This window comes from Capra hircus, chromosome 7 (assembly GCF_001704415.2).
Source record: "Capra hircus breed San Clemente chromosome 7, ASM170441v1, whole genome shotgun sequence".
Classification (NCBI taxonomy): domain Eukaryota; kingdom Metazoa; phylum Chordata; class Mammalia; order Artiodactyla; family Bovidae; genus Capra; species Capra hircus.
Window position 1 is genome coordinate 38,577,500 of NC_030814.1, and position 54,733 is coordinate 38,632,232.

Sequence of the window (54,733 nt, forward strand, 5' to 3'; positions counted from 1 at the left end):
TTGTGAATTTCTTGTGTCAGATCCTTTGTTCTTGAAGTCAGGTCATGGTCAAGTAAATGTTACATTAAATAAAAGTTACTCTGTTCTGACAAGAAGGGACCAGGTCCCAGGTACAACTTTCACCCTCCAAGCTCTGGGGTCTGGCTGAGAGGAGGCAGAGCTTAGTGTGTGGCTCCCTCAGGGCCAGGTCCCGAGACCCTGGTCATCGCTGAGGGAGCCAGGCACCCAGGACCCAACTGGCCCTCACTCTCCTCAGGCTGCCCGTATGGCAGGGGCAGGTCCCAAAAATTTGACCCAGGCAGACGGCTGCTGCCATTCGGTCACAAAGACAGGGATGGGGAGAGGTTCATCGCCTCCTCAAGGCCTGGGCCAGCCTTGGTGAGGGCTCTGGAGCCCTGCAGGACACCCAGCCCCGAGGTGGTTCCCTTGGCCCCTCAGCTCACTCACTGGCCTGAGGGTGGGTGAGTTGGAGGCCCACAGAGAAAAGGCCAGGATCTTTCTCTTACCTCACTCTCTACCTGACAACCACCACTTCTGCCACTAACAGTCACTCATTGACAGGTGGTTGTCTGGGGGATGGGCCCACTGCAGCACCAATCAATGGCTGAGCAGACCACTAACGGTCACTCACTGGCAGTTGGTCCCTTGGGGGAGGGGCCCACCACAGTACAAACCAGTGGCTGAGCAGGACTACTAATAAGTCTCATGGTCATCATTGCCTGGACAGGGTGCAAGGTTAAGGCAGCAGGCACCAACAGCAACAGCGGGCTAAGGGCTGTGCAGCCTGTAGCCTGCTACATTTTAAGCAAATTCTAAACAATACCAACCACAATATTAGGAAGAGTCTGTTAAACAAAGAATTGCTTTATTAATACAAACCATTAATACATACCCAAACTATAAAATGCTAAGAAATTTAAATATCTAAGTCACAGCAAACAGGTGGCAATTCAACATCCAGAGTCGACAGAATGCTTGAGGGAGACGGCAACAGATCTAGAAAACAGGAATTTCTTATTCAGTATCTGCAAATCTGCATGTCTGTCAACATACACGTTAGTTTCACTTTAATCATGAACTCGAACTCTTTTTCCCTTTGTCTCATGAATTATACCCCTGGCCCCATCTACATACATATACATACACCTTTTCACTTATTTCTTGGAAGATGGCTATGGTCCCAGAATTAACCTTCATTATGAAATAAATCATAGAAGTGCCCCAAATTCTCTTAGAGACCCAAGTAACTGCCAACAAGTATCACTAGTGTAATCTGGCAAATAATGTAAGTGATTCCATCAAATATAATAGAAAACATGCTGATAATGGCTTTTGACCACCAGTGTGAACCAAGACCTAAAACCTCCTGCTATTGTGTGGGTCTTGATCCCACATGAGCTTTGGATTAACTTGGAACTCTCATTTCAAGCAAGTTTATTTTACATCAACTCTTAATATAAAAAGTTATATACTAAATTTCACCTTGTATTCACTTTGCTTGTATGTAAGACTGCCCAGATTCCAGAATGACTTAATTTTACTGGGCATTTGTAACTAAAAAGCAATACCAGTTGAGAATAGTTTTCATTATCCTGAAACCTTATCTCTTCAGTCTGAAGGATAGAAATTACTAGCCTTCTGCACAACCCTATCCTCACAGTAATGGAAGTGTTGTGACACAGATTGTTTACAGCCCTTCTAGAAGGGCACTTGTTCACTTACTAGACTCCCATAGCAGAGAAGGCATCTTCAGAGGCGAAGGGGGGCCCACGTGTAACAGCTGCTCAAGCTCCCTCTCCTCATCAAGGATCATGAGAGGCACTCCATTCAAGGGGAGGTGGGCGATCTGGTGCTCCTCAGGCAGGTCAAAACTCTCAAAATCTGCCACAGAAAGCACTTTGTCAGAGCAGCAGTTCTCAGGGTGGTGAGTGGCACCCTGCCAGTCTGAGACCCTTTCATGGGGCCCAGGAGCTCAAACTATTTTCATAATAATACTAATACCTCTTCCCACTGTGCTGACATCTGCAATGGTGGTCCAAAAGCAACTGAGGATAAAACTTCTATGCCTTAGCACAAATCAAGGCAGTGGCAATAAATTATATTTAGTATATTTCTCACTACCATTCACTGGTATTTAAAAAAAGTGCCTGTTTCACATATCACTTTACCATATGCAGTAAAAAAGTATTAATTTTATGAGCTCTCAACCCTTGAAAACATGTCTTTTTAGTATTCTGTATAAGTTGTGAAATCATATACTGAAGTACCGAGGTGTTTTCCAAGAAAAAAGATATGTGCAATTACCTGATTTGCAAGCTAAACCAGAGGTGTTACTTCTGGACACCATTTACTATAACGAACTGAAAAACAAACTTTGGTAACTCGGACTTGGATATATGTTGCACATTTTCTCCAAGCAATGAAAGTCTACCAGTTCAAGAGAAGTATTTGTTGCCAGTGATAAAATCCACAGTTTCAAGGGGAATAAAACCCCTAGAATTTCAGAAAACTTATTTGCAATCATTAGCTTGACAGCTTCCTAGTCCTTAAGACTTTTCTGATGAGGTCAGTGGTAAGCATTAATGAGTGTGCTTTTGACACGCATAAAGAAACATTTCAACTTCTGGATGCACTACATTTCCCAGCAAACCAGTATTTCTAAATGATCAATGGTGACAAATGCAGGATAAAAGATACATTCAAAGTGCAAAACAGACAATGGATTTGTGTCAGAGAATAATACAAGGCTTACTGAAATGGTTTCAGATTCTACATTGCAACTATGCATACACAAGCAGCCACAAGTTGAATTTTAGTGTAATAGCAAAGAAAACTATCTATACTTATCTGAAAAGACTTCAAATGTTTCTCTTTTCCTAACCATGGCTGCAAAAGGCCAGATTTTCTTCATATGCATCAACCAGAAGCAGATTCAACAGATAGAATGCACAATCCCATGCGAATCTAGCTGTTTTATGTCAAGCCAGATTAAGCAAATTTTCAAAAACATAAAACCATGCCACTCTTCTCATTAAATTTTGTTTTAAGCTATGTACATTAAGTAATGGGTTTATTGTATTTTAACAAATTAACACTTTTAAACTTTTCAATTTTAATTTAAAATATAGGATATATAAAACAACACGCAAAAGTTCTTTGGGGTCTTCACTAATTTTTAAGAGTGTAAAAGTCCTAAAAGAAATTTAAGAAACAGTTTATGTGACTACTTAATTTAAACCACTGAACTGAAAAGGAAAACAGACAGACATAAGACCCCAGAGGAAATAAGTCTGCAACACACAGGGCTAATTATCTTTATCCAGAGAGTTCTTTACACACACAGACACAGAGTGTAAGAAAGTCACAAAAATCAAGAGAAAACAAAGATACAAACAGAAAATTTAAAAACTATAAATGACCCAACAGTCAAATATGCTCAGACACACTCACATACCACAATTTTAAACAACAAAATACCAATTATCTTTCTGATAATTTTAAAACATTTGCAGTTAGAGAACAAGGGGAAAGCGGGCATCCTCATCCACTGAAGGTGGTTTCAATAACTTATGCTGCTATTTTGGAAGGCAGTTTAGCAATATCTCTTTCCCCCAACACAGCTATTGTATGTAGTCCTCTTTCCTGGCCAATATGCTTAAAGTGTGAAAGTATTAAGTTGCTCAGTCGTGTCCAACTCTTTGCAATCTCATGGACTGTGGCCTACCAGGCTCCTCTGTTCATGGAGGAATTCTTCAGGCAAGAATATTGGAGTTGGTTTCCACGCCTTTCTCCAGGGGATCTTCCCAACCCAGGGATTGAACCCAGGTCGCCCGCATTACAGGCAGATTCTTTACCATTTGAGTTACCTGGGAAGCCCTCAATATGCGTAAATCTACCTCATTTTCCTGAATGGTAATGATGAGATGCACCACATTTTATCAAAACTTAATCACACAGCTTTGAGACCCAGTAATTCTTCTTGGAGTTTACTCTCTAGGTATACTCACAAACTCTCAACAATAATTGCAGAATTGTTTTGTAACATATATAAAAGCCAGAAACAGCCTAGATGTATACTAGTGGAATAATTAAATGCTCTTTGGATCAAAAGGCAAAAAAACCAGCTCAGGAATCTCAAAGACCCTGTGTGATTTGACCAACCCCCTCACCAGTGTCATCCTTCACCCTACTTTTCAGTTTTCCAGAACCACTCCAGTCCTTCTTTCTGCCTCAAGATCTTTTGTCTGTTATGGTGCTGGCGCCCAGCCCTACCCCTTCTCCACCCAACTATCTCCTTACATCCTTCAAGCCTCCACTGAAAGTCACTTTCTGAGAAAACAACTACCCTGCTCTTTCAGGCTAGGTTCAGTGCCCCCTAACAAGCCCTGTTTTTCTCCTTGGCTCACACTCAAAGTGAAAGGATTTGATCAGTGTCTGACTTACCCTCCAAATCTTGGGCTTCCTCAGAGTGGGGCCTGCCTTGTTATCCACTACATCCTAAGCCAATAGCGCCTGGCATACAGTCTACTCTCCTCAATGTGAGTACATTAAAGCTTGAAAAAAGCCAACTCTATTATAGAAAATATTTCAGATACATGTAGGAAGTTGAAGAAGTCAAAAAGCACATGTTCTCACTGGCTATGTGGATTTTTCAGGCTTGCTTTTCACTGTTCAACTTGACATCAAGTCCATTTTCTAAAAGTGGGCTTGCTAGGAAGGCTGTCTGCTAACACTGAACAAGTAATCTCCCCCTGGGTGGTTTTAGCTTTTGAGGACAAGAATGTTTTCCTATCTTTGCTCTGATTCCTCTTCTGACTTAAAGATAGTGCCTTAAAAATAAATCCACAAGTTACCTGTCCAAAGCACCCCAGATTCAGACAGCCTTGTTATAGTTTTAGATCACAAATCATATTCAGAGCCATATCAAGTTACAGTTGAATTGGATCCTAAGAGAAACTGAAAGCTAAAGCATTTGGACAATATCAAAAGAGTACCTAATGGATTGAAGGGAAAGAATTTTTCTATTTCTGGATAGGTGTCATCTGAGGCAGGAACCGAAGTTTTTGCTTTAACAGTCTTCTCAGTAATCTAAAACAAACCCAAGAAAACATCCATTTAAGAGTGGGAGCCTTGTCAACTGATTAGTACATGAGATTAGAGAGATTCTTCAAGACATGGGATTGCTTCACCACATTTTAAATTTGTTTTCAATTTCTAAGAAACCATAATCCCTCATTCTCAAAATCACATACAAATACAATTCAGCAATCAATTATCATGGCTCAAAAGGTAAGGATGAAATACAAGTATTAGCACCTGTTAGGAAAATTATCAAAATACAGAGCAGAGTCTGTTTTTAGTTGGTAAGTCGTGTCTGACTCTCTTGCAATCCCAAGCACTGTGTAGCCCACCAAGCTTCTTTGGACGTGAGATTTCCCATGCAAAAATACTGGAGTGAGTTGCCATTTCCTTGTCCAAGGGATCTTCTCCACCCAGAGATCAAACCTGAGTCTCCTGCATTGCAGGTGGATTCTTTACTACTGAGTCACCAGGGAAGCCCCAGAGTAGAGTTAATTCAGAGCTAATTGACTCAATCGCCCAACCTAACCTAAGAAGAGAAAATGGGCATAAATCACCCAGAATAGAAACTAATCCTAGAAGCCATTTTTGGCTTTTGGAAATGTGATTTTCCATCAGTGTTACCTAAATTACTGGGTTAATATTAAAAACCAATTTGTTTTCCTCAAATACACAGCACTGAGTAAGAGGCAGTCAAAGACAGTCAAGGACTTTAAGATGCCCACCGTGGATAATTCTCTAGTCTGGAACTGGTAGGCAGTCCATGATGGTGGTGGGCCAAAATGGAAGCTTGTAGCGTCTTGATTTATTCTCACATCACATGTGCATGCCTAGAGGAAATTACTAGGACAAGGCTTCCCACATTTCAGTTCTGTCACATTCTCATCACTTTTGCTATATCCTTGCAATACTTACACTTAGCATTTCTCTTACTCAACTCAGTTTTTTTTTTTAAAAAAAGACATCTTTATCCTAAAACCACACCTAACAGTTTGACATCAAGTATACTAGTTGTTTTTTTCCTAATACACATTGAAACAATTACTGAAATGCAGTGCTAATTCACATGCTGAAGTCATCTTTCACAGCCAAGTCCTCTCAGTCTGGGATGCACTGACCTACAGTTTGTAAACACAGATACAAAGGTCAACATGCTACCAAGTTATAACCTACAAAGCTAGTGCTTGCTCTGAAAGGAGGGGAAGAGAATGGCAGCACCTGAGCTGTTATACTAGCATCATGACTTCTTGCAAAGTACCCTCTCTCACAGTACTCAAAAGCTTCCCTGGTGGCTCAGAGGTTAAAGTGTCTGCCTCCAATGTGGAAGACCTGGGTTTGATCCCTGGGTCGGGAAGATCCCCTGGAGAAGGAAATGGTAACCCACTCCAGTATTCTTGCCTGGAGAATCCCATGAACAGAGAAGCCTGGTAGGCTACAGTCCACAAGGTCACAAAGAGTCGGACACAACTGAGCAACTTCACTTTCACTTTTCACAGTACTCAGTGGTCTGTTTTAAGACACTTGTTAAAGACAGGTGAGGCAAAAATATTAACCAGCTGCTCCTGATACATGTGATCTCAAGGTACAGAGAAGTCGATAAAGACTGTATGATGATTCTCTTCTGTTAATCTACTTTTCTAGTCTCTATTTCCTTCCATTCACAGAGGAGAGTGTCAGGTAAGATGCCAGTAGTCATTTTAAGAGTTAAAGTGCTTTAGTCTTTAATTATAGCCAACTTTTACCTTTTTGGTAGAGAAAGTTGTCTGTTTCTGTTTGAGCGGTCCATCCATCTTAACTGATTTTTCTGTAGCTCTGTTGACAGTTCCCAAAGCCTTTCTCGCAGTTTTTGGTAAAGCTGATGGAGCATCAAACATTTTGCCAACACGTGGTGTTGAAACCTGAGATCTCCCATCCAAAGCTTTGACTGCTAAAGAAAAAGTCTTACCGTAAGATCATTCCAGCAGTAAACACCTGTGCAACTTGAAAGCTGACTGTGCCTATAAACTTGGCCTAATTCTCACAGCCAAACTTAACCACCATTTTTGACAGTAGCATGGTGCTATGCCTAACACCACTTCAGTTCACTACTCTCTTAAATAATCTCTTTAAGATACTGAACATGACGGCTTCTCTGGTTTCTCAGTAGTAAAGAATCCACCTGCCGATGCAGGAGACAGGGGTTTGATCCCTGATCCAGGAACCCCCACATGCCACAGAGCAACTAACTCCATGTGCCACAACTATTGAGCCCACGTGTCTCAACTGCTGAAGTCAGCATCCCCTAGAGCCCATGCTCTGCAACAATACAAGCTACTGCAATGAGAAGCCTGGGCATCACAAATAAAAAGTATCCCCTACTCATCGCACCTATAGAAAAGGCCAGGCAGCAATAAAGACCCAGCACAGCCAAAAATAAATTAATAATTTAAATTTAAAAAAAAGATACTGAACATGAAGAGACCCATAAGTACTCGGCAGTAAGAGTATTAGGTAAACTCGACTCCCACTGGGCTTCCCAGGTGGCGCTCGTGGTAAAGAACCCGCCTGGCAATACAGGAGATTTAAGAGACTCCGGTTCAATCCCTGGTCAGGAAGATCCCCTGGCGAAGGGTATGGCGACCCACTCCAGTATTCTTGCCTGGAGAATTCCATGGACAGCAGAGCCTGGCGGGCTACAAAGTCCATAGGGTCGCAAAAAGTCGGACATGACTGAAGCGACTTAGCAAGCACGACTCCAACTGCCCACAAAGTATATTTGGGCCTTCCCCAGCTCCAAGCCACACCCACCACTGATTCACAATACCTGTGTACCTGATAGCCGCCTGTATACTTACAAGGCACAGACCCCAGCTTCAGCCCGTCCTTAGGAGCCGCATGGATGCCTGGTTCTCCATTTTCCTTATCAACATAGATCAGAGTAGCCATTTTGGATCAACTAGAGGTGTGAAACACTCGTTAAACCTTGGGAGTTAGGGAAGATGAAAGAAGCTAAAGTGTAGCACTGACCCAACTTTCTACCCTAGGGACATCTACGCAAAAACAGGAGCTAAGCAGAGGCAGAAGCCGGATCTTGAGCCAACAAGCATTTAACCCAGCTCTTAATTCTTGACGCCTGCGTCAGGGGCCCTAAATTCCTTAAGAGATGGCGGTCTGGGACTGGCACAGGTCCTGGTATTCATTGGAACCAAACTGCCGTGGGTCGCGCACGCAGTTCAAAACCGTGGCTCAAGCCGGGCGGGCGCGTCTGACGTTTCAGGAAAGTCCCAGCCCCCAAATCCCAGGCCCCGGCTCCCAGACACCCGGACCCCGGTTCCCAGGCCCCGAACGCCACACACACACAAAGCCTACTCCCGCTTCCTAAGCCGCCGGACCGTACCCGCCCAACCACTTGGTACCGCTCGGTTCACCCACATTCGGAGTAACAGCCAAACTCTCGCCAAGACTCTTCTCCACCGGACGCGCCAGACTCCGCGTTTAAACCACAACTTACGCCCCTATTGGTTCATCCATCCAGGAGGCGGGACAGGGGCGGGGCGGAGGCTCCGGAAGAACCAATGGTAGGAACCTAAGCTCCCTGGGCTCCGCCCTGAAAGCTTTTCCCCGCAAGTTCTTCGTTTGTTCCCCAGGAGGAAAAAAAATCAAAGCCTCTCACAGCTTGGTCGTGGCTGTCTATTAATGGTTGTTTTTTAATCTCCCCCCCCAGAGAGATAGAGGAGAGTAGGTACGGTCTTTAATTCCAAGAAAGTTATTATTAATGTTATACCAAGATACAGAGTTGGCTTTTGCGATTTTTTTTTTCCTGAGACACTTTGGTGTCCGACGTGAAAATGAAAGTCGCTCAGTCGTGTCCGACTCTGCAACCCGATGGACAATACAGTCCATGGAATTCTCCAGGCCAGGATACTGGAGTGGATAGCCTTTCCCTTCTCCAGGAGATATTCCCAACCCAGGGATCGAACCAAGGTCTCCCTCATTTTGAATTGATTCCTTTATCTTGTTTAATATATTTCCATTTACCATAGAAGGGCTTCCCTTGTGGCTCAGCTGGTAAAGAATCTGCCTGCAATGCGAGAGACCTGGGTTCTGTCCCTGGGTTGGGAAGATCCCCTGGAGAACGGAAAGGCTACCCACTCCAGTACCCTGGCCTGTAGAATTCCACGGCAGTCCATGGGGTCACAGAGTCCAATAGGACTGAGTGACTTTCACTTTCACTTTACCATAGAAAGGACCTCCCTTGTGGCTCAACTGGTAAAGAGTCCACCTGCAATGCAGGACCCCAGGGTTCCATCCCTGGGTTGGGAAGATCCCCTGGAGAAGGGAAAAGCTACCCACTCTAGTATTCTGGCCTGGAGAATTCCATGGACTATCCATGGGGTTGCAAAGAGTTGGACAGGACTGAGCCACTATCACTTCACTTCACCATAGAAAGGAAAAGGTCACCAACTTTTTAAAGCACAATTTCATTATACTTTAATCTCATTGCAGGCGGATTCTTTACCAGCTGAGCCACAAGGGAAGCCCAAGTCTTTGGTGTCCAAGACATTTGTAAATGAGAAGATAGTGAACTTCAAAAAGTCAAAGTGAGATGGTGACAGAACTATTTTCCTAAAATCTTGAAGTAATCAACTGTTTTTCCAGAGAGTAGATACACCGGATCAAATTAAAAAGAGGCAGCACGGGAGGAAAGGCATTGTAGTCATCGGGGAAATGACTATGGAAGATGGATTTCAAATTAGAGGTATAAAAAATACATATATAGTCAATAAATAGTCAGCGGGAGGAAAACCCATATTAGATCTAGAGAATATTAACAGAGCACAATTAAACATTAAGAATGAAAGTACAGATAGATAAAATGGCTAGTTTGTGTAATTCTGTTGTTTGTGATTAAGAATGGAGTGATTCTGAAATTAATACAATATTGTAAGTCAATTAGACTTCAATTTTTTTTAAGTGTACTGATTTTTTCCTAATTGCAAGACTATCATCAGTATTTCAGGCCAGGATGCTGTCTCCATTATACAGAATCTGTTGTTCAGTTGCTCGATCGTGTCTGACTCTTTGCAACCCTAGGAACAAAACAATGACCTAAGAGTACACAATTCTGAACTTGAAAGTCTATCAGTTAATAAGGACTTTGTTTTTGGCTACACTGTGCAGCATTCAGTATCTTAGTTCCCCAACCAGGGATGGGACCTGTGCCCTTTGCAGTGTAAGAGCAGAGTCTTATCCACTGGACTGCCAGGCAAGTACCAATATACTTACTTTAAACCTTTAACATCTCAACAATATATTCATCAAAGCTGGTGGGGAAGGACAGAAGGGTGAATAAGAGAAAAAGAACAGAGGAATTATAAAGACATACAAAATGAATTCCAATTTCCAAGACATGGAGAAATTTTGCTTTAAAATGTTAGTGACCTTTTCCTTTCTATGGTGAAATGAAGTGAAAGTCACTCCGTCCTGTCTGACTGTTTACAACTCCATGGATAGTCCATGAAATTCTCCAGACCAGAATACTGGAGTGGGTAGCCTTTCCCTTCTCCAGGGGATCTTCCCAACCCAGGGATCGAACCCAGGTGTCCCGCATTGCAGGTGGACTCTTTACCAGCTGAGCCACAAGGGAAGTCCTTCAATAGTAAATGGAAATATATTAAACAAGATAAAGGAATCAATTCAAAAGACCAAGGATGATCTGTGCCATCCAAACTCTACTCCCAACAGGTCACCAGATACTTTTTAACTTAGCAGGAAAGTTGGGAGGGAGGAGTTAAGCCTAGATTACTCTTTCACCAAAGCCTTAGCACTACAACTGGCATAGATATGTTTCCAAATATATACCAGTTCATTGTCCCTTCTTCCCCGGCATTTCAGGGCCAAAACACTGAATGGCTCATTCACTCAATAAATATTTATTAAATGTTAGTCACTGTGCTAGACACCAAGAAGAGGAGGAAAAGTGCGTATCTTTTTTGCCCTTTCCATATCCTCTTTTATCCCTAGTTTATTAGTTCAGTTCAGTCACTCAGTCGTGTCCGACTCTTTGCAACCCCATGGACTGCAGCACGCCAGGTTTCCCTGTCCATCACCAACTCCCAGAACTTGCTCAAACTCATGTCCATTGAGTCGGTGATGCCATCCAACCATCTCTGTTGAACACTTCTCCTGCCTTCAATCTTTTCCAGCATCAGGATCTTTTCCAGTGAGTCAGTTCTTTGAATCAGGTGGCCAAATATTGGAGCTTCAGCTTCAGCATCAGTCTTTCCAATGAATATTCAGGACTGATTTCCTTTAGGATTGACTGGTTTGATCTCCTTGCTGTCCAAGGGACTCTCAAGAGTCTTCTCCAACACCACAGTTCAAAAGCATCAGTTCTTCAGTACTCAGCTTTCTTTATGGTCGAACTCTCACATCCATACATGACTACTGGAAAAACCATAGCTTTGACTAGACCTTTGTAACCCTCCCATTATTTCCTCCCTATATATCCTTCTAAGTGCCTCAGCTCTGAATTACATCATTAGCACACAAAAATATTTATATTGAAACCAAGTCTGCACAACTTTGAGAAAAAATTCAATCAAGTAAATTTGAAGATCTAACTGGTTTTATTAAATGACTCAAGAATCAGACAGCCTCCCACCTAGAAATCAGAAGGGTGCTCCAAGGGGTTGTACAAACAGAAATTTTTAGAGGAAAAAGGGTGGGGCGTGGGAGCTATTAAAATAAAAGAAAGGATTATTTATAGGCCAGGACCTCTTTGGAGGGGAGAAAGGAAGGAACAGCAAGGTTTTCACAGCTAATTGCCTTTTCTTCCACTGAGAGGCAGAGTGGGGTTGAGGGGATAATGGAAAGGGGCCACGTGCCAGATTACTTCTTCAGTACTGACCGGGAAATTCCCAACTGGTTGGTTGGATTACATTTCTGGTGATAGTATTTTGAAGTTGTGATTACGTTAGTTATCAAATATAAGTTTTCTATCAAGGGCTTTAGCACAAGTAAAGCCATTTTGGGCCTGTGGCTTTTCTCTTTAACAGCACCTACAGCTTCCAAGTGGGAATTCTTTATCTCCTGAGATTTTTGGATGCAAAGTTTCTATCTCCCTAGGCTAAGTCTCCCCTCCTACAATGCGAAGCACTGTTTCCCAAGGTAACTATAAAATGCCACAACCAACTCTTTTGTTTTCTTACTAATGATGGCCCAAACTCACTTTGCTATGCCCTGGACTGTTACTGTTGCTGCTACTGCTAAGTCGCTTCAGTCGTGTCCGACTCTGTGCGACCATATAGACAGCAGCCCACCAGGCTCCACCGTTCTTGGGATTCTCCAGGCAAGAACACTGGAGTGGGTTGCCATTTCCTTCTCCAATGCATGAAAGTGAAAACTGAAAGTGAAGTCACTCAGTCGTGTCCAACTCTTAGTGACCCCATGGACTGCAGCCAACCAGGCTCCTCCATCCATGGCATTTTCCAGGCAAGAGTACTGGAGTGCCATTGCCTTCTCCAGACTGTTACTGGTGATATCCAAATTGCTAAACTACCCTCACTTTACAACCGCACCAAGATCCTAATTGTTCCCAGTTTATCAAACAGCCATCCCATCCAGAACTGATCCCTGCTGCTCAGATCCTCCTTAGAATCCTCCAGGGGGAATCTGAACCTTACAAACAGTTCTTCCCTGTTGTCCAGCACATTCCATAATTCCACTGGGAGATGTATTCCCTGACTTGTGCCTGGTAGTTTTAACTAAACAGACCTTAACACTTTCAAACAAATTTCAGGAATTGTATTAAGGAGATAAAAATTAAGTGTGAGTGATTCATAGACTACTCACTTTCAGACTATTTTCTGACAATTTCCATTCCTTCAACTTTTGCCCTGTAAAATCAAAACTAATACTTACATTGCTATGCTCTATGCACTAAAAATTCTTAATAAGAGTATGATGAGATTCTCTTAGAGGCAAAGATGTCATTTTGATATCTGAAAGAAACACATATTGTTTTGAAAAATAAAACGTTACCAGAACAGATAGGATTTAAAGGGGGGGGGGGGGGGGGGCGGGGTAACTGTACTCCAAAATTATTACTTTCCAGTATTTTATTACATATTATTCTTTAAAGAAAGGTTGAGATATCTATGACATTGTTTTTCCACAATGAAAATCGTTTTTTTCCCTAATGGTAAAACACAGTATCAACATCAGGGGCGAGGTGTCACAATTGCTGAATTGCCCCATGTCTTCAAAGCACCTAGTACACCCTTCATAGCGGCTTTCTAGAACTGTAAATTACTTAAATAATTCCGTCTTTCTCACTCTATATGATGTAAATTCGAGGAGAGGAAGACAATTTTGTGTTTACTTTGTCCCCAGCGTGTTACACAACCTGGCTACTAATTAATAGTGATTTTAACTGTTTTAACTTCACGCACGTCGTAGCGCTCCAGCGATGCTTACGCTATTGTCTGTTCTCCGTATGAAATTTGTTTTGTTTTGCTTTACGTCGTAATATTCGTCGAGTCTAAAAGAGATGAAAACTACGGAGCAGAAAAACAGCTGCTCAAACCTAACCCATTCTACTGACCTACCGTAGAGCTATAGGAACAGATCGAGATCTCGCGAGGCCAGTTTCGCTTGGGGCCCCCGCCCCCGCCGCCCCGCCGCCCCGCCGCCCCGCCGCCCCGCCGCCCCGCCGCCCCGCCGCCCCGCCGCCCCGCCGCCCCGCCGCCCCGCCGCCCCGCCGCCCCGCCGCCCCGCCGCCCCGCCGCCCCGCCGCCCCGCCGCCCCGCCGCCCCGCCCGAGGCCCAAGTGAGCATGTGTGGGTCGCCCGGAAAGTGCCGCAGTGGCTGCCGGGAGAGGGAGGAAGTCCGGAAGTAAACATTGGCGATCGTCTTCATTCCTGTCGAGCTGTGCTACGGTCTGCAGCGGTGGGACCGGGTAAGGAAATCTTGTGAGAACTTGGAACGAGGAGGAGGGTGAAGGTGGAGAACTCGGGGAAGCGAGCCAGAGGCTCCTAATTCTTAGGAATATCCTCACGGGATTGATGAACGCAAGGTTGAGAAGGGAACGGGGACCGAGAACCAAGGAAGCAGCTGTCCTAGGCCTCAGAAGTGGTACTTGTGCCCAGTCAGACCAGGACTGTGTCTTCAGTGGTTTTTAAAGTAAGAATTATAAGGTGCTATTGGACCTGAACTGTGCTTGTAATTCTTAAGCACGTGAAATGTTGGCCAATCTGAATACATGTAAAATCCGTATCAGATTTTAAAGAATTTTTATTTTATTTATTTTTTTTTAGTTTATTTTTTCCTATGTTGAAATGAAAATGTGTTGGTAATTAGACAAAATATTGCAAAAAGTAATTTTATCTGTTTCTTTTTGCTTTTTTAATATGTGTATGGAATATTTAAAATGACATATAGGGCTGGTGGTTTCTCTTGGACAGCGTTTCATTTGAGGGTTTTCAGTTTGGGTAGTGGGACAAGATATGACCAAATCTGTGTTTGAAAAAATAACACTGCAGTGTGGAGAACTGATTGGCAGGAATCAGAAGAGACTAGTAGGGAAGAGTAATACACTCAGATTATTGATAGAAGGAGATGAATTCTAGATAGCATATTGAAAAGCAGAGACATTACTTTGCCAACAAAGGTCCCTCTAGTCAAGGCTATGGTTTCTCCAGTGGTCATGTATTAATGTGAGAGTTCGACTGTGAAGAAAGCTGAGCACTGAAGAATTGATGCTTTTGAACTGTGATGTTGGAGAAGACTCTTGAGAGTCCCTTGGACTGCAAGGAGATCCAGCCAGTCCATTCTGAAGGAGATCAGCCCTGGGATTTCTTTGAAGGGAATGATGCTGAAGCTGAAACTCCAGTATTTTGGCCACCTCATGCGAAGAGTTGACTTATTGGAAAAGACTCTGATGCTGGGGGCAGGAGGAGAAGGGGATGACAGAGGATGAGATGGCTGGATGGCATCACTGACTTGATGGACGTGAGTCTGAGTGAACTCCGGGAGTTGGTGATGGACAGGGAGGCCTGGCGTGCTGCGATACATGGGGTTGCAAAGAGTTGTACATGACTGAGCAACTGAACTGAACTGAGATGAATTCGAGTGATATTCAAAAAGTGAAAATAACTACTTCGTGATGAAATAGGTATGGGAATTAGCTGGAACACTTCTGAAAAGGAATGGATGGTGGTATCTTTCATCAGGAGAGGGAACAGTGGAAGATTAGATTTCATAGAGAAGATTATGAATTTGAATTAAGACTAATTGAGTTCAGGTTTCTTTGAGACATCTAAGTGGAGGTACTTTGAAGTAAGCAATTGGACTGTATTTATCTGAAGCTCAGAAAAAAGGTCTGAAGTAGAGAAATAAATTGGAGAGCCAACAGTTGTATATCATGGCTATTGAAACCTTGGAAACAGATGAGCTTGTCTTCTGGTGGAGTTTAGAGTGATGAAGAATTGAGCCTTGTGGAATCCAAAATTCAGTAACTGGGCAGAAATGGAGGAACTTATGAAGGATACAGGAGGAGCAGTGAAAGGGGTACAAAAGAAAAAACCAAGGAAATATGGTGTCACATCAGCCAAAGGATAAGAATATATCAAAAGGGGGAGGAACAGAACTGAAAAATGTCCAGAGGACTTAGCACATTGCTAACTTAGAGGTATCTTTGGAGCAGGGAGGGAAATGATTGAGAAGGGCAGCAGATAATGTGGAAATAGAGATAATGAATATAGGTGATCTTAAAGCATCCAGCTTTTAAGAGGAACAGAGATAAGACCCTGTGTACTCAAGAAGGATTAGTGTGGTAGAAAAGTTTGAGACACATATGTAGAGAGGAAATCAGGAGTATATACATGAAAGAATGAGTCTCATGAAATTTTAAATGCATGTGCATGTCTCTCTCCACTTAACCAATTAGAGTTGAAAACACAACTGCAACAGCATATAAAGACGTTAGTGGAGGAGAAAGAGACCTTTCCCTTACAGATGCTATGAAAGAAAAAGAACATATGAAACATTCTATATAACCCACAGTATGTGTTATTAGGGTGTACTTTTGATAGTTTCTCTGGTGAATTCAGAAAGGCCTAGTTTATTCTAATAGATATCTCTTCCTTTTCATGCAGGAGGTTAGATAACCATGTCAGCTGCAGCTGTGGATGCAGCTAATGCAGCCCCCTTGTCGGGATCCAAAGAAATGAGTTTGGAGGAACCAAAGAAGATGACTAGAGAGGACTGGAGAAAGAAGAAGGAGCTAGAAGAACAGCGAAAATTGGGTAATGCCCCTGCAGAAGTTGATGAAGAAGGAAAGTAAGTACTTAATTTTTTTTGCAAGATCTGTTCATTCAGAATTCAAATTCATGTCTACTTAGTTTACCTATTTCTCATCCTTTACTTTGACAAGAAACCATCTTTACCGTTTCCATCATGTTTGTTTTCACTTATTGTATCAAACTCATATGTATAACGTTTAATAAATAATAACAAAGGACTTGTAATGATAGTCCTTTTTAGTTCTTCCCACTCCCTGTCCTACTGTACACAAGTGACTACAGCTGACCTTGAACAACACAGATTTGAACTGTGTTGGTCCACTTATGCTCATATTTTTCTCAGTAAGTACATGCAGTGCCACATGATCTGCCACTGGTTGAATCTTCAGACTCCGAACCATAGGTACAGAGGCCCAGCTGTGCAACTTGAGCCTCCACAGGTTTAGGTATCCGAGCTTCCACAGGTTTTGGTATCTGAGGCAGGTCCTGGAACCAGTCCCTCTCAGACACCAAGCGAGGACTGAATTTGTCGATCTATTTTGAGTTTTCTGGTTGATACCTCTGAATCTCTAAATAACATACCTATACTATTATAATCAACTCGACATTATTAATTAACTTCTTGTTCTGATAAAAGATTAATCTCACTAACATATATCCCTATCTTCCTTCATCTCTTCAACATCTTTAGTTACATGACTATTTTTAGTTTCTCTAAAATTTTTTCACTCTAATATATTTTATTTTTAACTTTTTTTTTTATAGTGATAACAAGTATATTCTGTCTCCCCCTCCCACTGCAATATCTCTATCCTTACATTCTACAACTTTAAAAAAGAAAATGTTTTTTTTTACAGAGACATCAATCCTCATATTCCTCAGTATATTTCTTCAGTGCCATGGTATATTGACCCATCAAAAAGGCCTACTTTAAAGCACCAGAGACCACAGCCAGAGAAACAAAAGCAGTACAGCTCATCAGGAGAATGGTACAAGAGGGGTGTAAAAGAGGTAGGTATGCAACCTGTCTATATGTGTGTGGAAATGGAGATTTTTTAAGAACTTAGACTAAGAACCTCTAATGTGATACTACATGACCTTTTATCTGGTATTAAAATTCACAATACATACTACTTTAGTTTCTATATTTTATAAATTTGATATTGCTAAAGTCTTTAAGCTTTCTCATTTATAATTGGTTTTCCTCTTAACAAATAAGTCTTTTCATTAGACAATACAGTAATGAGAGCCAAAGTTATTTTTTAACTTACCTAAATAAATAAAAATGTTCTTTGTTTTTCTTTATATCCGCTTATAGAATTCCATAACCACTAAATACCGAAAAGGAGCGTGTGAAAACTGTGGAGCCATGACACACAAAAAGAAAGACTGTTTTGAGGTAGGCGCACCTTTGGGAATTTTGGAAACTGCTGTCAGAGAGTCTCTTTCTTTATTTGTGTCAGAGAACTTAATTCTGTTTATTAAATTACCTATATTTAGGTACAAGTTAAATGAAAACATTAACTTGGATGAAATTAGTTCAGCACTGTCAAAATTTTTTGCAGGAGGACTAACTGATAATTGAATAAACCATAAAGTCCCATGGTGTGTTCACACTGCTCTGTAAAGGTTATATGAAATTTTCCTCATGGCTTCGGATACTTAGGGGAAAAATTTAATCCTACTCTGTTTTCCAGAGACCTAGGCGAGTTGGAGCAAAATTTACGGGGACTAATATAGCTCCAGATGAACATGTCCAGCCTCAGCTGATGTTTGACTACGATGGGAAGAGGGATCGGTGGAATGGCTACAATCCAGAAGAACACATGAAAATTGTAGAAGAGTATGCCAAAGTTGACCTGGTAAGCACAGTTCACTGCTTTCCTGCTATCCTTAAAGAATGTAATATTTTGGTATATCTCTAGTGTAGCAAGTCTGTTTTTTGTCTTTATGCAGTATAAAAATGATTGCACTTTTATCGTAGTAGTAGTAAGCCTAGTTGAATAGTGAAATAAACAGTATATACTAACCCTATTTGGCAGCAGTTTCTTTCTACTTTATTCTCATATTGTCCATTACTCCTTGATTTAGTTTGCAGGAAATACTGGAAGCATGAGAATAGATTAGTGTTCAAAACTTTTGGCTTCCTGAGGTTATATAAACTCTTGGCTCCCAGACTGTATCTTGCCTATGGGCCTGTTTTATAGGTGTCTCACACAGCATTTGAGGGTGGGGAAAGAAGAATAGGATAACTCCTTTCAGGAAACTGAATTTTATTTTAATTTAACCTCAGTTTTTTCTGTTACGATTTCACCTACTCACTCCCATTTTTTTAAAAACCATAGTCACTGCTGTTTTCTGGTTTTGTGTTTTTTTTTTTTTTTTAAAGTATAGTTAACATGTAAGACCGTGGGATTTCACATTTTAATAAAATCTGAATTTTATCTTTTCTCGAACAGTGAAATATGTGGTAATCCTGGGCCACCCGGAAAGAGTCAGTCATCTGGAGTCAAGTGGCACCTTGTCAGCAAAGCTTGCTCTCTGCAGTTTATCCCTGGTGCTGTCTAGCTTAGTTTATATTAATGCCTGACTCAAACAGGACTTTATAACTCTTACTTAAATATGGCCAATTGGATCTGACTCATTTTCATTGGGGTTTTTTTTTTAATTTATTTTTTATTAAATGAAAGATTCTTTAAATTCTACAGTGCTTTACAATTTTCAAAAGTCTCACACACATGATTTCATATAATCCCATAATAAACCCCCTTTTATTAATCTCCTACCTGCTATTGCCCCTCCCCTTTTCTTCTACCAATTGGTAACCACTAGTTTGTTCTCTGTTATCTATGAATCTGTTTCTTTCTTGTTTTATTCAGTAGTTTGTTGTATTTTTTAGATTCCACACAGTACTTGTCTTTCTCTGACCAGTTTCATTTAGTATAATGCCCTCCAAGTCCATCCATGTTGCTGCAAATGACAAAATTTCACTCCTTTTTATAGCTAAGTAGTAGTCCATTGTGTACCACATCATCTTTATTCATTCATCTGGTTTTTTAAATTAATTTTTATTTTGATATTGTTGCTTTATAGTATTATATTAGTTTCTGCTATATAACAAAGTGAAACAGTTGCATATGTACGTACATACATCCTTTTTTAGGCCACTACAGCACTGAGTAGTTTGGGGCATTTTTTGTTTCTTTTTTGGCTGCCCCATGTAGCTTGTGAAATCTTAGTTCCCCAACCAGGGATCAAACCTGTGTCCTTGGCAGTGAAAGCACAGAGTCCTAACCATTTGACTACCAGGGAATTTCCCTGAACTCGTGTTCTTCAGGAGCCAGAGGTCTAGAGCTACAAGACAACCTTGTCCAGTGACCTTTTCTGAAAACAGTAAACTTATGTGTTTTATTGATATAAAAATTAAATCTTCATTTAATGGGACTTCCTGGTGGTCCATGGCCAGAACTCTATACTCCCAATGCTGGGTGGGTGCTGGGGTTCATTACCTTGTCAGGGAACTAGATCTCACATGCTACAATTAAGGGTTTGCATGCCACAATTAAGACTCAATACAGCCAAATAAATAAATGAAGATAAATATATTTTAAAAAGTAAATGTTCATTTGAATATTGAAAGTGAATTTCAAATGTTTCTTTCTCCTTAGGCAAAACGAACACTGAAAGCCCAAAAACTCCAAGAAGAATTAGCCTCAGGAAAATTAGTGGAACAGGCTGTAAGTAATAAATTGATCATTAAAAAATTTCAAACTCTTAGTAAACAAAAAATGAAGATTGACACAAAAATTCATTTTATCTCTCTCCAGTTAGAAGAAATTTGAGAGAGGGAAGTGCTATCAAGAGGAAAGAGTAAAATTGACACATTAAAGGTTCAAGGGACTATAAATTGATGCAGTCATTTTGGAGAGAATATTGCCATAAAACATTTATATACCTTTTCTGGAATTAAATTAGTAGATCTGTCCATCCTAAAAATTTTCTAGTATTCAGAAAAATCATTTTGCACAAAAATGTTCACTTCAGCACTTTTTACAACACTAAGAAATTGAAACTAGTTTAATAAGGAATTAGTGAAGTGAGCTATCCTTGCTCTGCATGAGAGAATGTTGCATAGCTCTTAAAATGGCTTTCATCAAAGCTTAGTAACAACACTGGATAACACATATTTTAATGACACATGTAAAATATCATATTACCTCATAGGGAAGACGACTAGAACACTAGTTCTCATTTAATATAGAGATTAAAACACTAGTTCTCATTTAGTGTAGAATTAGTGGATTTTTCTTTTTATTTATTTTAGCATTTCCTACACTTTGAACATGTAAGGCAAAAAGAATTCTCAAACTAAAAAAAAAAGATATATTGCAGACAGGGTTTTTCCTATTTTTTTTTCCCAAGTCAGTCAATTTAATAGTTAAGTTATGCTTATTAGAGTTGTGAAAGTTTGTTTTTAACAAATTTATGGTGTAAGTAAAAAACATTTTCGAGTTGTCAAGTTTAAATTTCTAAAAGGGACCCTTAATAAGTGAAGTCACTCAGTCATGTCCAACTCTTTGCAACCCCATGGACTGTAGCCTACCAGGCTCCTCCGTCCATGGCATTTTCCAGGCAAGAGTACTGGAGTGGGTTGCCATTTTCTTCTCTAGAAAGGGACCCTTAGCAAGTATAATTACAAAGCAAAGAGAACTAGGTAAGTTAATCACCAAGTGAGCAGTCACAGAGGCAGGTTCAAAGCACAGGTTAACAGAGAGATGATGTTAAAATCCAGCTGTGCCCCTAGCTAGCAAGATCGTCCTGGAAAAATTAATTTGCTTCTCTGAGCCTCAGTTTATCATCTCTAAAGCAGAGAGAAAAATGCCTACCCACCCCCGACCCCAACACACACACACACAAGGCTTAGCATACATATCACACTGTAAACACTTGGTAATTAGTAGCTAGTGTTGTGATTGTTAAGCATTACCAACTCTGGAAGAAAGAAGAGGGCTTTTTTTATTGTTTTTCTAACATGTTCTCTGTTGTTTCTTGTAAACATATTATAATTTATTTTCCTAGTAAGCATACTTAAATGTTTGTAAGGGACTGCTGAGTTTTGGATGTGAAGATTAACTACATACAGTAGGACTGTGTCTACTGTATAGATTTAGCAATATAAATATCCTTTGTTGAACTAGCAACTTGCAAGAACTCAAAAAAATTCTTAAAAAAAATTTCCAATTTTGAAAGTAACACATACTCAGAAAAAATATATAGTAAATTATAAAGAGGAAAAATATTCCTTATGTTAACCATTAACATTTTAAAGTAGGTCTTTTAGTGTCCCAGTCCACTCCCTCACATATATCCATGTATGTGTATGATTGTCATACAACATGTTTTTTAAATGGATTCATCTTTACATTCTCGTTTATCATCTACTTTTTCAGTTAAATAATATACAGTACAATGAGGACTTGTTTTCTATATCCTTAATTGTAGACCTATAACATTTATTTTTATATAAATTCACATGGTTCAATAAACAAAATAATTTAAGACATATGTGCAGTAAAAAGTCTCCCACTCCTGCCTCAGTCCATCCTATCTCTAAACCTCACACCCCATAATCTTTTTTATTTTTCTTACAGATCCTTTCATAGTTTCTTGTGTAAATACAAACAAATACAAACATATAATCTAATTCCCATCTTTGCCTCTCTTTTTTTCCCAAACAAAAAAAAGGTAGCAAAGTATGAAAAGTAAGAAGAAAAGTGAAAATGTTAGTCACTCAGTTGTGGCTGACTCTTTGCGACCTAAAGTACTGAAACCCACTAGGCTCCTCTGTCCATGGAATTCTCCAAACAGGAGCACTGGAGTGGGTAGCCATTCCCTTCTCTAGGGGATCTTCCCAACCCAGTGATGGAACCTGGGTCTCCTGCATTACAGGCAGATTCTTTACCATCTCACCCACTAGGGAGCCCAGAGTATACATATGAATATTTTTCTGCACCTGGACAAATCACTTTAATGGTTGTTCAGTGTTTATTGAGTGCAGTAAATTATATAACCATTCATCTCTTGTTGATTTATTTTTTTCCCAGTTATCTGTAAGGTAGTACACATTAGAGTCTTACATAATATATGCATCTTTATGTAATACACATACTAATTTCTTTATAATAAATTCCTAAAAGTGAAATTGTTGATGCACTGGATATGTATATATAAAATCTGATGACTTATCACTTGGCAAGCATTTTAAAAAGCTATACTAAAATTTTTGCTTCCACCAATATACTATATATATATTTTTATACATACATATTTCCACATCTGCCTACTGAGCTGTAAGATGTGAAGCCTTTTAAAGGCGCATAATAAAATACTGAGCACTTTGTTCCAGGCATTTTGTGGAGTTAGAGAATATACTGACCAACTGCTAATTAAGAAAGGGTGTCTTTGAGGCATGGAGTTCACAACTCTTCAAATCATAGTATGTTGTCATCTAAGTAGATTTCTTCATTGCCGAAATTTTACAAAGGCTGTTTTGGCTCTAAAGATACTTATTACATGATCCTGGTAACTCCTTTTTGGCCTTCATAGAAAAACAGTGAAATTTAACAAAAATGTTATGTCTGAAGATAAACATGTATGAAATGAATATTTATTAGGTATATTGATCAACTTAATCTTTCTGTTACATATTTGTGATTATAATCCTATCATCAATGAACATTTTGGATTTGTAGACAGTCTGATAAAATTATTCTCAGTGACATACTTGTATTTAAAACTTATGTGCTCACTACAGGTGAGAAATATTAGAATTTGTTCAGTTAAATTTATTATTTTAATTATGTTTTTGAAAGTGTTAAATAATCATTTGATTCAGTATAATAAAATCACAAATTCATTTTCTTCTTTTGTGGCATAGAATTCTCCAAAGCATCAGTGGGGAGAAGAGGAACCAAATTCTCAGACGGTAATACATACAGGTCCTATCAGGGTATACATTAAGACTTAAATTTCTGATGTCTAATGTTAGTAATAACTCATGATAATAATAATAGGATTAAAGAACACAGGGAGTAAGGGTTGGGTTAAAGGGAAATAAGAGCTAGATGCTGCTCTTTTTTTCTTAAAAATTTTTTCCCCTTCTCTTTTCCTCTTTCAGGAAAAAGATCATAACAGTGAAGATGAGGATGAAGATAAATATGCAGATGATATTGACATGCCTGGACAGAATTTTGACTCTAAGAGACGAATTACTGTCCGGAATCTCAGGATTCGAGAAGATATTGCAAAAGTAAGCCTTGCCAACTTAACATACATATTCAGAAAACATTTGTCTTCCCAACCTAAATTTTGTCTGCTCACATGGTATCTGGATAGTATATGGGTAATATACTCAGTCATTCCAAAGTATATTACTCTTCAGCTGTACCCCCAGACCTGTGCCCGCTCACACACACACTCGCTCACTCACCTCCTACTAGTCTCCTAAAATCTTTGATGAAAGTAAACATTAACACTGTCTTAAAACATTTTTTTCTTTCTAGTATTTGCGGAATTTAGATCCAAATTCTGCTTACTATGACCCCAAAACTAGAGCAATGAGAGAGAATCCGTATGCGAATGCTGGAAAGAATCCAGATGAGTAAGTAGCAAGTTCACTGTAAAGATTTCAGGGTAGGGGAAGGAGTTTTTATTAATAAAATGCAATCTGAATTAAAATGGGTATCATCTATGGTTGGGTCAGAAAAAAATTTCCTTAATCTCTGAAACAGTTTTTTTTTGTTTTTTGTTTTAAACAGAGTCAGCTACGCAGGGGATAACTTCGTTAGATACACAGGTGATACCATATCAATGGCCCAGACACAATGTAAGTGTTTCTTCTATGTCAAGGTATTTGATGTCGGCTCATAAGAAATTTGGGGGCATTTTTTTAAAGCTTGTTTTTCAAGAAGCCCGAAAACAGTGTAGCTGACAACTCATTACGATGGTTTTAATTACCCTAGTGTTTGCTTGGGAAGCCTATGACAAAGGGTCTGAAGTGCATCTACAGGCAGATCCTACAAAACTAGAGCTATTGTATAAGTCCTTCAAAGTCAAGAAAGAAGACTTCAAAGAACAGCAGAAAGAAAGCATCCTGGAAAAGGTAATTATGACCAAACGACACACAATCCGTTTTAATCCATCGGGATTAGGTGCAATTGGTATACAGTATCAGTATAACTATATCAGTGAGCTTTTACAGCAAAACAAGCCACCTCAAACCTAATAGTTTGAATAGGCATTTATTCTTTCTCACTGTTTTGTACGTCAGCTGCGTCTCCTGTTCTGAGCCTGCATATCTGAAACCAGATGATCTAGAATGGCCTCCCTTTGGTTTCCAGCAGGTAGCAGGTCTCCTCTGTCCCAAGGAGGCCTCACCTCTACCCCACGTGGGTTCTCATCCTCTGATAGGCTAGCCCAGCTTTTTTACGTGACATTCTCAGGATACCAGAGATTAGCAACAAAGTGTGCCCTGGTGCACAAGTGTTTTTCAGGTCTTTGCTTACATCATATTTGCCACTATTCCAGGGGCCAGAACAAGTAGCATGGCCAGGCCCAGATCCAAGGGATGAAGCACCAAAATCATGTGGCAAATGGGGGCATGCACACAGGATAAGGGGAATTTCATATGAGCCTTTTATAATCCACCACACTCAACAGATGAATAGCAATTGAGACATCTCTTATTTGCCTATGAAAGTTTGGTGGCTTTTTTTTTCACTGTGTTTTATATAACAAAGCCCATAAAGAATAGTCCTCTAATCTTTGTGATTGGAAATAAACCCCTCAGTAGAGATTTGAATGCAAATCTTTGTAAAATATATTTAATAATGATCAATGTCCTTTTAGTACGGTGGTCAAGAACACTTGGATGCTCCTCCAGCAGAATTGCTTTTAGCTCAGACTGAAGACTATGTGGAGTACTCAAGACATGGGACAGTCATCAAAGGACAGGAGCGGGCTGTTGCCTGCTCCAAGTACGAGGAAGATGTGAAGATCAACAATCACACAGTATGTGTTGAACTAGAATTATATTGTGTCCTTGTTAGCATTTTTATCTGGATTATAGTTTTCATTAGTAAGTCATTGTGTTTTGGTTTTTTGTATTTTAACTTTCTTATAACAATTTTTAAAGGTTATATTCCATTTACAGTTTTTACAAAATACTGGCTGTATTCCCTGCATTATACAGTGCATCCTGGTAGCCTGTCTTAACCCAGTAATGTGTACCTTCCACCCTCCCATCCCTGTGCTGCCTCTCCCCTCCTCTCCATTGTTAACCACTAGTTTGATCTGTGAGTCTGCTGCTTTTTTTCTGTATTCACTAGTTTGTTGTATTTGTTTAGATTCCACATGTAAGTGATATCATATAAGTCTTTGACTTATTTCGCTAAGCATAATGCCCCTTCAAGTCCATCCATGTTGCTGCAAATGGTAAAATTTTCTTTTTTATGGCTGAGTAGTATTCTGTTGTATACCACATCTTCTTTGTCATTCACCTGTGTCTTAATTAATTTTTAGTGTAATACTGTTGCTTTATTCCCTGTATTTTCTATAAACAGGAATTCAGATACAAAGGCTTGATATAAGTTAAATATTTTGACAGAGACACTTCACAGATGACAAAGTTTATGTCATATTGCATATTGTATCACATACATGATAAAGCTTATTTAATTTGCTGTGCTTTTATAGTACCCAAACTACACTTGTCTTTCTAAGTAAGAGTCAAAAACCTAGCTACCTAATAAGAGCCAGGCCAGTAATCATGTATGAGTGAAATGAGCCAGGCAGATTTTACAAACTAGAGAACACGAGCCCTGTCTAAAAGGAGCATCCACTGGTCAGCAACAGGCAGTTACTGACAAGTGTGAATGTGCCTAGAATTTCCCAATCCTTCTGAATTTTTAAAGAGAAGCCAGGTAGCCTAATTTTTTTAATTTGGTGGGGAGAATGAGAATAGAATGTAAGATCATTGTAACCACACACTCACCCTGTTAGCTAACACTGGAGTCCCTTTAATTTTCACTGTTTATCACCAGCATGTGAGACTAACCCCACAAGGACCTACTGTATAGCACAGGGGACTATACTCAATATGTTTTAATAACCTATGGAGAAGGAAATGGCAAACCAATCCAGTGTTCTTGCCTGGAGAATCCCAGGGATGGGGGAGCCTGGTGGACTGCCGTCTGTGGGGTCACACGGAGTCGGACACGACTGAGGTGTCTTAGCAGCAGCAGCAGCATGAGAGAAAAGAATCGGAAAGAGAAAAAATATATATATATGTATATATTCTGTGCTGTACACCTGAAACTAACACAACATGGTAAATCAACTATACTTCAGTTTTTTGAAAATAATACGATTAATTAAAGATAGGATTTTTTTACAAAGGAAAACAGTATATGAGAAACCTTAGTTTCAGGCTCCTTTTTAAGAAACCTCTCTCTCTCTCTGCAGCATATCTGGGGATCTTACTGGAAAGAAGGCCGATGGGGATACAAATGCTGTCACTCTTTTTTCAAGTATTCCTATTGTACTGGAGAAGCTGGGAAGGAGATTGCTGTAAGTAATTGTCCTCTAGTTAGTAAAAACAGCCAAAGCTCTTAGGTCAAACATCTGTATGAAACATATATTTTTATGTTTCAAATTTTAACTTTTTCTTGGATGATTGGTAGCTATGATACTCAAGTTAGATTATATATATTTTTCCACAGAATTCAGAGGAATGTATTATAAATGATTCAACTGGAGAAGAATCTGTGAAAAAACCTCAAACCCTCATGGAGGTATGTCCAATTCAGTTGTCCTGAATTTTTAAGTCTTAAAGGGAAGACTTTAAAACTTGCCCTAGAACTTTGGTTTTGCATTAATAACACAATATGTAAATGCTCTGTATCAGATGCATCAGGAAAAACTAAAAGAGGAGAAAAAGAAAAAGAAGAAGAAGAAGAGGAAGCATCGAAAGAGCAGTTCAGAGAGTGATGATGAAGAAAAGAAACATGAAAAATTGAAAAAGGTACATTGTGAAGGCTAAATAAATAGTAAAAGTGACCACAGTCGTCTTTATTTGTAGGAATCTTAGAAAATTATCTTATCTTATTCCCAAGCTCATTTTAAAAATGAGCAAACAAACTCGAAAACTGGGTGATTTGCTTGGGTCACCTGTCAGGTCCAGAATACAAATGGAGATTTTGTGTGTCTCCATATTGCCTGCGAGTTGTTCCCCAGAGAGAATTGCCATCTAACTCTATAATTGTAAGCTTCAGCAAGTCTTGGGAAAAGTCAGAATTGTGTTCTTCACCAAAAGCATCAGTTGCCGGCTTCTGTCAGTAAAATGAATCTCATTCAGTTTTTGTTGTTAAATAAAATTTCTTTAACATTGAAAATGTCATAGGATGTTTTGTGCTCTGTGAAAATTTTTGAGCCAAATAATAATTAGTTGTAGCTTGACAGCGATAGAGCTGACTCCCAAGCAGAGGCAATCTAGGATTTTGATGTAACAATTCATAGTCAGTGTGGGGTCTTTTAGTACTCTGCCACTTCTGAACGAAAGGGATCTGACTCAGAGCCATGGTACTCATGTATTTGTTCTCACTATAGGCACTGAATGCAGAGGAGGCCCGTCTTCTTCACGTCAAGGAGATCATGCAGATTGATGAGAGGAAGCGACCTTACAACAGCATATATGAAACTCGGGAACCCACTGAAGAGGAAATGGAGGCCTACAGAATGAAACGTCAGAGGCCAGATGACCCCATGGCCTCCTTCCTCGGACAGTAGTAACTCGTCACTGACGCTGACACAAGATAGACTCTGCTTATACATTCTTTTAGATTCTCACTGTTGATTATTGATGGAAAAATCTGTATCTATTCTCATTAAAGTCAGGAAGCAAGGAGACTGCCCGACTTTAATAAAGTATCCAGAAGTCTCATAGTAAATTCATTCCTTTACACGGTGAAGAACAAAGAAGAAATAAAGTGGTTCATTAAGTGCAGATTAAGATTTTATTTCCGATTTTATATTAGTGATTGGGAAAAGATCTTAGTTCTCCACCTATCATGAATATCTTCTCAACATTTATTTATTGTTTCAAACTTTATTTCCTCAATTTTTATGGCCCTTTATCTAGTGTTAGGACTCATTGTGAAGGCAGTTAATTACTCTTTCTTGAAACAAGGGCTTCATTTTTTTTAAATTAATAGTAACTATAACTGTAGTCATTTAATAATCATTTCTTTTTGCCTTCTCAGATTTTTCTGATCTGAAACTGATAACCTACCTTGAGCTTTGGGTTACTGGAAGGAAATCTGTAGAACGTGTGAATAACTATCCCTGATGTCAGTCTGTGTAGTAACAATTCTGTTTCCCCCTTGGTTATAAAATTTTGATTTTCAAAACATTTCCTTGTATCTTATACTCAGAACTAATTGTGTTAGCCTTTGAATGGGGAAAAAAGTTTTTCACCCTGAGTCAGTGTTGACTGATAAGTCCTAGGTCTTACCAGGCTGGACAGGAGTATTCAGACACTGAAATCCTCTCCTTTGTCACAGAGAATATGGTTTGTGATACTAATTGCTATTTTAATTGTGATTGCCTTTATATAACAGTCATGAATATTAGATTTTTTAAAGATTGTAGAGTATCTGTTGTACCTAATCTTTATAGCCAGCAGGTGTGTCTCAGTAAAATTTGCAAAAAGTGAAACCTGAAGTTGAATGTTTCTTCAGAATATTACAAGTATAGCCTGTAGGGCTATTAGTATTTGAGAATGACATGATTTTTAAGCTGCTTCTAATAACATTGGGAAGATAGTGCTGACAGAGTGGGATGGGTGAAAACAGCCTGTTTAAAACCCCTGACATGAGTACATTGACTTTTAACAGTTCACTGGCTTTTCTGAACTACCAAAACCCACTAGAATATTGCGTTAAGTTAACATCTCAGAAATACTGCTGATGGGAAAGTAACTAAATCAAATTGTCAAGTACTGTGGATATACATTGCATCTAAATTCAGGCCAGTATGAAACAGTGATGCAAACAGACCTAATTCTTACCTACTTTAAGAATGTCAAAAATTTTTGTTTTCATATTCCTACCTTAACATAGGATGGTTCAACATAAAATCTGATATTAGTGTCTACTTTGTATTTTATTTATCTTTTGTTAATAAAGATATGTAATTGGAAATATTTAACTGTGAGTAGTTTGCAGCATTATTTCAAATATTTGGCAAGAAGGCTGAGTTAGCTTCTGCACATTTGAATTAGAAAATTTCAGGACACTTTAACTCAAAAAAATGTGTTACCTAACATTTTGTGGCTTCTGTTTTCTTCTGTGAAACCTAATTTAAGCTGATTTTAGAAATCTATAATATCTGAAATCATGTCATTTCTGTTTCCTTTTGGATAAAAGGTAACATCTAGAACATTACTCAAGATACAAGCTTTAATTTTATTATCTCAGTTATAGATGACTTGAGTGCTGGAACTATGTGCTATAGTTTGCATATGTTATCCCTCAGAAGACTTTCATGGGGTGAGTAATAGGATGATATGCGTATTTCACAGTAAGCATAGGGACTCATTGAGTCCAGGTAGCTTGCTCAGGTCCTAACAGTAGAAGGTTGGGGTCAGGACATAAACCAAAGTCTTTGACTCTAAAGCCTATTCCTTTCTCTAACATTTAAGGCCCAGATTTTTGGACCAGGAAGGCTGGCCTTTTGCAGTTTCTCTCATTGACAGAAACCTTAGGCAGGCTCTCGGTGTTTTTATCAGGCTCACCCTCAAGACCTGAAAATGAGGTATCTGCCCCCCTTTGTTTGACATTTCTCCCTCCCCTAGGCTTGTGGGATGCGTCTCACAAGACTGACTATACAAAAATGAATGAAATGTGATGTCATGAAAAACCCTTAAAATAGAAAAGAGGACTGTATTTCGGTTTGTTTCATTCAACATTTTCTAGTTTCTACTTTAGGTTTTTTTCTCTAAAATCTGATATGGGTTTATTTCTCTAAAAGTATTGTTTAAAAGAATCTTAAAAGCCATTTCTCTAAGGTGGATGATGATTCTCATCAAATTCACCCACACGCTGTAATTAATGGGGAGATGGGGGCAACCAGCATGGGCAAGAAGACACAAGCTCATCCTCTACCATTTTATCTTAACAGAATTTACAGCTTGTCTCATTTGCCTGGATGTTTAGTTTGGAAGTAGAATTAACTTCTTTTCTTCCTCATTGGTTCCACAAAGAAAATGGTTAATTATTGGAGCTTCATAATCGCCAAGATCAAAGCCTGACAATATAAATTTTTATTTTTAGTGCTCTGAATGTTAAAAAGTAGAACTATGTGGCTTTACAGTGCTTTTCGTCCCTGAGATTCTACGATGCATCTCCTCTGCAGACACAATATGCAGAAAATTCCCAGCTCCACATACACAACCTGAAAAGAGAAGCAGCGCGCGTGCTCCTTTCCTGGAGGCCGGGGAAGGGGCGGGGGGTGCGAGTTGGGGTCGCTAACCGTTTGCCAGTGCGCCTGCGTGCGAGGATTCGCCTCGCCCTGTCTGCGGGCGGGAAGGCTCCAGGAGAACCCGGATGGAGCCCGGCGCGGCAGGAGCAGGGGACGCTGCGGGCGCAGCTATCACACCGCGCCCCGCAGGGTCCTGCTTCGGGGTCGCACCCAAGAAGCCGCCGCCTAGACTGGTTCCAGCTCCCGGAGGCTGAGCCCTAGCCTGAGCGGAGAGGGAAGTGGAGCCCGAAACGGGCGCATAAAAGAAGCCCGAGCATCCCTTGGGCCTGCGCCTGCGTCTCGGAGCCGTCGGCTGGAGACCGAGCAGCCTTCTTTCCGCGCCACCGGCGTCCTTAGCTCGCCCGGGCAGCCTTCTAAATGCTCCGTCCTTTATAATACACCAAGCCTTACCAGTTACGAGCCCATGTCGTTTACATGCACGCTCATAATTAAACCTCCCAACAACCCTGTAAGGTAGGTACTATTGTCATCCCCAGTTGAGGGACTAAGCTTGGACAGGTCCCAGCCTCTAAGTGACAAAACCAGCGTCCCAGGCGTTTGCCTCTGGAGTATTTGCATTGCATTCCTTTACCTTTTCTCCTGGCCTTTGCTTTTCATAACGTAAAGATAGTGAATCTTCAATCCTCTGCCTCCCTGGATACCTGCACCTACCACGGACTGGCATAGGCAGAGGCCAAGTAGAAGTTTGATTGTGTTTGGTTTGGTGTTTAAGGTTGACTGCCGCACTTTGGTGTTGTCACTGCTGACATAGATGTTTTAGCCTTTCCCGGGTATTTCTGTTATATGAATGTTTGCTTGTAACTGACTGATTTTTCTCTCACTTGTGATACTGTTTCATATCTACCCTTCATAAACTTGCAAAACGTTTTACTCTGTAGCATCCGTTCTTTCATTCTGCATCTTTAGATGGCTTTCAGCAAATTCTCAAAAATCTTTCTGAAAAGTAATTATGTCTATCTTAATAAGTGAGCGTTTTTGTTTATTTTACTGTTTATTATGGGAAATTTCCAGCATACATAGAGTGAGTATGGTGTAATGATGTGTGTCCATCATCCAGCCAACTCAAGACCAGTCCTGTTCTAGTTCCACCCCCGTTTTGTGTGTGTGCTGAAGTACTGTATTTCAGAGAGCCCAGACATCATTCCACCAGTAAATAATTAAGTCTGTGTTTCTAATAATGAAGACTTTTTAAAAACACAACCATACCATTATCACACTGTTTCAGTTAATAATAATTCCTTAATAAGATGATGCTTTTTTTAATGTTTACATATTTTAGGATATTGTGATTGCTAAATACCACAAAGGAACAAGTGAGAATTGTGAGATTCTATAACACAAGAAAGCCTCTTGGGCGGTAAGTTCATCTTTGAGGATCTTAAAACTTCTTGCTACCTAGTCTCCCTTTTTGAGGGGGAGGGAGAACAATTTTTCTAAAAATTATCTTTTTCCAAACAGGTAAATCTTCAATCAAAATATATGTGAGTAGCATAGAATGGATAGGAATATACTCTTAACTCATCCCATAATTTCTAGTTGGAGTCATTAGAAATAAACCTGAAGTAAAGAAAATCATTTGAAGTAAAGCTTTCTCCTTCGCTTTCTTTGTACCCCCAAAATATACATAACAATGTACAGAAAGATAAGCATTTTTTTATGTTCATCTCATAATTCTGTTATCAGTTAGGAGAGGTTCTAAACACAGTCTGCCCATGGTCTCCTCACTTGACAAAAGAAAGCTTAAGATCAACTCTCTAAATTGTCTTTATTGACTGGCAGACATCTTTCAATTTTAAACTGGTCAATAGCAACCATATGGTAGATCAACTTGCTAGTTACATAGAAGTACATTTTACAACTAGTTATTCTTGGCAGAGCCTCTAGCAAGCTAGGGCTTTAAGTAAATATTCTTGGCTTACTTACTGTGATATTTTTATGGCTAAAGTGAGTATTTGGATTTCAGTTTACCCCTGTTACATTATTTCAGCCACATTCTGTGGCACAGAACTTTGGGAATCAATTATATGGGAGATAGAATTGTTTTCTAAGGTATATTTGAGCCTACATGTGGATTATACCATTACTCATTGCTCAGGAGGGAGAAAGAGGAAAAAAGAAAACATATCTTTCTTTTTAGGTCCCTCAGCTTTCATAGGAAGTTGTCATCAACTCAGAAAAGGTAAATGGGTGTTAAAGCATTTAGTGTTTACTTAGCAACCTAGAATATCTATAAGGCTAGGAACTGGCCTGGGGATGTGTTCATTCCTCTAAATCTGTCTGTGTACTTGCATATGTATCAGAATCACCTGGACAACTCTATTTTAGATTCTCTTGTCCTGCTTCTGGAGAATGATGGTGTATTAGTTCCGAGGTGGTACAGGGACATGTTTTCTTTCAGAAGTGCTCCCAGTGATTGTGATAGGCACTCTCGTTAAGAGATTCCTGTTCTGGGTACTATTCAGAAAAATTATCTAAAACACTTTATTTAGAGTACATTTTTGGGGCTCCTACTCCAGAGCGAGGGGATCAGAAATCTGAGTGTAGGGTCCAAGAATATGTATTTTAGCAAGAGACTTAGATGATTCCTCCATTTATTTACTGGAGAATACCTGCCTTCTACATCCTTTCCTACTATAATTAAGGCTTTTCTTCTATGAGAGAACTTTTTCTGAAATTTCAATAACAAGAATAGTTGTGTTTCTCCTGAGCCACTTGTTTTGCTTTTTTTATATGACAGTATGAATCACAGACTGATGGTGCATATCCTGCTTCTGTGTCAAAGGTGGCTTAGTCAGACCTGTTTGAAATTCTCTGCTTAGGTTGGAGTCAAAGCCACTCAAGGATCAAATAGTTTTATAGACTATTTGATTTAAATCCTTATATATTAGAAAGAACTAGCCAGCATGTCAGAATCTGCCCTTAGAGTATTTAGTGAAGACTTCCTTCTCCATTCACTAGTTCATAACTGGGGGGTGTGCATGCATCTCTGGCATAGGATGGAAGGAAGGGATGGCAGTGAGATGCCTTTTCTGGGGATACAAAATGTACCAGATTTGTTTGGAATATACATCATTGAAAACAAAGTAAGCCATAACTGCAGCTCACCAATAGAGAACTTACAGGTTATTCACAATTTGCATAAGCCCTAATCTCTCATATGTAACTTGCTGGCAAGGTGTTTGTTCCAGGACTTTAGCTGTGAGTTTGCTCAATTTAAGTTGTCATATTGTCATGGCTTACTTTGAACTGACATGTTATAGGATATTTCTTGACATGTACACAGGTGACAGGATGGTATGAGAAGTGGCTTTGTTTTCCTTCAGTTAGCCACTGGTTTTTAATGTCTGGGTTATATTTTACTTCCAAGCAAAAATCTTCAACATCTGTGGAATACTGCGTGAGAAGTGTGGGGTGCCATGTCGAAGAAACGCAAATGGGACGATGACTATGTTCGTTACTGGTTCACCTGTATGACAGAGATTGATGGAACTCAGCGCCCACAGTGTGTATTGTGTAACTCGGTATTTTCAAATGCTGACCTCCGACCATCAAAACTGTCTGACCATTTTAACAGACAGCATGGTGGTATAGGTGGGCACGATCTCAGTAGCCTGAAACATGTGCCAACACCAGCTGATCAGAGTAAAACCCTGAAAACATTTGGAGTTGCATCTCAGGAAGATGCCTTACTACAGGCATCATATCAGTTTGCATATTTATGTGCCAAGGAGAAGAATCCTCATACAGTAGCTGAAAAATTAGTGAAACCTTGTGCACTGGAAATAGCACAAATAGTTTTGGGACCAGATGCACAAAAGAAGCTTCAGCAGGTACCCTTATCAGATGATGTGATCCATTCTAGAATTGATGAAATGAGCCAGGATATCTTACAGCAAGTTCTAGAAGATATCAAAGCCAGTCCTCTTAAAGTGGGTATTCAGCTTGCGGAGACAACAGACATGGATGACTGCAGTCAGCTGATGGCATTTGTGCGATACATAAGAGAGAGAGAGATTGTAGAAGAATTCCTGTTCTGTGAACCACTGCAGTTAACAATGAAGGGGAAAGATGTGTTTAACCTGTTCAGAGACTTCTTTTTGAAACATAAGATAGCACTCGATGTATGTGGCTCTGTTTGTACTGACGGCGCCTCTACTATGCTAGGAGAAAATTCAGAGTTTGTTTGCTGTGTGAGAAAAGAGGTACCTCATATCGTGATCACACATTGTTTGCTGAACCCTCATACACTTGTCACAAAGACATTGCCTACAAAACTGAGGGATGCTCTTTTTACTGTGGTGAGGGTAATAAATTTTATCAAAGGGCGAGCTCCAAATCATCGCCTGTTTCAGGCTTTTTTTGAAGAAATTGGAATAGAGTATAGTGTTCTCCTTTTCCATACTGAAATGAGGTGGCTTTCCCGAGGCCAGATACTTACTCATATTTTTGAAATGCATGAAGAAATAAATCAGTTTCTTCACCACCAAAGCAGCAATTTAGTTGATGGCTTTGAAAACAAAGAGTTTAAAATTCACCTCGCGTACCTTGCAGATTTATTCAAACACCTAAATGAACTTAGTGCATCTATGCAAAGGACTGGAATGAACACAGTATCCGCTAGAGAGAAGTTGTCTGCCTTTGTTAGGAAGTTTCCATTTTGGCTAAAGCGGATTGAGAAAAGAAATTTTACCAACTTTCCTTTTCTTGAAGAAATTGTTGTTTCCGATAATGAAGCTTTATGCATCGCAGCTGAAATAACACGGCACCTGCAACAGCTGAGCATCTTCTTCCATGGCTACTTCTCTGTTGGAGATCTTGATGAGGCAAGTAAATGGATACTGGATCCATTTCTCTTTAATCTGGACTTTGTCGATGATGGATATTTAGTGAAAAATGATCTTGCTGAATTACGAGCTAGTGGCCAAATCCTAATGGAATTTGAGACAATGAAGCTTGAGGACTTCTGGTGTGCTCAATTCACAGTGTTTCCCAGCCTGGCAAAGACAGCGCTAGAAATCCTTATACCGTTTGCAACTACATACCTTTGTGAGTTGGGATTTTCATCACTTTTGCATTTTAAAACAAAGTCCAGAAGCTGCTTGAATATGAGTGATGACATCCGTGTGGCTATTTCAAAAAAAGTTCCTCGTTTCTCAGATATCATTGAACAAAAACTACAGCTCCAGCAGAAGTCACTGTAAAATGACAAACTTTTTGTGTATAATTTTTAACATATTCTTAAGTCCATTGTAAAATTAAGCTATAATTCTCTCTTTTATATTTATGATATACCAAATCCTATGTTTTAGAAAGTTTAGCATTTTTAACTTTTGATTTTCTTGTAAGATGTGAAAATATGTTTTGCAAATAAGAGCACAAGCAGCAGAAAACATTAAGTGCTACTAATACATAGGATTCTTCTAAGTATCTGTTTAACCTTTTGATGTGATACATATAAAAAAGGCACCCAAGCACTGGAATATCCAAGCTACTTGGTATAATAGGCTATGAATAGAGCCAAGAGAAAAAGAGAAGACCTCCCAGAACACACATTAAAAGTCAAAGGCAAAGGTTGAAATGACATACTGAGTCCTCCCATGTCCTTGAGGGTTGTTTTAGGGAGGTAATGTTATCAGAAGAGGATTTTAAAATGTTATAGTGAAAGAAAGGATGATCCTAGTTAATTTAAGATTTATTTTTAAATATTATTTGGAGTTAGTCCCAATGTCCATTCCTCTGGTTCTATGCTTTAAATTCCATGACACTAATAAACATCCTGATATCTTGGTAGTCACTCCTTGTCTTCTTTTAAGTTACATTGAGACTCCAAGTCATTGGGGCAGCTAAAGAGGAGATCCTAGAGCTCTGTTCAAGAGATTTCTAATTTAACTGGCCTGGGCCAAGGAGCTTCATTCTCAACCAGCTTTCCAGACAGTTCTGATGGATTCTTTGGCCCTCTCACCTCATCTTATTTTTCCTACACTTAGTTTTCCTTTGCCCCAGTTTCTTCACTTATTTTATACCTATGCTATATGTATTTTTCTAAGATTAAAACTTTTGAATGGATCAAAATATAAATAATAGAGAAATGTTGGACCAAATATCTGGGCACCTGATGACCCAGCCAAGTCAACATGTAAAATTAACCACCACAGCTACTATCAACAATCCCTGTGGGTCAAAACATTCTGATTTCCATTTTGTCTCTTCTGTGCTCGAAGTGCATCCACCTTATCCCTCATGACTGAACACTGCCATGTGGCCCTCGCTACTCCAGGATCCTGTCGACCCCACCAAAATCCATGAACTCATCTCAGTGGCAGCACCTTCTACCAGCCCACAGAGAACAGCCACCACAGAGATTTCTGAGGATATCGGTGATCTCCTCACTAATGTATTGCTCAGTATCTCAGGGAAGTGGTGTCCTCTGGGCCCTCTTGAACTATATAGCACTGGGGGTAGTGGGTGAGGGAAGTTTGAAGGTCATACATACAAGTTCACCAACATTTCTGTCTCCCCAAGTCTCTGAATTCCTTTCTCTTCATTGTGCCAGGGAACTTCTGGGATCTCAAACTCATTATATGTAGGTCACTGTTCAGTCCAAGTTCTCCAAGCTTAAGTCCAAGCTAACATATTAAGTCCAGAATCCCTGATAAGTATTCCCGTATCAGTGCATTTGGCCTGTTATATCCTGCCTTTTTTGGTCTAATGCTCCTAGAATCCCATTCCCACATCTATTCACCAGGTTTCTGCCTACATAAATTAGAAAAATCTTGTAGTTCTTTTGGATTATACACTCTTTCCTCCAGGTTCAGACTTTGTACTTGTTGCCTTGGAATGTGCTGGATCTGACCCTAGTTATGGGTCTAGTGGCAGCGAAGAGCAGTAAGGTAGGTCTTGAAGAGTATAGGTATCTCCTTCAGTCACCTGTCTCGGTGAGGGTATTCCAGGGACTTCAAGCAAAGGAAGCCTAATCTCAGACACAGAAGGGGAAGGTGCAGAGTGACTTAGGGGTTAAGATTCTCAGTTTCATCTGAGTCCACCTGGACGTCGTCATTCCAAGTCCGGAGGACACTTCCCCAATCCTCATCCTGACTTTCACTGTGGGACATCAGCTGTGAACTCAATCTACATTAAATTCTGCAACCTTCACAACGAAATCCTGTGTCTGAGTTAGTAACTCTGATGGATCTAAGATACCTTTAGGGGCTGTCATAGACCCTCTCTAGTTCTCTGACTGGGACTTGAGCTGAGATGTTAAAGGGCTGAGTGTGTTTTCTTTCTGTAAGCACTCCAGAGCACTCAGAAGGAGGCATCTCACCCCACAGTCCTTGTAGTCATCGTTATTCCCAGCAGCCACTTGGGTCCCCCAAGGTGCTTGTTGAGTCTGGCTCAACAAGCCAGGGTTTCCTGAAAGCACAGTACGGCGAAAGAATGAGAAAGACACAAGAATTGAAAGCAAGGACCAGGGGACCAACACCGCTCCAAGATGAAGATGCCCAAACTGATCAAGTCAGCTTTATTAGGTTTTCAGGCAGGAAAGTACATGCAAAGGAGAACGTGCTCTCAGAAGCATATGGAGCCATATGGCTGTTAAAGATAGGCTAGGAATGTAACATAAAGATTAACTAAGAAAGATTTACTTTTAACTAACAATTTAGGTTGCTGTCTAAATAACAAATCTCCAGATACAAAAAACATTTGACTCAGAGACTCAGGTCATGGAACAGTCTGATGGCTTCCCACCTCCAGGCACGCATCCTGCTTTCAAGATGTTTTTCTGTTCCCTCTGGACTTAATCCAAGAGTCATATGTCTTGACGTATCTGGTCAGCAAGACTGATAATGCTTTCACATGCCTTTCCTGGGGTCTGCTTTTTCTTCCTTGTACTTGCTTCCTACATCTCCCCCTTTTTGTTTTTCAGCAAGCAAAGAATTGTAAGAAAGGCTAATTGTTGCTGGTGATGTTGTTGGTGATGTCATCTCGCTGTTCTCCAGACTAAACAGAAGCAAAAGAAAACAATTAAAATTATAGCAGAGGTTAACATAATTCAATATCCATTGACCTTGTTCTGTTTAAGAGGATTTAGAGAGGATATACCATTAACAATAGTATCAAGTAAATTAGATCCAGAAATTATATCCAACTTTTTCTTAAAGGTTTTTAATATGTCATGTTGTAGATCTTGAATATCTAGAGAAATATTTTCTTGACTTAATAAATGTTGCTTGATTTGGTCCCAATTAAACCTTGACTGTTGTATTTATGTGCTGTAAGACAAAAAGAGGTGTAATTCCAATCACATTTTAATCTTAACTGCTTTTGTAAACTAACCAGTTGATCTCCCAATAGTATTACTGTCTGTTGGAGATCAGCCACCTGAGAAGCTAATTTTCCATCTATTTTTTGTTGAGTGGACTGTAAAATGTCAGCATCCTTATGCTATTCTTGTACAAACTATACTATTTGAACAGACTGATGTAAAGCTACTCCAGCCACTGCAGCAATGGTAGTGATAGCCATAATACCTAAAATAGCAGCTATAAGCATTCCAATGAATCTTTTGGCACATTTTAAACCTTTAATAACTTCTTCAATGGCATACAGTGTAGGACTTTCTTGCCAAGATTCTTTGTAAATCTACTGGTATCCAAATGTCCACTCTAGTTTTAAGAATACTCTGTAAGCTGTCACTGGATGGGATAGTATTATTTAAACGTGTAAAAGGAACACTGTAAACAATTTATAAGTCCAGTAATTTTATCATAATTAGCTGGACCAACCATGAATACAAAAGGAAGTCTAACGGAAGCTTGGATATTATGAGTAGAGTTTTTTGTAGAAGTAAAAGTTGTTTTAGGATCATTTAAAATATATTCGGTATATCAACCATTCCATGTCTCAGGAGTTTTCAAAGCCATAGGTATTTTCCAGATCTCATTATGAATAGGATGGTGAACTAGATGCGGAAAGGGAGGGGCAAATCCTATCCAATTAGAAACCAAAGATTCATTACCAAATGTACTAAGAGTCCCATTAAAAAGCAGAGACATTACTTGCCAACAAAGGTCCGTCTAGTCAAGGCTATGGTTTTTCCAGTAGTCATGTATGGATGTGAGAGTTGGACTATAAAGAAGGTTGAGCATTGAAGAATTGATGCATTTGAACTGTGGTGTTGGAGAAGACTCTTGAGAGTCCCTTGGACTGCAAGGAGACACAACCAGTCCATCCTAAAGGAAATCAGTCCTGAATGTTCATTGGAAGGACTGATGCTAAAGCTGAAACTCCAATACTTTGGCCACCTGTTGCGAAGAGCTGACTCATTTGAAAGGACCCTGATGCTGGGAAAGATTGAAGGCAGGAGAAGAAGGGGACAACAGAGGATGAGATGGTTGGATGGCATCACTGACTCAATGGACATGAGTTCGAGTAAATTCTGGGAGTTGGTGATGGACAGGGAGGCCTGGCGTGCTGCAGTCCACGGGGTCACAAAGAGTTGGACACAACAGTGACTGAACTGAACTGAACTGAACTGGAGAGTCCCTTAGTATATCCAAGGACTGGGAATATTGGTGTCTTTTAATTTTGGAGTCCCTCTGGGTCCCCAATCAATTATGGGACCTTCAGTAGTATTGATCAATAGATGGCCTTCTGCTCCTTTACAGTTATTCCATTGTATCCAATCTTCTATCCCATGTCCTGTCCTCATAATACATTCTGGAATATTGGGAGGACTATAATGTATTATTTTATTTTCCTTTTCTAAAAATGTGAGAGCAATTACAAGGAAAAAGGAATTCTTATCATCTTTAGTAGATTTAACAAGGAGCTATCCCATGTTGAAGGTCAGGAACGGTGGCGGTAAGGAGATACCCCTCATCCAAGGTAAGGAGCAGCGGCTGTGCTTTGCTGGAGCAGCCGTGAAGAGATACCCCCACAACCAAGGTAAGAGAAACCCAAGTAAGATGGTAGGTGTTGCAAGAGGGTATCAGAGGGCAGACACACTGAAACCATACTCACAGAAAACTAGTCAATCTAATCACACTAGGACCACAGCCTTGTCTAACTCAATGAAACCAAGCCATGTCTGCAGGGCAACCCAAGACGGGCAGGTCATGGTGGAGAGGCCTGACAGAATGTGGTCCACTGGAGAAGGAATAGTATGAAAAGGCAATATGATAGGACACCAAAAGAGGAACTCCCCAGGTCATTAGGTACCCAATATGCTACTGGAGATCAGAGGAGAAATAACTACAGTAAGAAAGAAGGGATGGAGCCAAAGCAAAAACAATACCCAGTTGTGGATGTGACTGGTGATAGAAACAAGATCCGATGCTGTAAAGAGCAATATTGCATAGGAACCTGGAATGTCAGATCCATGAATCAAGGCAAATTGGAAGTGGTCAAACAAGAGATGGCAAGGGTGAACATCGATATTCTAGGAATCAGCGAACTAAAATGGACTGGAATGGGTGAATTTAACTCAGATGACCATTATATCTACTACTGTGGGCAGGAATCCCTCAGAAGAAATGGAGTAGCCATCATGGTCAGCAAAAGAGTCTGAAATGCAGTACTTGGATGCAGTCTCAAAAATGACAGAATGATCTCTGTTCGTCTCCAAGGCAAACCATTCAGTATCACAGTTATCCAAGTCTATGCCCCAACCAGTAATGCTGAAGAAGCTGAAGTTGAACAGTTTTATGAAGACCTACAAGACCTTTTAGAACTAACACCCAAAAAAGATGTCCTTTTCATTATAGGGGACTGAATGCAAAAGTAGGAAGTCAAGAAACACCTGGAGTAACAGGCAAATTTGGCCTTGGAATACAGAATGAAGCAGGGCAAAGACTAATAGAGTTTTGCCAAGGAAATGCACTATCATAGCAAACACCCTCTTCCAACAACACAACAGAAGACTCTACACATGGACATCACCAGAGAGTCAACACTGAAATCAGATTGATTATATTCTATGCAGCCAAAGATGGAGAAGCTCTATACAGTCCTTAAAAACAAGACCAGGAGCTGACTGTGGCTCAGATCATGAACTCCTTATTGCCAAATTCAGACTTAAATTGAAGAAAGCAGGGAAAACCGCTAGACCATTCAGGTATGACCTAAATCAAATCCCTTATGATTATACAGTGGAAGTGAGAAATAGATTTAAGGGCCTAGATCTGATAGATAGAGTGCCTGATGAACTACGGAATGAAGTTCGTGACGTTGTGCAGGAGACAGGGATCAAGACCATCCCCATGGAAAAGAAATGCAAAAAAGCAAAATGGCTGTCTGGAGAGGCCTTACAAATAGCTGTGAAGAGAAGAGAGGTGAAAAGCAAAGGAGAAAAGGAAAGATATAGGCATCTAAATGCAGAGTTCCAAAGAATAGCAAGAAGAGATAAGAAAGCCTTCTTCGGTGATCAGTGCAAAGAAATAGAGGAAAACAACAGATTGGGAAAGACTAGAGATCTCGTCAAGAAAATTAGAGATACCAAGGGAACATTTCATGCAAAGATGGGCTCGATAAAGGACAGAAATGGTATGGACCTAACAGAAGCAGAAGATATTAAGAAGAGGTGGCAAGAATACACAGAAGAATTGTACAAAAAAGATTTTCACGACCCAGATAGTCATGATGATGTGATCACTAATCTAGAACCAGACATCTTGGAATATGAAGTCAAGTGGGCCTTAGAAAGCATCACTATGAACAAAGCTAGTGGAGGTGATGGAATTCTAATTGAGCTGTTTCAAATCCTGAAAGATGATGCTGTGAAAGTGCTGCACTCAATATGCCAGCAAATTTGGAAAACTCAGCAGTGGCCACAGGACTGGAAAAGGTCAGTTTTCATTCCAATTCCAAAGAAAGGCAATGCCAAAGAATGCTCAAACTACCACACAATTGCACTCATCTCACATGCTAGTAAAATAATGCTCAAAATTCTCCAAGCCAGGCTTCAGCAATACGTGAACCATGAACTCCCTGACGTTCAAGCTGGTTTTAGAAAAGGCAGAGGAACCAGAGATCAAATTGCCAACATCTGTTGGATCATGGAAAAAGCAAGAGAGTTCCAGAAAAATATCCATTTCTGCTTTGACTATGCCAAAGCCTTTGACTGTGTGGATCACAATAAACTGTGGAAAATTCTGAAAGAGATGGGAATACCAGACCACCTGACCTGCCTCTTGAGAAATCTGTATGCAGGTCAGGAAGTAACAGTTAGAACTGGACATGAAACAACAGACTGGTTCCAAATAGGAAAAGGAATACGTCAAGGCTGTATATTGTCACCCTGCTTATTTAACTTCTGTGCAGAGTACATCATGAGAAACGCTGGACTGGAAGAAACACAAGCTGGAATCAAGGTTGCCAGGAGAAATATCAATAACCTCAGATATGCAGATGACACCACCCTTATGGCAGAAAGTGAAGAGGAGCTAAAAAGCCTCTTGATGAAAGTGAAAGGGGAGAGTGAAAAAGTTGGCTTAAAGCTCAACATTCAGAAAACGAAGATCATGGCATCTGGTCCCATCACTTCATGGGAAATAGATGGGGAAACAGTGGAAACAGCATCAGACTTTATTTTTGGGGGCTCCAGAATCATTGCAGATGGTGACTGCAGCCATGAAATTAAAAGACGCTTACTCCTTGGAAGAAAAGTTATGACCAACCTAGACAGCATATTCAAAAGCAGAGACATTACTTTGCCGACTAAGGTCCGTCTAGTCAAGGCTATGGTTTTTCCTGTGGTCATGTATGGATGTGAAAGCTGGACTGTGAAGAAAGCTGAGCGCCGAAGAATTGATGCTTTTGAACTGTGGTGTTGGAGAAGACTCTTGAGAGTCCCCTGGACTGCAAGGAGGTCCGACCAGTCCATTCTGAAGGAGATCAGCCCTGGGATTTCTTTGGAAGGAATGATGCTAAAGCTGAAACTCCAGTACTTTGGCCACCTCATGAGAAGAGTTGACTCAATGGAAAAAAACTCTGATGCTGGGAGGGACTGGGGGCAGGAGAAGAAGCGGCGACCGAGGATGAGATGGCTGGATGGCATCACGGACTCAATGGACGTGAGTCTGAGTGAACTCCGGGAGATGGTGATGAACAGGGAGGCCTGGTGTGCTGTGATTCATGGGGTCGCAAAAAGTCGGACACGACTGAGTGACTGAACTGAACCATTTTTGGATAATCTGTTTTTAAATAGATCTCTCCATGTCCAATGCAAACGGGGGTACTTTCAGATCCAATAGTGTAATTGTTTAATATATATCCTGCTGCTTCTGGTTTATCTGGGAAACTTTGATCATAGGGGCCGGGAAGCCAAGCTGAGTCATTCACAAAAATGGAAACTGTTGAATCTTCCCATGTAATAGAGGTGGGTTAGGAACATAGAAAGAAAGAAAGTGAAGTCGCTTAGTCACGTCCAACTTTTTGTGGCCCCATGGACTGTAGCCTACGAGGCTCCTCCATCCATGGAATTTTCCAGGCAAGAGTACTGGAGTGGGTTGCTATTTCCTTCTCCAGGGGATCTTCCCCACCCAGGGATCGAACCCAAGTCTCCCGCATTGCAAGCAGACACCTTTACCGTCTGAGCCACAGGGAAGCTCACTCCCAATATTAATAATTGGAATTAGCCTGTACACTTACTGCCATTGTTAACAATGTTACCATGGCCAAGAATAGGTTGTCAGGTGTTTTAGGAAGTTTTCACCTATGTACTATCTTTTCAGCTTCTTGGGATAGCTCCTTTATTTGTCCCCATGTTGGTAGAGTGGCACTCTGTGTCTATTTAGTTTTGGATGGACCTGGTCTAAGTATTAATTGAGACATGGCTCCAATTGGTGGCTCAAGCAGGGGATCTATGTCAAACCATGTTCTTTTCTTTCCTATACCAGATTTTTCATTTGGGGATCCACGGATGTTCATTGTCCTCTGTCAAAATAAGAGCATAACTTCGTCCTTGTTTAAGCATAAGCCCCGTTTTCCACTGTTTATCATCCTTCCACATTATTTTTTGGTGAACTGTCTGTGTTTGTTCTTTTTTACCAATTATTTCATGAGATGTTTGTACCTCATCCCAATGTACTTCAGCTGCTTTTCATTACTTCCCCTAATATAAAAAAAATAATAAGTTTAATATAAAATAAATAAATTTAACTTAAATTTAATATAAAAAGTGCTATAGCAAGTTTATTTTTAGGGGAGTTAGGCCCTAATCCATACCTCTCTCTCCCTTTTTGTTTTAATAATATTTGTTTTAATGTGTGGTGGTCTCTTTTTACTGTCATTTGACCTTGAGGATTATAGGGAATTCCAGTTACATGTTCAATTGACCAATCTTTAAAAAATAATTTTTAAGTATGGCTTTTATACACTGGGCCAATATCTGTTTTCATAGTTTTGGGGAGTCCCATATATGCATCTTGTTTAAAATGAGAAATCCAATGGAAAGTAGTCTCTCCTACATGATGTGAAGCAAAAATCATTCCTGAAAACGTGTCAGTAGATACATGAATCAGTCCAGAATTTCCAAAAGATGGCATATGAGTTACATATATTTGCCATATAACATTGGGGTATAATCCTCAAGGATTAATGCCTTCTGGTAAAGATGGGATAACGTTAGTTTGTTGACATGCAGGGCATTGTGAGATGATGTCACAGCAACGATGTTTGTTGCTGTGAAATTTGAAATTTATATTGTCATCCTTTTACATTTGTATGAGTTAATTCATGAAATTAAGTGGGTGTCATAAAAGAGATAAGTTTGGTATCTATTGTCTCATTATCAGCCACCAATGGTCCAGGAAGTTGGGAATGGGAACGAATATGGGTAATATAGAAAAGATAAGTTCTATTATTACTGATTGTAATTTTTAAAATATTTGATATATTATTAGATTGGACGTAGGGATTGTAATCAATCTGAGATGTGACTTTTATAGCATATTGGGAATCAGAAACAATATTAATGGGGGCATTGATACCTGTCAAAACAGTAAGAATAACGTCTAATTTAGCTTTTTGTACAGAAGAATATTGGGATTGTCAGGTTTTTTCTATAGGGCCGAAATATCCAGATTTAAAATCTTTGTTTGCATCTGTAAAATAAACATCAGCATCTTTTATAGGGTCTGATTTAGTAATCTTGGGTAGTATCAGGGCTTTTTTTTTTAGAAAATTAATAAGTTTAGATGATGGAAAATGACAATCAATATTACTTATAAAATTAGAGAGAGCAATTTGCCTTTCAATATTTTGCATACATAAATTTCAATTTATTCCTTTGAAAGAGGGACTATAACATTGTGTGGATCATATCCGGAAAGATGTTGAGTACGATTACGTATTTTAAAAATCAGTTTGCTGATCATATCTATTATAGGTGGTTAGCAATTTTACTTGTTTATGAGGTAAAAATACCCATTCAAGTATAGCTTCTGTTAACATTCTCCATTTCCCTGAATTTTTCTTTATAACAAAAACAGGGGAATTCCAGGGGCTAGTAAATTCTATGACATGTCCCAATTCTTTTTGTTCATTAACTGATGTGGTTAAACCTTCTAGTTTTTTTTTGTTAAGGGCCTGAATTCAAAATATGCACCAGATCCCATCAATTGTTCTAAAGAAATGTTAACGGAGCGGTGGTGGGGGCGGGATTGGTGGCTGCATTCCTATCAGCTTGCTGACTAGCCTCATCTTGTCACCATCTCCTAAATTGTAAAAATTCAGAGTAGTTAAACAGGTCCTAGCAACCATCTCCCAATTATGAGGGATCAATCTTTCTGCCTGTGACACACCTTGAATCAATCCCATAGTATAAGGAGAATTAGTTCCATATTGAGTACAAGCCTGTTTGATCTCTTTAATAATTTTGAAAGGTAAAGGGTTATAATCATAATTTAATCCTCTATGTGGGAACTGAGGTCTGGGTGGAACTTGTGTCACTATTACAGGAAGAGCTAAGGCATCTTCATCACCTTGTAACTGAGCCATACGAACTCCCCTATGAAATGGAGAGATCTGATTGGGAAGGGTTACTTGTGGCTTTAACATAAAGCCATCATCCCAAGGAGTCTCCAGATCAAAAGGAGGAGGCTCACCCAGGGGTGCAGATGGGCAAGCTGTTCTAGCAAACAAAATTTGTTCATTACTTCCATGACATTTCCCTCTTTTAATTTTGCTTTTAAAGGTTTTTCTCCTCCTCTGAATCACTGTTGTCATATATATTTAACTCTTCTTCTAACTGTGTCTCTGAGAAGTGGAATCCTCAGACTTGGAGACCTCAGATTATAGTGGACCCAAAGCCGTGCGAATGAGATTTCCTAATGACCATACTGACAAGGGTATTTTTTCTCTACTTTGATAAGCTTGGCACAAGCAATGCATTACTTCTTGCCATTCTTTATACCTTAAAGTTCCTTTAGCTGGATCAAGCCAATAGCAATGTTTTTCAATAGGAGAAAATAAGTCTAACAGCAGACAAAGAGACTTGCACTCCCGAGCTTTTCAACAAAGTCTTTAAGACTGGCATATATTCTGCATACTTAGAAGGATTTTGCCCCTTTGTTACCCTGATTCAAAAATCCACAGGGGTGTACTAACCAAGTACTTCAGTCGTCCACCGCACCAGCTGGATTTCCCTGTGTTCTCCACTGCTCTGAGCTGAGCATCATAGGCTGGTTTCACTTTCAGGTCCCTGTTTGGCCGCCACTTGTCGAGTCCAGCTCAACAAGCCAGGGTTTCCCGAAAGCACAATACAGAGAAAGAATGAGAAAGAGGCAAGAATGGAAGCGAGGGTCAGGGGACCAACACCGCTCCGAGGTGAAGGTGCCCAAACTGATCAAGTCAGCTTTATTATAGGTTTTCAGGCAGGGGAGTACGTGCAAGGGAGAACATGCTCTCAGAAGCATATGGAGCCATATGGCTGTTAAAGATAGGCTAGGAATGTGACATGAAGATTAACTAAGAAAGACTTAGTTTTAACTAATGATTTAGGTTGCTGTCTAAATAACAAAGCCCCAGATACAAAAAACATTTGACTCAGAGACGCCAGGTCATGGAACAGTTTGATGGCTTCCCACCTCCAGACACACATCCTGCTTTCAAGATGTTTCTCTGTTCCCTCTGGACTTAATCCAAGAGTCATATGTCTTGAGGTATCTTGTCTGCAAGATTGATAATGCTTTTGCATGCCTTTCTTGGGGTCTACTTTTTCTCTCTTGTACTTGCTTCCTACAGTACCTGCTTTAGGAGATTTTTTTTTTTTTTTTTTTTTGGCTACACCTTGTGGCATGCAGGATCTCAGTTCCCCAACAAGGGATTGAACCTATACCCCCTGCAGTGGAAGTCCCCAGAAGGTTCCTTATCATAATAATCTACAGCCAATAATTTGATTAATCAGGGCCACTCCATACCATGAGTTACTAGCATCTTATTTCCATGACAAGGAGTTCAACACCGTACTCAAGTCTAAAGACAAACCCAAACACCTAAAAAGGGGGTCTGTTTCCTGAGATCCCTTGTTCCAATTTCTGTATCAGTCAAGGTTCAGTCAGGAGACACAAACGCCACCAGTTACTTTTGCAGAAATAATTTAAAGAACTGTCAACCAGGTATTCGGAGAAGGCAATGGCAACCCACTCCAGTACTCTTGCCTGGAAAATCCCAGAACGGGGGAGCCTGGTGGGCTGCCGTCTATGGGGTTGCACAGAGTCGGACACGACTGAAGTGACTTAGCAGCAGCAGCAGCAGCAGCAACCAGGTATTAGAGAGCTAGAAAGGTAAAAGAAATACTGTAGTAAACACAGAAAGCAGTTACCATCGCTAGGGCTTGGAAAATAGGAGAAGAGCTCAGGATTAATAGAATTTAGAAGCTTGGATTAGGGGTTCCATGGAGCTGGGACAGAGAAGGCAGTAGCCAGCTGATACATGTATTTTCTTGGGCTGCAAAATCACTGCAGATGGTGACTGCAGCCATGAAATTAAAAGACGCTTGCTCCTTGGAAGAAAAGCGGTGACAAACCTTGATAGCATATTCAAAAGCAGAGACATTACTTTGCCAGCAAAGGTCTGTATCGTCAAAGCTATGTTTTTTCCAGTAGTAATGTGTGGAAGTGAGAGTTGGACCATAAAGAAGGCTGAGCACTGAAGAATTGATGCTTTCGAACTGTGGTGTTAGAGAAGACTTTCGAGAGTCCCTTGTACTGCGGTGAGTTCAAACCAGTCAACCAAAAAGGAAATCAGTCCTGAATATTCATTGGAAGGACTGATGCTGAAGCTGAAGCTCCAATTACTTTGGCCACCTGATGGGAAGAACTGACTCATTGGAAAAGACCCTGATGCTGGAAAAGATTGAGGGCAGGAGGAGAAGGGACACAGGATAAGATGGTTGGAAGGTATCACCAGCGTGAGTTTGACCAATTCCAGGAGATAGTGAAGGACAGGGAAGTGCAGTCTGTGGGGTCACAAGGAGTCAGACACAACTGAGTTACTGAACAACAATAACAGGTATGTCTGAAGAAGCATAATGAGGCTGGTTCTGAGACTGTGGAAAAAATGTAAACTTGAACAAGCTGCTCCTACAGGAAATAAATGTCATTCCCAGGGTGAGGGACTGTTGCTTGGGTGAGGCTGAGAGTAACAGAAGCAAAACAGGAACAAGCAAGCTCTCTGCGACTCCTTTAGACTCCTAATTCTCTTCCAGAGCCCCCTACAGGCAGACTAACAGAAGGGCCAATGGCAGAGGAGAAGCAGAGCGGAGGACTAACAAGGTCATCTGTCAGTCCCAGCCTGACATCACATGGCTCAGTCTGAAGCTAAGACCCCAGCTTAATATTAATCAACTCTGTGTGCGTGTGTAGCGCGAGTGGGGTGGAGTGGAGGGGTTGTTCACGTGTGTATGTGAGGTTCTGTGTGTTCATGTGTGTTTTCTAAACCATTTAAAAATAAGTTCCCAACATCATGATTCCTCCCTCCATACTTCAGCATGCATCCGCCAAGAATAAGGACGTTATCCTATATAACCACAAAACCACTATTCACACACAAGAAAATTATCAGTAATTCCCTAACATTGTCTAATACTCAGACCATATTCACACTTCCAATTGCCCCCCAAATATTTTTTATTCCTAATTTTTTAAACCTCTTTTTAATATTTCTATGACATTAACATTTCGAAGAATGCCTCACTCTCTGAACTGATTGTTTTCTCCTGTGTTGTTTACCTAGTTTTCTCTATTCCCTACGCTTTCTGCTAATCAGAGGTTAGGTGTGAAGGTTTCATTATAGTCAGGTTAAAACCTGGATGTATCATGTAAACGTCAGGTTTCATGCACTTGGTAATGTTAAATTTCCCTACTTGATTAGCAGAGTGGCCACCAAATCTCTCCATTATAAAGGTATGTTTTTCCCTTTGAGGTTTTTCAGAGCATGTTTTACTTTTAAAATGTGAAACAGGTATATGGTAAATTGAGACAGTATAGTGAAGGCTGTTACCTCCGACCCCATCTCAGCTCCCACAGTTCTCTTCCTAAGAGGCAGCCATGGCTACCAGGTTACATGTCTTTAAAGAGTGGTTAAAAATGTGTGTGCACATAAACTTTCATCTTCATAATCAGTAGCACATTAGACAGACTCTGGTGTGCTTCTTAAATTTTTTATCATACCTATAATAACGTGGATGAGATGTGTAGAGTCAAGTGTCTTCTGAGTATTTCTTAAATCTGCAGAAATCTTTTAAAATACAAGATTCAGAGAAATTAATCTCTTTGCACATCACAGCAGCTAACAGAATAAAACATTTCTTTCTAGCCACAAGGTAAATCTCATTTATGCAGTTTCAACAAGTCTCTTCCCTCAATCTGGGATGTCTGCGTTTCCTCTCAGCCAAAAGGCAGGACAGACCCTATATTTCACATATTCCCTCCCAAAATTATGCTGGCAAAGCATGGCAAAGATTTGCCTCCTATACTCATAGGCTACTTTCTCTAAGCTTGATTCTACAAACCAGAAGGTTCTAGACTTTCTTAACAGAGCATCTCCCTCAAATCAAACATCTGTTCATTTTTCGATCCACAAACTGAGTTGAGAGAAATCTCATCAAGAGGTTTTTGTATCAGATTCCAAAATGAAGTCTCTCCAACTGAAGCCTTTCAAGTTACATCTGGAAACTGGTTGGATCTTTTCTGGGTCATTTCCCGTTGAATGTAAGTGGTGTCTATTTTGGTCTGACTTCATTTGTGCTGGGACTGTAGCTGGATCAGGCCTTTAACTTTCCTGAAACCTCACACCAGAAAAGCCCCTTAGAATTATCTGGTTCTTCTTTTTCTCCCCATGAAAATTATGCTTGTTGAAGCCCTCTGCCCAGCTAAACATGGCCAAGAAGAAGGAACTTAAGCCTGGGCAAGTTCTGAGCTCTCATCCCAGTGCTGCCCCTCTCTCTCTGTGTGACCTTGGGAAGATGACCTTGCTTCTGGACCCCAGTTCCTTCAACTGTACAAGGGGGGAAATACTTGTCCCAAAAGTAGAAGACTGCAACAGACTTTTCCTTGAGAATGTTTTTTTTTTTTTAAGTAAGTATATAATTGTTGGGGGAGGTATTATTAGCTCCCTAAACTCTCTGCCACATCCCCAGATCTGACTCATCTATCAGAGCAAAAGAAGAATTTCTAAGAAGCACAACACAGCATTTCTGTATTTTTTTGAGTGTTAAGTAAATGATTTCCATTGTTTTAAAAATCAAATTATTCCAAAAGACATAAGCGAAAAAATACAACTCTCTCTTATTGCTATTTTCCAGTTCGTCTCTCAGAGACAACTTCTGCTGTTGAAAGTTTTTGTATATCCTCCTAGAGATAGAATATGCTCATACATCCATGTGCATCTGTGTTTTCCTCACCTCTTCTTTTTTAAAAACTTTTATTTTTTTATTTTTGGCTGTGCTGCATCTTCACTGCTGTGTGGGCTCTTTTTTCTCCCATGGTGGGGGCTACTCTCTAGCTGCGGTGCACAGACTTCTCTCTGTGATCGCTTCTCCTGTCGTGGAGCACAGGCTCCAGGGCACACGGGTTTCAGCAGTTGTAGTTCTCGGGCTCCAGAGCACAGGCTTAGTTGCTCTGTGGCATATGGGGTCTTCCCAGACCAGGGATCAAACTCACGTCTCCTGCATTGGCAGGCAGATTCTGTACCACTGAGCCACCAGGGAAGCCTCTCCTCTTCTTTTTCAAATTTGAATGGCAGCAAACTATACACACCATTCTGTTCCTTCTTTTTATAACTAAACAGTATGTCTTGGAGAAAATTCCATAATAGTATATAGAGTTCTGCCTGTGTGTGTGTGTGTGTGTGTGTGTGTATGTGTGTGTGTGTATACATACATACATACATATATATATACATACACATATGTACACATATATATATATATTTAAAATGCTTTCTTTAATTAGTCCCCTATTGCTTAACATTTAGATTGTTTCCAGTCTTTCATTAGTTCAAACAAGGTTGCAGTGGATACCCTTATGAATACTTCCAGCATAAATTACTGGACACAGAACAGCTATATTTAAAAAATAGTGTATTTTGAATTTTTATAAATCTGCAAAGCTTTCCATGCAATTCAACTATCATCTTGTTTCATTCTTAGTGTTACAACACCCAGGGCAGGCAACCTTCACTCCAGCATTGTGATCTTTCCATGGGAAGGTAGAAAGTCCCCTTTGTGAACAGCTGTCTCCCCAGTGTTGCCACATTTTTAAGACCCCATCTGGAATGATCTCATTCTGGAGACTTCACACCCTCAAAGTCCCCTGTTGAATGTAACCACTGACAACTTGGATCGTGACCATTAGCTATTTGGAATGATTCAACAATCATTTTAAAACCCTCTTTTGTCCCAAAATTGGAGAAAGGAAAGGTTGAAAAAGGCACAGAGGAAGACCAGAAAGGCCTGTATTTTAATAATGTGTGTAAGTCAAAAGATCTCGGGCTTTAGCTTGACTTCACAACTACCAAGTCACTGAAGGTCTCTGGATCTCTTTGTCCTTGTATGTGAAGTGAAGACCTTGGACCACAGTATTTCTCAAGACCTTTCCTCCTTTGAGATTCTGAAGACTTAGATGTAGCCTATGTTGAGGACGCTTGTCTTCCCAACCTCACCATATTCAAAAAGCAAGAGATGTCATGAATTAGTGAATGATTAATATTCAAATGGGGGTACAACTGAGACAATTTAGACAGTGGTATGCTGGTAAACTGGCTGAGGTGGGAAAAAGAGACCCTTGATTTGTAGTATTTGCTGATTTCCATGGTATAATTATTCCCTGTATGATGATTTCAAATAGCAGCTTGATGTCACTAAACTCAAACTTGGGAAAAGAGACAAAGAATTGGCTGCTGGCTCCAGAAAACCATCAGCAATGGATTCAAAGCAAGCATTTCCTTCAGAAAGCATGTCCTAAAGGGGAGAGATTTGAACCAGGCATTGAGGAAAATTGAATTAGGACACTTTTCGTTATAACTGACAGAAACAATCCAAACTAGCTTAAGCGGGGTGAGAGAGAACATAGAATGTGAATGCTTTAGCACAAGTCTCTGAACAAAAGGCTCTAATAACGTGGTCACAGGCTTGGAGCAGGCCCTCTCCAAGTGGCAGGCTCCCTGCCGGTGGCAGTCGAGGGCTCTGTACTTAGAGTTAACAGTTCAGAAGAGTGCCCTCCCATGGAGAGCCCATGGAGAGCCCATGGAAAGCCTGGCTGGCTCGGCTTGGATGGCTGGCTAGTTCATATCCAGCCTCTGGCTCTTAACTGGACACAGAAGGAAAGGTCACGGCTCCACACACCTGGGCAGGCAGGATACTCTACCATTCAAACACATGAGAGTCATCCAATACAAATGCCCCAAAGGACAGAAGGACACTGAGTAGATAAGAGCCGTGCATTTCTCGTAGAAATATGGGTAAGGCTTTGCCGGGGGGTGGAGGAGGGGGGCGGGAGGCAGAAGAGCAGGTAATAATTAGAGGGAACTGCATTAGTGGAGGTGCAGAAACATACAAGGTTAAAGGTGCATTTGGGAGCCAGCAAGAAGACTACCTGACCAAAGCGGAGGGGGCGGGGAGCAGGAGGGGAGGCAGCAGTTTTCAAAGAGGTGACATCGCCCCTCTCGGGACGTTTGGCAATGTCTGGAGTTATTTTTGGTTGTCACAACTAGGGGCAGAGGCCTAAGTACTATCACTTAGAGAGTAGAGGCCAGCGGTAACATCCAACAGGGCACAGGACAGTCCCCACAGCGGAAGACTCATCCAGCCCCAGATGTCACTAATGCCAAGACTGAGGAACACCGTCACATGGGAAAAACAGGAGAAATGTCTGGGAGGATGACAAATCACAGAGGGCTTTCAGCACAAAAAGGCTAAGGACTGAGGCCGTACCCTGTGGCTATTACACAGGGAGCAGCAGGAAGGTGTTGAGAAAGGCTCACATGGCTCTTACACAATCTGTTCCTGCTGCTTGACGCCTCTCCTGCCCCTCCTCTGCCCTTGGCACAGTTGGCTCTTTTTTATTCCTGTGTGGCTCACCTTAAAGGTTACCTACTTGAACAATCTTCCCAGACCTCCCAATCAAAATAAGTTCTCTTGCAGACTCCACACCATCATTTTCTCCCACAGTTCCCTCTTCTTTTCCTTCATAACTCTTACCATGATTTTGAAATCTGTGTTTATTTGAGTGCTGGTAGAACATCCGTCTTTGCATAAGCAGAGACCTTGTGTATCCATTC

At 40.3% G+C, this 54,733-nt stretch overlaps 3 protein-coding genes across 10 annotated transcripts; 2 read left to right on the forward strand and 1 right to left on the reverse strand.

Annotated features, from left to right (window-relative positions):
- PTTG1 (pituitary tumor-transforming 1) lies at positions 840-8,575 on the reverse strand. Of its 4 annotated transcripts, none has more exons than XM_005683255.2 (6): positions 8,491-8,575; positions 7,914-8,014; positions 6,822-7,003; positions 4,995-5,088; positions 1,723-1,881; positions 840-996 (listed from the first exon to the last, which is right to left on the reverse strand). In XM_005683255.2, the coding sequence occupies exons 2-6, from the start codon at positions 8,002-8,004 to the stop codon at positions 917-919; spliced, it is 606 nt and encodes a 201-aa protein (XP_005683312.2). In that variant the 5' UTR covers positions 8,005-8,014; positions 8,491-8,575; the 3' UTR covers positions 840-916. The 4 variants fall into 4 exon arrangements, with proteins under 4 accessions (XP_005683312.2, XP_005683308.2, XP_005683310.2 ...); XM_005683251.2 differs by having other exon boundaries at positions 6,822-7,006; XM_005683253.3 differs by having other exon boundaries at positions 6,822-7,006; positions 7,914-8,040; positions 8,491-8,556.
- SLU7 (SLU7 homolog, splicing factor) lies at positions 13,892-29,623 on the forward strand. The gene is made up of 16 exons (XM_005683250.3): positions 13,892-14,016; positions 16,214-16,397; positions 17,218-17,371; positions 17,679-17,759; positions 18,058-18,222; positions 20,029-20,097; positions 23,298-23,345; positions 23,538-23,669; positions 23,923-24,020; positions 24,178-24,245; positions 24,382-24,521; positions 25,268-25,429; positions 26,882-26,986; positions 27,139-27,210; positions 27,324-27,440; positions 28,025-29,623. Exons 2-16 carry the CDS (start codon positions 16,228-16,230, stop codon positions 28,202-28,204), a joined length of 1,761 nt encoding a protein of 586 aa, XP_005683307.1. The 5' UTR covers positions 13,892-14,016; positions 16,214-16,227; the 3' UTR covers positions 28,205-29,623.
- On the forward strand, positions 31,009-36,745 carry ZBED8 (zinc finger BED-type containing 8). 5 transcript variants are annotated; one of them, XM_013965739.2, is made up of 4 exons: positions 31,009-31,408; positions 32,235-32,312; positions 33,093-33,134; positions 34,323-36,410. In XM_013965739.2, exon 4 carries the CDS (start codon positions 34,372-34,374, stop codon positions 36,154-36,156), a length of 1,785 nt encoding a protein of 594 aa, XP_013821193.1. In that variant the 5' UTR covers positions 31,009-31,408; positions 32,235-32,312; positions 33,093-33,134; positions 34,323-34,371; the 3' UTR covers positions 36,157-36,410. The 5 variants fall into 5 exon arrangements, with proteins under 5 accessions (XP_013821193.1, XP_005683306.1, XP_017905575.1 ...); XM_005683249.3 differs by lacking the exon at positions 33,093-33,134 and having other exon boundaries at positions 34,323-36,745; XM_018050086.1 differs by having other exon boundaries at positions 31,022-31,408; positions 32,235-33,134.

Coding starts and splice junctions, on each gene's coding strand:
- PTTG1 (XM_005683251.2), bottom strand. CDS start 8,004: ATGGCTACTCTGATCTATGTTGATAAGGAAAATGGAGAACCAGGCATC. Junction 7,007..7,913: donor GAAGCTGGGGTCTGTGCCTT/GTAAGTATACAG, acceptor CTTTTTCTTTAG/CAGTCAAAGCTTTGGATGGG. Junction 5,089..6,821: donor CAACTTTCTCTACCAAAAAG/GTAAAAGTTGGC, acceptor GGTTTGTTTTAG/ATTACTGAGAAGACTGTTAA.
- SLU7 (XM_005683250.3), top strand. CDS start 16,228: ATGTCAGCTGCAGCTGTGGATGCAGCTAATGCAGCCCCCTTGTCGGGA. Junction 24,021..24,177: donor GCTGGAAAGAATCCAGATGA/GTAAGTAGCAAG, acceptor TGTTTTAAACAG/AGTCAGCTACGCAGGGGATA. Junction 25,430..26,881: donor TGAAGATCAACAATCACACA/GTATGTGTTGAA, acceptor CTCTCTCTGCAG/CATATCTGGGGATCTTACTG.
- ZBED8 (XM_005683249.3), top strand. CDS start 34,372: ATGTCGAAGAAACGCAAATGGGACGATGACTATGTTCGTTACTGGTTC.